At 32.8% G+C, this 72,089-nt stretch overlaps 3 protein-coding genes across 3 annotated transcripts in view; 2 read left to right on the forward strand and 1 right to left on the reverse strand.

Moving 5' to 3' along the window:
* The window catches only part of LOC106064290 (uncharacterized), a 114,580-nt gene extending 114,049 nt beyond the window's left edge, over positions 1–531 (reverse strand). Inside the window, exon 1 of the mRNA XM_056005657.1 lies at positions 305–531. The gene's annotated coding sequence lies outside the window, so the exon portion shown is untranslated. The remainder of the gene's footprint in view (positions 1–304) is intronic.
* A 12,757-nt stretch (positions 532–13,288) lies between these two features.
* On the forward strand, positions 13,289–18,941 carry LOC106080025 (uncharacterized). The gene is made up of 3 exons (XM_013241345.2): positions 13,289–13,428; positions 15,866–16,255; positions 18,285–18,941. Exons 1-3 carry the CDS (start codon positions 13,404–13,406, stop codon positions 18,797–18,799), a joined length of 930 nt encoding a protein of 309 aa, XP_013096799.2. The 5' UTR covers positions 13,289–13,403; the 3' UTR covers positions 18,800–18,941.
* A 4,361-nt stretch (positions 18,942–23,302) lies between these two features.
* On the forward strand, positions 23,303–29,624 carry LOC106079933 (uncharacterized). Its single transcript, XM_013241240.2, has 3 exons — positions 23,303–23,459; positions 24,712–25,101; positions 28,958–29,624. Exons 1-3 carry the CDS (start codon positions 23,429–23,431, stop codon positions 29,470–29,472), a joined length of 936 nt encoding a protein of 311 aa, XP_013096694.2. The 5' UTR covers positions 23,303–23,428; the 3' UTR covers positions 29,473–29,624.
* The last annotated feature ends 42,465 nt before the right edge of the window (positions 29,625–72,089 follow it).

Genomic DNA, 72,089 nt, shown 5'->3' on the forward strand with positions numbered 1-72,089 from the left:
TCTGCATTAAGAAATTTATACGCCTACAAAGGACTGTCTCGAACTACAATCCAAAAAGACTACGCGATATAAGTTAGGACTATTTCTTTATCACATCACCGTGTGATAGGCTACTTGGCCTTTACAGCACACTGACATTTAGCAGCTTATATTGGTCTGACATTTGAAAGATGGCACTCTCGATACATCAAGCATATAGAAGTGACTTTTAAATGTGTCAAGTGTTAATTAGCATAGGTTGAACGCCTATATGTTGACACTTGGTATAGACTATAGAACAAAATTAGTATGACAGTATACAGACCTGTACTGCTTGTATTCCGTGCCTGTCAGCAATGTAGATGAAGCCGTGCACACGCACGCGCGCACACGCTCACACGGCTGTCAAGTGAATGTGTTTAAATGAAGAGTCGTAGGCACGCAATTACGTCACACGTGGGTAGATGTCCGCGGAGCGCTCACACAACAGATTGATTGTCCAAGGCAGGACTGCCTCAGAAATACACACACTCTCTCTCTCTCTCTCGCGCACTCACTTTCTCCGTACTCTTTCCTCCTCCGTTCGAACACAAGGGGAGACGACCGCGACTTGAATTTTGTGCGACAACTAACCGAAGCTAATCGTATGGCAAGGGGAGGGAAAAGGGAGGTGAGAATGCCAAGCGAACTCAACACTCGGGTTATCGCCGCTGGCCTGGACGTCTCAATCAGATCCAGTTATCGCCAGAGGCGTGGACAGCCCCCAAATAAATTGAGTTTTTACCTAAGGCTTGGACTACCCCAATCAAATCGAGTTACAGCCAGAGGCGTATACTCTTTCCATCCTTTGCTTTCCCCTCCGAGTATTAGGATTGCGTAGCATTACAGTGAAGACTGTCCCACTACTTAGTACTATAAACTAGAAAGAGTCTGGGTCAAGCGATAATGTGAACTTAAACAGAACTGATTGGTCTACGGTCTGACTGATAACCAACAATTGTTTTCTATTCTTCTTCCGAGATATTCAAAATATTTTGTAGTTATCTTTTATTTTTAATAAGCTAATAATCTAGTAACCACGTCCGTCTGTCTGTCCGTCTGTCTGATACAAATCACAATGGCTAGTTGAATTGTCCGTTCAAGTATATTACTAGCTCACACAACGGCTATTAGAATTGTCCGTTTATTAATATTACTGACACAACGGCTAGTTGAATATTCCATTCATGTATATTGTAAGCTCACTCAATGGCTAGTTGAACTTTCAATTCATGTATATTACTAGCTCACACAATGGCTAGTTGAATAGTCCGTTAATTTATTTTACTAGCTAACACAAAGCTAGCTGAAATATGCATTAGTGAGGAGCGTGTCTGCATCTCTTCAAAACCAAGTCCCGCAGGAAATATGACCGTAGTTAAAGAACACATGTTTAAAAAGAGACCATGGCAAAACCGATAACTGCCGACTGTAAATCAGTCCGAAATTGGGCCCTTGGGGACCATGACGTCAGCATGCAACGCGGAGACAGAATAATCACAAATCTGAATTAGCAAGCAATTCTTAGACTCAACTGTACTTGAAGACTCAAGTATTTCCACTTAGATTTAAGTATTTTGACAAAACTAGTTCGAACTATAAGTGTTGCCAATATAGACATTTATTAGTCTAAGGTTATATTTCATTCTGAAAGGTAAAAAAGGTTCAATGCTGGGGTAAACCTCTTTCTAAGTTGGCATGTGACACTTTGAGACCAACAGGTCGAGTCAGAGTCGTGTCGCTTTAAAGGTATCAAAGGATTGAGCTCGTTTACAGTCGGAAGTGGACACTCACCATCAAAGACGTCCATCAATTAAGTCAACACTTTGACTTGACACGCTAATTAGAATCATCAGGTAGGCAATCAATACCTTCATTCAGTCTCTTTTTGAATTATTTTTTTTCCACAACGAGGCGATCTTTGTATTTCATTCAATCTGATTTTGATAATAAAGGAAATATTGATTCATCTAAGGGAAAGAATCCGAATTAAACTCTTTTTTTTTAAATAGCAACTTCTTAAGCTGAAGGGATTAAGTTGTCGTTCGTTGAGTGAGGGATGCAATGAGTGTGGGCTGAGGATTACATCTCGTGGTGTCAGAAGTAGGACAAACAACGAGTTTCGCAAGTGACATGGCAGTGAGCTGCGAGAGGGAGGGGGGAGCAGGGGGGGGGGAGCTGAAATGTCTTCATTAAGTTAAGCCTAGTCCAGGGACCTATTTTTTTTGGTGTGTGGGGGCGTGAGAGGCGAGTGTTGTGTGAGAGTGTGTGTGAGTAGCGAGTGTTGTGTGAGAGTGTGTGTGAGTAGGGAATGTTGTGTGAGAGTGTGTGTGAGTAGCGAGTGTTGTGTGAGAGTGTGTGTGAGTAGCGAGTGTAGTGTGAGAGTGTGTGTGAGTAGCGAGTGTTGTGTGAGAGTGTGTGTGAGTAGCGAGTGTTGTGTGAGAGTGTGTGTGAGTAGCGAGTGTTGTGTGAGAGTGTGTGTGAGTAGCGAATGTTGTGTGAGAGTGTGTGTGAGTAGCGAATGTTGTGTGAGAGTGTGTGTGAGTAGCGAGTGTTGTGTGAGAGTGTGTGTGAGTAGCGACTGTTGTGTGAGAGTGTGTGTGAGTAGCGAGTGTTGTGTGAGAGTGTGTGTGAGTAGCGAATGTTGTGTGAGAGTGTGTGTGAGTAGCGAATGTTGTGTGAGAGTGTGTGTGAGTAGCGAATGTTGTGTGAGAGAATGATGAGAGACGGTGAGTGTGGGAGAGGTCGAATGTCTCATTAAATTGTCAAAAACATGAACGGTCTTGAGAAGTCTTGAGAAGTCTTGAGAAGTCTTGTTATTCCAGAGACCACAGAAAGAGGAAATGGGGAGTAGACCTACTGTTATGGAGTGTGTGAGTGTGTGCGTGTTTTGTGTTTCTATGGTAACGGTGGTGAGAGGCTAGCGATTGGTTATGAATGATGCAAGATATGTGGCATTTGCGTCATTGGTCTAAGTAAAGACAGCCTACTCCAGAACGTGAGACTGAAAGGCTGTGTTGTTGTTGTGAGTTAGATTTTGTTAAAATAAATTATGATTATTTAAGTCTAGTACATCTATTTTATCTCGTATCAACTTGATTTTGTCTGTATTACAAATAGAGTTATATTTAGTTTTGTTCACAAGAAAAGTTATTCAAATTATTTGAAGTTTTATTATCTGCCTTATTTTTCGCTCCTTTTCAATTCTTTTGCATTTTGATTCCAATCAACACATCGCTACACTGTTTAAGATAATAACTATGATTTGTAAAGGACTTCCTAGCGGGGCAAGAGGGAAAAAATGCATTTTTTAGTCATTTACTAATTCAAAAGAAGTTAAACAACATTATGAAAATGAAATATCCGTTATAGGGATTCGAGCTCTGTACCTTCGGCTTGGAGAGTTTTGTGGTTCTTCCGCCGTGTCAAATACAAACAATGAAATAAACAGGAGGTAACATTCAAACACCGGCGAAATGCCAAACAATCAAGATAGGTAGTCGACACTAGTGTTAAAATAGGAAAACACTTTTAAACCTCAAGAAGGGACCCGTCCAATGTCCTCTGTTACTAGCCGTATGGATATAACTTCTTATTTTCACTGCCCTAATGAAAAACGTCTTGTTGATAGTGTCCAATAGAGCGTTCTTTTAACAAACTTTACGTCATCGTCGCTAAGTAAAACTTTCCCCCTATTCCCGAAACAAATAACTTAATCCTAATCATGTCATAACAAGAGCCAATGTTTAATGCAAGTACCACATTATCCTTTTTTAGTTGAATGTATTTCGATCTTATTTATAAGTATTTAGCGTTATGATTTGAGCGGACTATATTATAATTCAGTATTTTGTATATATTGCTCTAAATTACTCTAAAATGTTGCACTTTATATGAAGTAAAACATATTTAATGTTTTCAAAGATGATTAGTAAAAGGAAAGAGTACGTTTAATGCTGAAACTATATTTGACTTTCAAAATATACTTTAATGAATTACAAATATGTGACATCCTTTCCAACAGTTATCTACCTTTATAGGACTGACCTTTCGGTTTTTTATTTTCGTAGTACAACGACATGGAGAACTCTCTAGGTCAGGGGTTCTCAACCTATGGGTCGCGACCCCTTTGGGGGTCGATTGACGATTTGCCAGGGGTCGTCTAAGACCATCGAAAATATGGATTGTTATTGTCTTCTCTTCTAGTGCTGTATCAGTGTGTCGGGGGTGGGGGGTCGCCGCAGAGTGGGGGATTGTAAAAAGCATAAATGGTTGAGAACCGCTGCTCTAGGTGTTCGATAAGAAACTTTTGCATTTTATTTGATAATAAATCTTTTTTTTCCACTGTTAATAGTCTAAATGACATAACATTACTAAAAAAATTTTTTTTATTAATCTTCATAAAACTTTAAAATAAGTGAACATTGATACTGACCATTGGGAAGACATAGTCTTAGACGGCACTAAATGGAAAGAGACGGTGACCTAGCAAGCTATGGACAGCGTGAAAACATGGGCCTCAGCTGTGGAAGAAAAGCGTGCCACTCTATCCGGCTCCTCTACCACCAAAGCGAAAGCCACCTTGACCTGCAATATATATGGACGGGAGTGTCTCTCCAAAATAAGGGCTCCGCAGCCATATGAAAAAGTGTTCGAGATGAACTATAGTCGTTTTACGACTGAAGGAGGCCAATATATATAAAAATTTTACAAGAAAAAAAATATTTGTTGTTATTTTAATAAACTTTAGATGCTAAGAAACTGGTACATTTTCATTGTAAACTAATATTACTTTTCATTATTTATTTATATAAATAGAAAAAAAAAATTCTTACTTTATGTCAGCGGTTCTCAACCTTTTAAGCTCGGAGACATTTTACAATCCCCCACTCTGCCGCGACCCCCCCCCTCCACACACACATACAGCAATAGAAGAATAGACAATAACAATCCACATTTTCGATGGTCTTAGGCGACCCCTGGCAAATGGTCAATCGACCCCCAAAGGGGTCGCGACCCACAGGTTGAGAACCCATGTTTTATGTAGTACACTAAACTAGACCTTTACATTTTAAGTAACCAGTATGAGTATTGAACCGAGACCATTTGTTATAGAGGGCTTTAACACTGACCTGCAACGTCGCAACCGGTGGGCAATTTGGACCAATAGCTCGTTGCCTTGACGTTTAAACCTATGATGTGGTAATGAGCTGACGTTTCAGTTCAGTGTTAGTGATTTCTATAACGATTTGTCTCGGTCGAATTTTTTTTAAGGCGTCTAAATAGCCCCTCCACTTACCGCGAAATTATACCGCTTCAGATAAATGTACATTATTATTATTTTATTTGTGGTTTTGAGTTTTTGAATTGTGTTTCTATTCAAATAGGAAGACGTGTGAGCTTTAACATTTGGCAGTGGGAGGGAGGGGCGCTGTTTCCTGCTTCTTTTACCAAGCTGCGCCAAATAATTGAGCTCCCGGTCATAAGGATTCTGCTCTTTGAAGGGCTGATTATGGTTCAAAACAGACCATGTTATGGACAACACAGACTGAAGCCAGAGATTGTGCACTTAAGTGCTAGAAACCATTTTGGCTTTGAAGGCTCATTAAGAAGAATGGCACAAAATGTAAATGGAATCCCTTGGATTTCAGAGAATTTATTTCATAAACATCAGGAAAGAATGACTAGGGCACAGGAAGAGAAAGTATTAGCTTTTAAAGTGGACCAACAGAAATCAATGTGTGTTGTGAAAGCTAAAACCACTGCTCTACAATGATTACGCACTTCCCTAGGACTGGTGACGATAGGGACAGGGGCAAAAATAATGGAAAGCGAAATATAAAAAATACTTTTAAAAGAAAGCAAAGCTTATATTAGGGAAAGAAACGCAAAATAGCTACCATATTTCTCAATACTTTCAGATTTATCTCCAGCTATTATATAAAACAAAATTAATTAATTATCACTAATTAATTTACTAATTGGTTAATGCATGGTTAAAGGAAAACTCCGATGGTTTTTCAAATTTGAGTTATTGACATATTTAAATTCTGCGTAAAAAGTTGTAATAGTAATTAACATTTTACCATTTTTTATTTAAATGCTTAGAAACATTTATATTTAATAAATTAGACAGTAAATTCTTGACATCTCAAAAAAAACGGGGTGCTTTGAGATTTTGTGTTAAGCTAGTTCATACGTCACTTCCATCAACAACACTGAAAGAGAAACTAGATTTGACCAATCGTATCGCTTCATTCTTACTGTAGCTGTTAGGCTTAGTGACGGCCTAGTCCAGAGATATGATACAGTTATATATATATATATATATATATATATATATATATCTAAAAGCTTAGGATAATCAACTCGAGAAAAAGAGTAAAATTTTCATCTAAGCCTCTCCCTGTCCCAAGAAGTAAATAGATCGTGTGTCTGACTGATTCGAATAAACTGGTCAGTGTAAGGCTAGTCGAGACTACGTGTAGTCAGTCATGACAAGACAACCAAGCGATAGTGTTTGTTGTGTGTTGAGTGGTCAGGCGAGAAAATACACACTGCCGTGGTTAGTCAAGCATGTAAATCTACTGTTAATACGCATTTTTTCCTTTGCATACAAGATCCTAGATCTAACTGCATAGACGAAGATATATTTCTTTTACGAGAATGTAAACTTTTCTGTATGGTCTCCTGTTATACAATAAGTCAATAGATTAAAACGTATTTGTGACGTCACATAGAAACCCGTGAAAATAATAATACATTCATTATCTGTAAATCAAAACACACACATTATATCAAAAATTGTCAAAATTATCGGAGTTTTCCTTTAATGCTTTGATCGATTCATGTGTTGTCATCGACAATGAATAATTGTGCAAAGTTTCAACTTGATCCTTTTTGCCGAGTATTTTCATTAATGGCTCCTTCCCACTGAAGTACGGTGGTTGTCAAAAAGCTTCTTCTTCTTCTTCGTTCTTATTGTGCATGTCGGAGGGTTCAGATCAGTAATCCTATATCTTAAATGAACTGCGCCGTGTATAGTTTCTGTTCTATAGGAAGGTTTTGGGACCAAAGTCTTGTTCGGGCCTCTTGATATAGTATGCAGCTTAATTTGTTAAAAAAACAATGTTTCAGAATTCTTGGAGGCTTAAGATTCAATTTTAAAACTTGATAGTAATCAAGTGTGAATCAAAGTTTATTGAACAGAATCGATTCATAAATTTAATGTACTATAACTTGCAGCCACAAGGTGATAACCTCAAATCTAAAAAATGTAATTAATGAGAAAAAACTATTTCCAAGTTTAAAAGAGTTAAGCAGTCAGGAAGCTGTTTCGAAAATTTGTTTAATGTTCTCTATTCTGACTTTTAACTTTCAAGGTTTGAGGATATTCTAAATAGAAGATCAATCCATATGATGATGAGATAGAAGAGAAGGATGTAGCATTACAAGAAGACCTACTAGGAATGAATAGCTTAAAGTACAAATCGAAAAAATTCGCTACGGATGACTGCGCACTGGACTGTCAAACCCTGCCCGCTCCCATCCCCCGTCGTCTTGCGGGAGGTCAGGCCTAGGAAGTAAACTATCGTCAACTCTGAAGGAACATCCGAAACATGTAAAACATTTTACAAGCAAACATTTTACAAACACTAAATAGCAGCGCCGGACTTCACCATTGTGACCAAGAAGTCATGGAAAGAGAACAGGGTAGGGAAGCGGATAATAAGTTTGTATTAGAAAATAAATGCGTCTATGCATTTTATTCATTCTTTACTACGTACAGAATTACTTTACGAGCCTTGCGTGTAGCAAAGTCATACAGCATATCATAATAATTCTGTTTCCTACATAGATCACGCTCAATAACAAGAATTACCAAATGTTTCAATGCATCTTTGAGGATTGTTGACTGCAAGTAATTCTTCATTAGTTTGAGGCGCGAGAATCTTCTTTCACCAGATTACACAATTAGGGCTGATGCATAATGCCTTGCGTAAGATTGGCGCTTTTCATTTTGAATGCCACCCCAAAATGACAATTTTTGTGTATATATTTCCATATATTTTAAGGAATTTTTCGTATATTTAGCGATTTCGGGAGATTTCAAGAAGCTCCTGGTAAATCGACAGGAAGGCGCGGGAAATCTGTTTTAAGTTATAAAATGGTTTAGTTTAATAATTTATACACCTTGAATTATAGCGGGTCCTATGAAAGTGCGGGTCCTGTGAAAGTGCGGGTCCTATGAAAGTGCGGGTCCTATGAAAGTGTGGGTCCTATGAAAGTGCGGGTCCTATGAAAGTGCGGGTCCTATGAAAGTGCGGGGCCCACTGCGGTCGCATAGGTTGCAGTGGCGTAAAGCCGGCCCTGCAAAATAGCGGCGTATGCTACGCCGCCGGTCGACTAGGTTTGTATATTTGACTTGTTTCTTTGTATTTTAAGCAAAGATTCGGCCCAACAGATTGACCGACAGAAAGTACTTTCAAAGCTTTTTTTTTTAAATCCTTAGTTATAGATTTCTTACAATTTTCAATGTCCGTGTGGTGTAGTGTGTGTGTGTATATGTATGTGTATATCTGAGTGTGTGTGTGCGTGCGTGCTTCAAGGCTAATATGTACAGTTAATGTGTTTGCCAAGCAGATTAAAAAAGTGGAGCACTTACATGTCGTGACACGAAATGAATCACGAACTTAGACGCATTTTAAAAGTTTTTACAGTTACTTACGTAAGTGAGCTTTCTTTCACCACCAACTGTAGGTTCACACCTATCTGTTGAAAATGTTAATGAGAATGTCGTGTGGTCTACTGACTACGGCTGACCGTTTGGATTTTCTGAAAGATATTGGATTATTCTGTATAAATAGTTGACAATTTTGTTTCAATATATCCCCCCTGTTACGTTTTCATATTGGATGAGACTCTTTAGACATGTAAACGACAAATCACGGTTTATAAATACTTTAATCTTTATTAACACTGAAAACACTTTCTTGTTCATAGTCCTCCATTTCGGTTCTTCTCCCTTTCAACACGCAATCGCACCATTTCACATTCACACTAAGATGCGCACGTAACACCCCCCCCCTGTTTAACAAGTTCGATGCACATCGAACGTCCAAAATACAAATCACTGAATATATTATCAGACTATTCCAAGTTAAAACAAATCGGTAACATATAAAAACTATAATGTAATAATTACACAAAATCAAACACAATGTCATGTTAATACCAATACAATTCCAACATGAAATAACAATTATATTCATCACAATAATAACTGTTATTATGAGCAATTGAAACCACTTCTGTTAACATATATCTATAAGTAATCATATTTCTATTAATACAACTCCCCACTCATAATTTTATGCCTGTACAAACACCATCATTCCAGTCGCAATCAAATAGTTAACAAACAAGGTCTATCTTGCTCCATGTATATTGTAGCCTCAACAACATGACCCAGTTTATAACTAACAACACTCCTCATAGGCTACCATAGCTTTAATCCAATGCTATTTACGCCTTAGTATCATCAGGCCTATATAATAATTCCAGTCTTGACGTTTCTTTTTATGTATTTCTACCACATCATTTCGATAATTTTCTTACAAATGTAATTTTAATAGAATAATTATAATCCAACCGAACCCCACATAATTAAATACATTGTGCAACATCTACGTATCTACTTTCCAGCATTTATACTCTTTTACATTTCCTATGTAGCCTTTACAAACTTCTATAATGTAGTATCCTTAACCTATATGTATATGTAACAACAATATTTACTTCATTACACATATATTTATTCATTGTAGAATAGAACAATAATTAGTGTCCATCAGTCCTACCTTTTCTAATCATATCTATATAATTCTAACATTATTGACATGCCATCCTTTCCGCTTCCCTCCTTTGCAATGATGTCCCATTGTGATCCTACTACCGAATGATCTAGCTGTACTGTTTTCTAGGCTGCTAATATCCCTCTCTTTTCTCGTATACGCCTCTCCACTATTGTACCTTGATTCCTTAATTCTAATTAACTGTTGACACTGTCTTCTAATATGCCCCCTTCTCCCACAATTAAAGCATAAGATGTATGGACTTGTACGTCTATATGTTGGTTTAAATCGCTTTCCCTGTACCACTGATTGCCTTACTTTACTTTGATTTGGACCCATTCCTATTGCATTGCTTTCTACCTTATTTGTTAATTCTTTCTTCTCGTGCTCTCTGCTACCCATGTCATCTGATGTATGAGATCTTATGTCTTCTTCCACATCCCCGTTTCTACCTCGCGTAAACTTTATCCCATAATATTTCTTCCAATTCTCAATCTCCCTTACTGAACATATTTTCACCCCATGAATATTCCCAATAATTAAATCTATCTCACCCTGATCTACAACACAAGCTTCCACTGTCCCCTTAAAATACGGTGTATCTATACTAACTTTAGCAATCGGTAATTGTACAATATTCCCATTAAACATAACACACTTCCTAGATTCGCCTGTATATTCATGGTCTTCCACTAAATCCTTATTCACTCCAATAATAGTGCTCCCTGTATCCCTGATGGTCTTGGCTGCCTTGTTCCCTACGAATGTCTGAAAAATCTCCAATGTTCCAGTATCAGATGACAATGATAAGCCTTGCTCTATTCTACCTTTCTCCCAGTCCTTTCTTTCCTGTCTGTTTCCTTGATATCTTCCGTTGCGGCTATCATTTTGTCTTTCATATGTACCACTTCTATACTGTCTATCCTGTGTCTCTCTTGTTCTGTGAGAGTTATTCAGTGTCTCACATGTTCTGTTAAAGGCAACTATTTCTTCTATATCACTGCCTCTAGATAATTTCTTCTCGGGATGAGCCACTTTATAAGCCCTTATCAGTCTTACTATGTCTTCTATGGATTTCGGTTTCCTCTCCAACAGAAATATTTGTAATTCCTCCTGACACTCGTACATCACTTTGTCCAGCATGAGAAATGTCTTAAGACTGTCAAAGGTTTTTTCTACCTCAGCAGTTTCTATCCAGTTATCGAAATGGCTGCTCATTTTGTCCAGGAAGGTCTGCGGGTCATCCTCTGGTTCTATCTCACAATTAACAAACTGTTGGCGATAGAAAGCTTCTGTTTTCCCGAAAGTTCGAAGTAGTTGTTCTTTCACAATGCTGTAGTTACCCTGGTTCATACATATTTTTGAGGGCACCTCCGCTGTAAATGATCTCGACAATAAGAATGTCCATTTGTCTTCAGGGTATTCCAATTCTCTCATTTCTATTTCGAACTTCTTCAAAAAAATGTCTATGTCCATTTTGTCTTCGTTGAATATCAAACCTTTATATTTTGCCAGTTTATTCCCTGTAGAGTCACTCTTTCTTTTATCATTCTCTTTTCCTTGGTCTGTTTTTAACCTTTTCTCTGCTGTCTCTTTTTCAAACGCTAATCTTTCTCTTTCAATGGCGACTAATTCGTTTTTCTTCTCCTTTTCAATGGCTATCTTTTCCCTTTCTCTTTTGTCCTCCTTGTCTAATCTTTCCTTTTCTTTTTCTCTTTCTCTTTTGTCCTCCATGTCTAATCTCTCCTTTTCTTTTTCTCTTTCCATCGCTAATCTCTCCTTTTCTTTTTCTCTTTCCATTGCTAATCTCTCCCTCTCCATCAGCCTTTCTTGTACGTACTTTCTTAGTTCTGCCCCTTCCAGCTCCAACAACCTTCCCTCTTCTTTCAACGCTGCTACCTCAGCCTTGTCCGCCATTTTCTATTAATATTAATCAAATTGAATAGTATCCTGTCACTAGATCTAGACTATATAATATGATATCTCTACTGTCTGTTGACAGGAGATCAACTGTGTATAAAGGACTACGTAGGTTTTACCTTTGCGTTGGGCGCCACTTGTTACGTTTTCATATTGGATGAGACTCTTTAGACATGTAAACGACAAATCACGGTTTATAAATACTTTAATCTTTATTAACACTGAAAACACTTTCTTGTTCATAGTCCTCCATTTCGGTTCTTCTCCCTTTCAACACGCAATCGCACCATTTCACATTCACACTAAGATGCGCACGTAACACCCCCCCCTACCCAATACATGTAGTTTAAGACTGGCTTGTATAAAAATCATTGTAGATTTAACTCTTTCTCTCCGTAATTATCTACCACATTCTGGTGGAATCAACGTTGGTATCGTCAGCTAGGAGAAAAAGAGTTAAGGGTAATCCATTGATACATACACACTCACTACCGAACATAACATATAACCTATAGAGTTCCATACACTTAACTTAGGCCGGGCTTAGTAATGACCAAACTAGGCAGTGGACTGGTTGGAGCCTCTCAAACGACTCGAAACCTTTTTTAGAGAAGAAATAGTGAAACTTGTGTGCAATGTTATTGTTGAAGTCACTAGGTTTTAAATAGATTGTCTGCTGTTTTTTTTTCGATGTTTATTTTTTATTTTTCTATTTCATTTGGGAAAGGGGGGGGGGCACCAAATGAACTTCACCTAGGGCCTCCAATTATCTAAGTCCTGATCCGCCTATGCTCTTAACGTTATAGCCCCACCACCCTCTGTCATACATTACCATTTGGATCCCCTTGTAATACAAGTCTGTATTTAGAATTGGAACCATCACGTGACCAGTGACGTATGTAGCAGGGGAAGGGGGAAATACTAACATTTAAGAGAAATGTAAACTTTGAACAAAAACGAATTAATCAGTTTACTCTCTAACAGTGGCGTCACTAGAAAGGCGAAGGGGTGTGGGCCGGACCGGTTAACACCAGCCCCAATGTTTTTCATTGGAAGAAAAGTAGTAAAGTGCCCCTTTCAGACCGTGTGTAAATGTCATTTGTTTCTGTGGTCTACGGTTCACGAGGGTGTCATGTGGCCAGCACAACGACCAACCCCCTTTACTTTTCCCCAACTAATGTCAGGTGCCCATTTGAGCTGGATGGCGCCCAAAGATCCCAAAATTACATACATCAGTCTTCACCAGGATTCGAACCCCGGTCCCCGGTACGGAAGCCAATCGCTTTACCGCTCAGCCACCGCACCTTCCATTCATTGGAAGTGATAGCAATTAACAATAAATTATCTTCTTGTGTGGTGAACAGTTTTTAAAGCTTTAACCTGCACCAAGGCTAGTGGTGCTGTAACAGTTTGACTGTCTTAAGAGTCCAAGTGTCTCAAACAAAAACTTGGAACTAAAAAAAGCTTATCTTATCATGAATATTTTTTTAAAAATCTATTTGGACTTTGACCTATATCTGACTAAAAAAAAATTCGGTTTAAAGCTCTGAAATCTTAAAGCCTGGTCTGGTCAGCGGACACTTTTGACAGTGCTAAAAGTCAAGGCAAAAAATGTTGTTATTTTTAAGCCTTCTTGGTAAGGTTTTTGAAAGTCTATAGAATATGATAAAATTCATGAATTCAATTACATGTATATGTTTATTGTTTTAATAGCATTTTTTATCATCTCAAAGCTTCGGGTTAGTGATTAATTACTTTTTCAATATTACTTGATCGGAGATATTCATCCATGGCGGAAAATAAATCTAGCAACATGATGTATCCGGTTTGCAGATAATAGGAAGCATTGATAAGCTATGCAATTTACAAAAGGACAGGTATACCATAAATTGTGTGGATTTATTAGCACTGTAGAAAGATCTTTCACGTACACAACAGAGTCTGTTGTATTATTTGTTGGCTACAGGGATCTTTCAACATAGCGTCTATGGACATTGGTTAGAATAGAAAATGTGTCGTGAGAACACCCAGCTGGGACCACAATGGCATCAAACATCCTACGTTTGTTTTCTTAAAAGGTCAAAGATCATATAAAGATCATGCAGGATCATACAAAGAAAATGGCTGCAAGGTCGTGTGATATGCGCTCTGGACTGTCACCTCTAGTGGTCTAGGTTTCGAACCCTGTCCGCCATCCTACAAAGAACCAAGGATTTAATAATCTTCAAGTCTAATATCCGAAACATGTCAACCAAAACAAAACAGAATCCTAAAAGGAAATGCCTAAATTAAATCCGCCAAAACAATTGTAAAATGACACAAGTGACAATGCATGTATTTAAATTACAACTGGTAATAGGAAACTGAACCTTTAAACCATTCTTAACACGTAATTCAAGATTACTGACAACTAAAAGATTCTTATGACCTTTTAAGATAGTTTTGCAAAGGTTATAGCTACGAAGCAAAGATGTCCTATTAAATACAATGTGTATTTATTGGAAACTCTGCTGGGCCTTTTTTTTTATATGTATTTATAAAGCTTATATCAACAATGTCTGTATGGTAAAAAGTTTGTACACGTTATTTCTCCCATATCCTATCTCGGATCAATCTGAAATTTTTCACAGTTATTTCTTTTACATGGCTGCCTGGTCATGCGGTTTGCGCGCTGGACTGCCGTTCGGATTTATCGACGGTCGAGGGTTCAAACCCTGCCCGCTCCCATCCCCCGTCGTCCTGCGGGAGGTTTGGACTTTGGACTAGGAAGTAAACTATCTTCAACTCTGAAGGAACATCCGAAACATGTAAAACAAACATAAAACATGCCAACACACGAATTCTTTTAGATTTAGTTGATTGATTTTTTTTTCAAATTAACCAATTATTAATTTATTGATTGTTAATTATTTTGTTTTGTATCTCGAACAAGAAGATGTGAAGATCTTGAACAAGGGAAAGAAATTTTTCTTGACTGATAAAGTGGTATAAGTTGAATTAGTTCCCTTTTTTTTTGGTTGTAGAAAAAAATATGTAAACTATAAATAGCTATAAACACTTCTTTCAGAAGCAGCTTCTTGGCACAGTGGTAACAGTGTTGGCTGAGGAGGCCCTAGCCCTCGAGTTCAGGACGCTCACTTTTTTTTTTCTCTTTCTTTTTTTTCTGTATAAATACTTTTAAAAAGCGACCACCCAGATACCCCCCCCCCCTCTTCTTTCTCGCCTCTACCCATTTCCAACTGGTCCAGTCAGGGGGGTAGGATAATGGAGTATTGAAAAAGCTAGCATGAAATTACGCTAAACAAAAAACAATTTGTAAAAATATTTTAAGCGCAGATTTATTATTGTTAGTCTAGATCTGTTACAAATTTAATTACAAGGACTGATTCAAACTAATTGATACAAGTACACCTAATATAAGCTTATGTCTATTTTTTTTTAAATATTTTTTTTTGTATTTTGCTTGTTTTCTGTGTCGGTTGTTCACCCCTACTGCAGCAAACATTTTTTTTTCAATGTGTACTTAGTGCATAAATTTTAATCCTCTTAATTTGTTAATCAAAAGCTAAATTGTTATTTAAAAGATATGTTTAATATTAATATTGTAAGTGCTAAACAACTGAAGAAGACAGCACACTAGTTTGCCTTGGCACAGTCTGCAAAAGAGCTCACAGCTCAGCAGCAAAATACTGGCTAGGAGAAGAAGAATAAATATCACTCTTATTAGCATGTGAAATAAACTTATCTTATCTTATATAATACAGACGTTACGTCCTACGCGTCATGCATTTAGTCATGCATATTAACCAATGACTTAAATTCTGCCAAGTCACTGGTTTTCCTGGCTAGCTCAGGTAGCCCATTCCATGCTCTAATAGCACTAGGGAAGAAGAAGTATTTGTACAAATTTGTCCTAGCATATGGGACGAGGAATGTGCCTTTGTCTTTGTGTCTTTCAGAGTATTTTATTATGAAACTGATTTCATTGTTTTAGTGATAAGTAAATGCTAAATACATTCTTATATCACCAATGATTCTGTCTAAACCCTAAACTCATCTAATTGTTTCTCTAGTCACAGCTGCATTGGCTGCTAACAACCCATTCGTCCAAGACTACCACTTGTCGAGTGAGGACATCAGGTTTCTGCAGAGTTTACCAAAAGTTAAGGCAGGAACTCGCCTCCCTGGCTTCAAATATGTCTACCTCGAGGCCGGAAGTCATCTTACCACCGTTCTAAACCCCGCCCACAGCCAGCTGGAGATTGCCGGGTCACCCCACACTTCCCAGCATGCTGTGGATATCGCAGCAGACGTGATCCTCAAGATGACAAAGTACATGCCGGCCAGTATGTTTCACGATTTGACCAGAGGAACTGTGGGCATTTTCACTGCTGCTGAAAAATTGACCATTTTCCCAGAAATGGCTTCCTTGGCTAACGGTAACTGTGGAACTTCCTGTGCAGGTAAGTTTTATTCAAAGTTGTCAGACTCGAAAAAAGTCTTAAAATGAAGAAGATAACCAAAAAAAAAAAAACAAAACAACAAAGTAGCTCCGGACCAAACAGACAGATGATCTAAAATTCTTCGCTTGTAGCTTTTTTTTCTTAAGCAGTTTTTACTCCCTCTCTTAGTTTTTGGTAGACATGGTGGCTGAGTGGTAAATCACTTGCCTTCGTACTGAAAGGACATGAGTTCAAATCTCAGTGAAGATTGGGATTTTGAGCTTCGGTACTTTTAGGTTGCATCTGGGTCCACCCATCCCCAAACATACGTTGAGGGCGAGGGGGTAGGGCATTTAGTCGTGTGCTGGCCACATGACACCCTTCTTTAGTCATCGGCCAGAGAAAAATACCTCCCCGTAGATCGAAGGGTCTGAAAGGGTGTATCTAGTAGAGAAATTATTGTCCAGTTCAAACGGTGACTTATAAATACAATTACTTTACTTTTGTTTTGATTTTAAGAAGTAATAGCATTAGCTAGTGTTAAGTCTATGTAGCTGAAACAAAGTTAAGTCTATGTAGCTGAAACAAAGTTAAGTCTATGTAGCTGAAACAAAAGTTAAGTCTATGTAGCTGAAACAAAGTTAAGTCTATGTAGCTGAAACAAAGTTAAGTCTATGTAGCTGAAACAAAGTTAAGTATATGTAGCTGAAACAAAGTTAAGTCTATGTAGCTGAAACAAAGTTAAGTCTATGTAGCTGAAACAAAGTTAAGTCTATGTAGCTGAAACAAAGTTAAGTCTATGTAGCTGAAACAAAGTTAAGTCTATGTAGCTGAAACAAAGTTAAGTCTATGTAGCTGAAACAAAGTTAAGTCTATGTAGCTAAAACAAAGTTAAGTCTATGTAGCTGAAACAAAGTTAAGACTATGTAGCTGAAACAAAGTTAAGTCTATGTAGCTAAAACAAAGTTAAGTCTATGTAGCTGAAACAATGTTAAGTCTATGTAGCTGAAACAAAGTTAAGACTATGTAGCTGAAACAAAGTTAAGTCTATGTAGCTGAAACAAAGTGAAGTCTATGTAGCTAAAACAATGTTAAGTCTATGTAGCTGAAACAAAGTTAAGTCTATGTAGCTGAAACAAAAGTTAAGTCTATGTAGCTGAAACAAAGTTAAGTCTATGTTGCTGAAACAAAAGTTATGTCTATGTAGCTGAAACAAAGTTAAGTCTATGTAGCTGAAACAAAAGTTAAGTCTATGTAGCTGAAACAAAGTTAAGTCTATGTAGCTGAAACAAAGTTAAGTCTATGTAGCTGAAACAAATCTTATGTTGACAAATGCGCTACATCCTGGTCCACAACAAAATGGCGCTTTACAATTTCTCCTGTGACGTTTCCTGTTCCTTGATCACGACAATAGCCGCGCTAAGCAAACTATTCATTAATACAATCTGAATTCTTCAAACTCAGAACAAAGGTGAAACAGTATCAGAAAAAAAAATCGCTTCAAGGGCAATGTTGTCAGCAAATAGTCACATGACCCAGTTTTATGTATGTCGCAGACACCTACTAATACGTTTGCCAACTAGTTAGAAAGATTGCAATTGGTTGCCGACCGACTAATCCTATGCACATCTGATCGAATTATTTGTAATCTACTCTTGCTTTACTTTTTTTGGTGTTTATATTGTGATCTTATCTGATCCAATTACTTGCAACCATATTCTTTGTATCAGAGCTAATCATTAAATGCTACATTACTTTTATTTAACCTACTTCTTTAACCTACTTTTTAAACCCACTTATTTACCCAACTTACTTAACCCACTTATTTACCCTACTTATTTACCCTACTTATTTAGCCTACTTATTTAACCTACTTTTTAAACCTACTTATTTAACCCACTTATTTACCCTACTTATTTAGCCTACTTATTTAACCTACTTTTTAAACCTACTTATTTAACCCACTTAATTACCCTACTTATTTAACCTACTTATTTAACCTACTTATTTAACCTACATTTACTTATTTCTAAGTCTCTTCTATCTCCAGGCTCCTGTTCCCATACGTGTACGTTTGATGGACGTAAATATGAAGACATCGGCGGCCTGACCAATTCCAGAGCCGTGGTCCTTGACGACATTGTCCTCTGTTCAGCCCGTGACCCATACCATCATATCACCAACATTCTGGTCCACGAGTTCGGACACTTGGTCCACTTCTACGCCACCACCCCTGCCATCAAGACCCAGATCCTGAACGCCTACCACGCGGCCAAGCAGCACCAAACCTGGCAGCTCAACACTTACGCCATGGCCAACGAGCACGAATACTGGGCCATGGCCACCGCCACCTTCTTCGGGGTGACCCACGAGGGTGACAGCAACACAGGAGGCATGAACCACTGCGGAGCCGGCATCTGCGCGGGTGTCCAGCAAGCCAGGGAACACCTGAGACAAAAAGACCCAGCCCTGTTCAATGCCCTCTCCCTTGTTTACACAAATAACCAGCCAAATATAAACCCAGGAATCCCCATTTGTCCAAGTGGTTCCGTAGTTGTCGGGTGAGCTTGCTGCGACAAATTAAAGTACATTCAAGGTGTGTCTTCCTTCGTGATATGACGTCTTATTTGAAGGCATGTCGCAATGCAGATTTAGCCGTTTTGGGATTTTAAAACGTGTTTACATAATAATAAATCATCAACAAGTATTTACATTGTTAGTTTTTTTCTTGAATAACTGAAGAATAAAAGATAAAGAGTCCTTTTGGAAATTCCAACCTTCAACAAGTCAATAAGTAAACTAAACCTCCGACTCCACTTCTCAAAAATTTGGCATATCAAAATCGAATACTCGTAAATTATGTATGAATACTATCATTATTTTTGAATTAAAACGTGCAACTAAAGAATGAATTTTTTTAAAAAAAAGTATGAAGGAATAAAAGAATGAATGAACCAAATGAGTGAATGAATCAAATGAATGAATGAATCAAATGAATGAATGAATCAAATGAGTGAATGAATCAAATGAATGAATGAAACAAATGAATGAATGATTCTAATGAGTGAATGAGTCAAATGAGTGAATGAATAAATGAGTGAATGAATCAAATGAGTGAATGAATCAAATGAATGAATGAATCAAATGAGTGAATGAATCAAATGAGTGAATGAATCAAATGAGTGAATGAACAAATGAATGAATGCATCAAAGAATGAATGAATCAAATGAGTGAATGAATCAAATGAGTGAATGAACAAATGAATGAATGCATCAAAGAATGAATGAATCAAATGAGTGAATGAATCAAATGAATGAATGAATCAAATGAATGAATGATTCTTTGAGTGAATGAGTCAAATGAGTGAATGAATGAATCAAAGAATGAATGAGTCAAATGAGTGAATGAATTACATGAGTGAATGAATCAAAGAATGAATGAATCAAATGAGTGAATTAGTCAAATGAGTGAATGAATCAAATGAATGAATGAATCAAATGAATGAATCAAATGAGTGACTGGATGAATGTAGAAAGATTTAATGGATACAAAATGGAGGAAGAATTGATTAGATGAAAAAAAAGTGAATGAATGTAAGAATAAAGAAATACAAGAATAAATGAAAGAAAAAAATAAATGAAATTAAAGTTTATGTTAAAGAGGAAACTAGAATGAGAAAGAATTGTTGAGCTGCTTTGAACTATTGAAATAGAATATTGGGGGAAAACATATAACACCAAAATATAATAATAAACAAAGTTAAGCAATATATTTACTATGTTTCACTTTTACACCATCATGCACCTGTTTTGTTTTACTATGTAGGAAAAAGTGGAGGCGCTGTGGCTGAGTGGTAAAGCGCTTGATTTTCGAGCCGGAGTTCCCGGGTTCGAATCCTGGTGAAGAATTGTATTTTTTAATTTCGGGATCCTTGGGCGCCTCTGAGTCCACTCAGCTCTAATGGGTACCTGACATTAGTTGGGGAAAGTAATGGTGGATGGTCGTTGTGCTGGCCATATGACACCCTCGTTAACCATCAATCTTATAGACCACAAGGTCTGAAAGGGTACTTTATATGTGAGTTGAAAAGAATTGAATCCTTTTTTTTTAAAAAGGAGAATATTTTCGGAGAAAACTAGGGCGGGGAAGAGATGGGAAAGGGGCTTGATAGTATTAGGTTTCACGTCTGCTGGCCTCGCTAAAAATAAACGACTAACTTTGATTGGTTGTTGATTTAAAAAAAAAAACAGTAACATTAAGAAGAAAATCAACTAAAGCGAAAAAGTTGAGAAAGGAGAAGACAATCGTATAAAAATATTTAAAAAAACTGGCAGAAGACAACTTTGTCTGCATAAGACGTGACAAAATCTGCAAGTTGGCAACTGGATTCGCAAGTTCATGGGAGACAATTCACTCATCCTTAATCTGCGGAATCGAAGACTATTATATAATTATTTACTGTATCGGTTGTCGTTCTTATGTTTACATGTGCTTGTAACTCGTCCGTAAGAATGTGTTCACTAAATGTGTGTTGTCTAGTCATTCAACACACTAAAGCTATACTGTGCGGGCATGGTTTTCAACTTTATTGTGTTATTACGTACACAACAAAGATATTGCCTTATGTAGCTTTCGAATGTCTGTTTTTTAAGCACACCACAGTTACATCAGATCTGGACAAAGTGGTTGTCTGCTCACATTTAAGGCTAGAACAGAAACATTTAAAAACTTATTTCACCTTCGGTCAGGGGGTCATTAGTGGAGCCCAATAGGCCTACATCAAGCGCTAGTTGTGTGTGTGTGTGATAGTAAGTGTATGTGTTTTGAGTGAATCCCATTCGTTGCTTAGACTATGAGAGCCAATACTACCGATGAAAAATGTTTCCTCAACGGAGTCATCTCGACCTTCTGACTTCACTATACTTACAGGCTTTGATCTGCACACTGACGAAAAATAACCTTTTTTATGACACTTGTGACAGGTTTCCCCATAAACTGGGCACTGACGTGGTCTGTGTTCTTTGCCACAATATCTACAACTCACATTTCCTTTTGTTCTTTTAAAGCTATTGGTAGTTGAATTCACAACTTGTACCCCACTTTCTTCATTCATGAGCTTAAGCTGCCATTCAGTTGCCTCAGCTGCCCGACATATATTTTCTGCCTTATTAAGGTCTAGATCTGGTTCTCTCAAAAGTCTTGCTCGGGTGTTCTCATTCCTTATGCCACCAACTATCCCATCCTTTATTAGGGAATCTAAGCAAATCAAACTCACATGTCTTTAGCTTGAGTTTGATGTCAGTAACAAAGCTGTCAAATGACTCTCCTTCAGAACGCTGGAAAAAAACGTGTCATTCAATGGTAAAATTTTTTCTTGGTAGACAGTACTTCTCGAACTTATTAAGAATGCAGTGAAGTGTATGGAAGGACTTGCTAATCTCACATTCATTACATTCATTGTCCGTCCATTGGAAAGTGTTATAGACTTGCACTGCTTCTTGGCCGATCACATGCAATAATGTCATAGACTGTACTACAGATAGTGGTATAAAGCCATGGCAACGTAGCAGAAAATTGGAAAAGGTTCAAACAATCCTTTCAGATATATTCGATAGCAAGTGGACTGGAAACAAAAAGCAGAGAAGTACAGTCTATGACATTATTACATGGTGTCAGATGGACCGACTCCACCCGCCACAACCACTGGAATTAAATGTGTAACCGGAACAGACTAACACTACCAATCCGCCGCCAGTAATAACTCGATATGGTAGGCAAGTTCGGCCACCAGTACGTTACCCTGACGCAGATAATTAGATACATGTATATCTTTTTATTATTATGCAATTTGTATATAATTAATGTCTATTTGTAAACCTAGACTCTTGTTTTTTTACTACACATTTGATAATTTATATTGTTACTATTGATAATATTAACAATTGAACATTCTGTGGTGTTAAACATGTATTCAGTTTACTCATTTGTTTATAGTGAGACAGAAATCATTTGTATAGTCAATTGATATCTCAAAGCTTTTAAGGAGGGAGATGTGATAGTAGGTGTATGTGTTTTGAGTGGCTGGTAGTGCAGTGTGTGTGCCTGTGCATGAAATGACCAGTGGACCTTGAGAGTACATGGTTGAGTGAACAGCAGTGTGTCAGGGACTGTGTGTAAAACGAGGTCAGTTGAGAGCACAAGTGGCTGGAGTAAAGAGCATAAATAGAGGCTAATAAAATCATTGTGTTTCTTGAAGCTCATGTTGGTTTAGTGTTTATTATAGTGTGTGTGCATTGTGTCTGTATGTTATGTGTAAATAGTTTTTTTTTGTTGTTGTTTTTTTTTGGTCGTCTATATAATTATTGTTATAATGGTAATTTTGAGGTAAACAACTGTAGCCAAAGTAACATTCCATTTGTTTGGACCAACACAATCTTATCTTATTTTATCTTATAGTTGATGATAGCTGTTGATAAATAAACTCAATCGGATTGAAAAGTTGCTTGACCTCTAGTGACCTGATTATCGAGACAACTCTTGTAGCCGCAAAGCTTCAGACTCAGGGATGACCAGAAGCGGTCAAAGGGGACGATGTTAGGAACTATATATAAACGTTTTAAGGCGCATTCTAATCTGGGATATGAACGGAACTGGAAAGTAGATCTGAATAGGAGAGAGAGAGTCAATGGGAAAGAAGAAACGGTAAACAAGAAAACCAGTTGGGGGGGGGGCGTTTATAGCAGTAAAGTAAATCGGTTGACCCCGGATTGGGGGCGGAGATAATTACAGAGGTAAACATGTACATTATTGAAGGCAAGGGGTGGGGCTTACAGCAGTAAACAAGTAAAATATTGAAGGCAGGGTAGGGGCGATTGCAGAAGTAACAATTAGTGGAGGCGGGAGGGGGGCGATGGCAGAAGTAAACAAATTAATTGGACGCCTTAGTTTTGTGTGTGTGTGTGGGGGGGTTTTCCAACTAACCATTACTCAATAAAAGACAATTTCAAAAACTATTTAGTAAAACTCGTTATCAAATAAATGTTACGAGATTACTTGCTCCAGTCAGAGTGACCTACTTATCTTATCTTCAATAGTCTTTCATGACTACGTTCTAGAGTCCAGCTTGTGGGAAGAATTTTCTGACTCCAGAAGAAAACATTCGAACCAGTTGGTCAAGAGTCAAGTCTGTCAAAATGCTGTTGTTCATATTTCTCAATATTGTAGGTAAAGTTTTAAAAATTAGTGATTATATATGTTTATAATAGATAGATAGATAGATAGATAGATAGATAGATAGATAGATAGATTAACACGTGTGTATTACTATAAAAGAAATTTTAAGTGTTTGTATAAATGCTACATTGTAGCTATGTTTATTAATATAAAGACATAACGGGTTTGTCTGCATGACGTGCGGGAAAAAATGTAGGTCACTATCAGGGGCGGACTGGCTATATGGGCAGTCGGGCAAATGCCCGGTGGGCCGGCACCCAAATGGGCCGGTAGGGCGACCTAAAGGGCCTCATGAATGCCACTATGACACGTATTAAATTGTTAAAGGTTTTATGATATTCTCTTATAAAAGAGGCCCTCTGAGCGTCATGATTTTAAAAAATCGTTTACAGACTCTACATTGTAGGTCCTAAAATACTAATTTAACACATTTTCCGAAATAATTTAATAGCCTACATCCGTAGACAGTGCTACTGTAGGCTTCATCCTTTTAGAGCCTACACACTTAGCGATGAAAAAGCAACATAAGGCCCATATTTCTTATAAAGATATAAAGCTTGCGTAGGCCTACAGTTATCGATACGTTATTAAACTTAACATAATGGTTTTGAGGTCAGGTATGCCTTCAATTGGAATCCCGTCGTATAATATGCAATTTATGGGCCGGTATGTAAAGAAATGCCTGGGCCGATTTTGACTCCCAGTCCGCCCCTGGTCACTACTAAGTCTGCATAGTCATGTGCATCACTGCACTCATCCTTAAATTAATCTTCGCAATGGAAGACATTGCTATTATAAAGGCACAAACATAAAAATTATTTAAAACAAAATAGATTGTAATAGCTTTAATATTAATTAGATTAGTTACATTGCCAATACTAACTTAAGTCTTAACCACAGCTACAATGACTCCACCAATAGTGATATTTCTCTAGTCACAGAAACATAACTAATTTCATTCATTTAATGTCACAATGGACCTCATTCACCAATCGTAAACAAACAACATTTAGTCACGTGATCTTATTGATAAAACAACGAAAAAAAAACTGTCACGTGACAACCATCATGAATTAAACATGAGATCGTAAAATTATATAGAAGAGAGAGAGCACCACGTGGCTAAATGTTGTTTGTTTACGATTGCTGAATGAGGTCCATTACATTAACTAAAAGTTTTTTTTACTAATAAGTCATATATATATTGTCACTAGAAAAACTAAAGTAACTCGTCTTTCTTTAGTCACAGCTGCGTTGGCTGCCAACAGCTCATTTGTCCACGACTACCACTTGTCGAGTGAGGACATCAGGTTTCTGCAGAGTTTACCAAGAGTTAAGGCAGGAACTCGCCTCCCTGGCTTCAAATACCTTTACCTCGAGGCCGGAAGTCATCTAACCGCCGTTTTGAACCCCGCCCACAGCCAGCTGGAGATTGCCGGGTCACCCCACACTTCCCAGCATGCTCTTGACATCGCAGCAGACACAGTGATGAAAATGACAAAATACATGCCGGCCAGTATGTTCCAAACTTTGACCAGAGGCTCGGTGGGCGTCTTCTCCGCCGCAGAGAAGCTGATCATTTACCCAGAGATGGCTTCCTTAGCTAACGGAAACTGCGGCACCTCATGCACAGGTAAGCTGTCGGGAAGCTAATGGCTCAGGTAATGTGTTGTAAACATGACTTTTTGTACACATCTTGGTACAGATGTAGATCAGGCATGTCAAACATAGTGTTTGCGGACCGCATGCGGCCCGCTTGGCCACCTCAACAGTTGTCAAAATAATGTTAAATTATTAAGTGTTTAACAGTCAACACTAATTTTCAGGTAAAATATTTACAGCAAAAAAAAAAAATTAAAACGTAACAATCAACTTCGTTAAAATTATTCTTTATTGTATTCTTTAATGATCAGTTTTCTTAAACAAATAATATTTTCGAAATTTAAAAAAAAATTGAATTAGATTTGGTAATTTCGTTTAATTATTAACTTCGATTCATCTTTCAAGTTATCTTTTAAGTTTAATGTTGATTTGTTAACTTTAAATTATTATTAATTGTTAATAATCACATCATAAATAAGTAATATGTTAGACTTACAGAAAAATTATCAGTCGTTAATATTGTCATTCTATTTTATTTCATTGACTACTAGGCCCCCTATATATTCAGTTTATTCATAACAGTCTGCGGTCACGAGACACCGTACACTAGATTACTGACAATTTATAAGTTCCCAGAATAATGGATTTAAATACTGATGAAGAATCAGTAACTACAATAGCAACTGCTACTAAAAAAAAATCAAGGACGAAAACTGATCGTTTGAAGAAAGATGGGAGTTCAATTATTTTTGCACACTGATATCGAAAAAAAAGAGTCACTGCTTAATAGTCAATTACTGCAATAGTGTGCCCAAAGAGTACAATGTCAAACGACATTACGCTAATCACAAAAGGCGAATGATGCTTACACCTGGAAAATGAGAGATGACAATGACACGCTCCTTGAAAAATAGTTTTATAAGGTAGACAATCCATGTTTTATTTTCTCTGTAAATTATTTGTTATGTCCCCTGTCATTAAAACTCTACGCATTAACTAGACTTTTTTTTCTTTAATGAGAAGGCCCATAGTACCACAAAGCCAGTCGATGTATATATATGCAGATACGTAAACAACTTTGTATTCGCTTGATAAGGGTAGGCAATCCATGTTTTATTTTCTCTGTAAATGATTTGTTCGGTCCCCTGCTATCACCACTCTACGCATTAACTAGACATTTTTTTATATGAAATGGTCCATAGTACCACAAAGCGAGTCGATGCTTACACCTGGAAAATGAGAGATGACAATGACACGCTACTTGAATGGAAAAATAGTATTTGTTAAACTGAGCAACGAGAGTGAATCAGCAGTGAAAAGCAGCTACATTTTGTGAAACTTAATTGGAAGCCATATCAGATCATTTAGGGAAGGTGATTTTATTAAGGAGTGTGTCGTTAAAGTTGCCGAAGTAATTTGTCCAGAAAATGTGAAAGTATTCAAAGAAATAGCGTTAACTAGGAACACTGTGGCAGATAAAATAAATGACATGTCAGTCAGCTTGCGGGAACAATTAAAGAACAAAATAGTTGATTTTGAATTATTCTCATTGGCTCTCAATGAGTCAACTGATGTAACGGGTGTAGCACAGTTGGCTATATTCATAAGAGCCAATGAGAATAATTCAAAATTGGGGTTAAAAATGGTTTTGGTGCTAAGCTGCTTGCAAAAATAATGGAGACTGGTGCTAATTTAAAATTTGCCCATTTTCTGTGCAGCAAGAATTCTAGCTATTTTTGCGAGCACTTATCTCAGTGAGCAGTTCTTTTCCATAATGAAAGCTACAAAAACATCACACCGTTCGAGATTATCTGATCAAAATTTTGTCATCAGTCATGAAGGTGTCAGTGGCCTATCAAACCTCAACCTGACATTAATAAACTTGTTTCCCAGAAAAAAATGTCAAGCATCAGGACAACGAAAATAATGCGTAATCGTAGTAATTGGTAATTTATAACATATGAGGCCTACTACAAATTTAGCTCAGGGACAGATAATCCATTAATTTTTGTATTGTATTGTTACGAATCTCACTATTCAGGCTCTCTGCAAACTGCACCATACACCACCAACTTAAAGAACTTGACAAGTCAGGGCTCCAAAATAACGTAAAGGTTTAATGTCCATAAATAACAGCCAATACTGTACAATTGGCAGCACGTAGAACAGTACAAATAGCTCTGCGATAACAAATATCTCTCCGATAACACCGTTCCGCCGTATCAAGTCTTGCACTGGCCTCTCCGTCTCGTTCCGGGCTTGCACTGGGTTCAACAGTTCAGGACTGACTTCACACACTTGGGTTCGTTGTGTCGGACTCGATCACAGACCAAGATCAAGACGCCGTTCGTCTCAACTGTACTTGATAGTACTCCGCACTGAACCGTCGTAATGCTCCGTACAGAACCACACCGCTGAACTGTGCTGTAGTCGACCGTGTTCTGAACTCTTGTCGTGAACCTCCTTTCTGAACCGTCTTGACTGCGACACCTCCGCTCCTTATATAGGGTCCCTACAGGCCTTCTAGAACCGGACAGAACGCCGCTCGACGTTTCTAGGTAGTCAGATGACTACAACTCTCGTGACGCTCCTGAGCTCTGTTCACGACGACGATCCTACTCGAACCTTCATGTGGATACCCGTCTCGGCTGACCGTCGTAACTCGTCACGGTTGACCGCTCGTCTAGCGCTGGCCTGGTGCGATTTGCGTCGGCTGACTACACACACACCACTAACCCTCTCTGTGCCACCACCAAGTTTATAACAGTATTGTATTTTTTTCTAATTTACATAAAATTAGTAGGCTATGTTTTCCAACTGAAATTTGGCTGCGACCCTTCAGATCATAGTTAGTTTTTTTGTGTGGCCCATACATCTGTGTATGTTTGATATGCCTGAATGTAGATATTGTCTGTTAAATGCCAAAGATTTTGGTTTTAATATTTGTAAATAGCTTTATGCAAATATTGTTTTAAATTTGTTACCCCAATCCAGCCTAATTATTTTGGGAGAAGCTTTTTTTTTCTTTTTTTTTTTTTTCTTTTTTTCTTTTTTTTTTCTTTTTTTTTTTCTTTTTTTTTTCTTTTTTTCTTTTTTTTTTCTTTTTTTTTTTCTTTTTTTGTTTTTCTTTTTTTTTTTCTTTTTTTGTTTTTGTTTTTTTTTTCTTTTTTTGTTTTTCTTTTTTTCTTTTTTTTTTCTTTTTTTTTTCTTTTTTTTTTTTTCTTCTTTTTTTCTTTTTTTTTTCTTTTTTTGTTTTTCTTTTTTTTTTTTTTCTTTTTTTTTTCTTTTTTTTTCCCTTTTTTTTTATTTTTTTTCTTTTTTTTTTTCAACATTTTTTTAGTACTCAAATTATATATTGATTTTTTTTTTGGTCAACATTTCCTAACATTAATGGTTATAATTGATAGTCCAGAGATGTAAATATTTTTTTTTATCTTCTAAACGAAAAAAAAAAAAAGAAAAAGAAAGTTGTCTAATATAAATGTTTGTAAAATTCACGCGTGATTATAGTTTTCTGATCGTCTAATATGTACTTCTACTTTCTTATTTGTTTGTTTCTTGTGTAAAGAGGATTCGTTTTTCATCAACAACGTGATGTCTCGCGAGGGTAGATATCGTCTCGAGATGTAAATCAACGCTTTAACTTAATTTTTAAAAAATAAGATAGTTCTGTTTACTAAAGTTGATACTGTAAGGCAAGACTAAGGGAGCTCAGATTTTTGCGCTTAAAGGTCATAGATGTGCACAAATTTTAAATTAAAAATAGCCTTCTTTTAGAGAGGGATCATCTTTTGAGAATCAAATGCTGAGTTTTCAAATCAAATAAAAAATCTACTTTTTTTTTTACCTGTTCGAGATCCGGGTCTTATTGTTATGTTTCTTTCCAGGCGCTTGTTCTCACACCTGTACGTTTGACGGGCGGAAGTATGAAAACATTGGAGGCCTGACCAACTCCAGGTCAGTCATTCTAGACGACAATGTCCTCTGCTCTCCCCAAGACCCACACAGACACACCTCCAACATTCTGGTCCACGAGTTCGGCCACTTGGTCCACGCCTACGCCACCACTTCAGCCATCAAGACCCAGATCACCAACGCCTACAACGCGGCCAAGCAGCACCAAACCTGGCAACTTAACACCTACGCCATGGCCAACGAGCACGAATACTGGGCCATGGCCACGGCCACCTTCTTCGGGGTGACCCACGAGAGCGACAGCAACACGGGAGGCATGAACCACTGCGGCACTAACTTCTGCGCGGGTGTCCAGCAAGCGAGAGACCACCTGAGGCAAAAAGACCCTGCACTGTTCAACGTCCTGTCTCATGTTTACACCAACAACCAGCCGACATTAAACCCAGGAATCCCCATTTGTCCAAGTGGTTCAGTGGTAGTGGGATGAGTTAGAAATGTGAAGATGGAGTTATGTCTGCAACTAAAATGCAACTTGTACATTTGTTATAGTTCTATTAGTTGTTATGTTTTCTAAATGCACAGAGTAAGACTTATTAAATTATAACTCAAGAATCACCTGAATAAAAATCTGTTTCTTTATTTCATTGAATTTCTTCATATGATAATCCTCAAGCGAGTGAGTCGTTGATTGGTTTATTAACTCTTTCTCTCCGTAATTATTTTTCCACGTTTTGAAGGAATTCGTTATTTTGCTCTTTACTATTTCACTCCCCCTGTTATAATTGGGCTTCAATAGCTTTGTTGTTTGTTATCAGAAATATTATATTTGGTATAGAATTAAAGGGAAATGCATGCTCTTTTTATATTATTCAGAGTCAAGTTTGAAAAATTAAACATTAATTTAATTTAATGAGGTTAAAATCAACGATGGTTTTGTCGATTAGGAGAGAAAGAGTTAAGCACATATGGCATTATACGGGAGCGTGTTGGCTGAGTAGTGAAACGCTTATGGGTAACTGACATTACTTTTACCTTGAGTAAAATCACTAAATTTAGAAAGTCTTCAGGAGAGAAGACTCAAAAGTAAAGTAGCAATTATACATAAAACACAGAACCATAATATTCAAATACAAAACAAAATCTAATAAAATACTCAGAAAGACACAAAGATAAAGGCGCATTCCTCATTCCATATGGTAAGACAAATTTGTATAAATGTTTCTTCTTCCATAGAGTAATTAGAGCAAGGAATGGGGTTGCCTGAGCTAGTGACGTGGCAGTATTTATGTCATTGGTAAATATGCAAGACTAAATGAATGACGCGTAGGACGTAATCATCTTCTTTTTTGAAGTAACGTCTTATCTTCTTATCTTATATAATACAGACGTTAATTCGAATATCTATTACTTGAAAAGCTTAGAAAGAAAGGTCATTACGAGTGTTGATATCAAAATGTCTGGTCACGATAACTTCGACAGCCGATATGTGTCAGAGATGATCTATTAATCTGATTCATTGATCTAAAGAATGAAATTTCTTAGACTATTTTAGAATTATACAAAGACACAAAGAATATACTAGAAGCGTACAATTCAATATTAGTCTTTTAAATAATCAAGCCCCAAGACTGAAAAAGATTTACTGCTACAGAAGTGAACAACAGTATAGAAAAACGAAGCCTTCATTGAATTCACTAAAGCCTATTTTGTGTTGTCTTTTTTCGTTGGTTTGTAGCTGACGAAGGCGTAGTGGCCCAAACTTCCTGTGTTTTTACTTGGGTCCACCAAGGTTTCCTAAGCGTATCTTTATTGTATTTTAAAATAATTTAATCTCAGTTTCTTGTCTTACTGTAAACTAGATCTAGTTCGCATGCACTTCTAGAAGACGTGGTTTTTTGCGGCATTGAACATAAGAATAATGTTTGACATAGAAACGAAACAAATTATTGCAATAATCTCAGATCTAACCTTGACCTGTTAGAGCTGTGCGTAGAATGGTCCAAAAGTGTGTCAACACCAGCATAGAGCAATCATATCTATTTTCTACACATCATCGTAACCTTTACCTTCAGTTGAACTTTCACCTCTTTATTATTTTTTCTTTAGTACAAAGAAGAAGAAAAGAAACAGATTTCTTATGAGCGGATAAAAGAGTTAACGAATAAAAAGGTAGAGTCATATGTACACAAGATTTTAATTTTATTCAAGGTGGAAATACATATGTCCTTACTATAGTATATTTACATAATGACTTTGCTGGCAAATAATTTAACGTCGTAGACAGATGCAGAAAAAAAAATTACTTATTAAAAAAAAAAAAACGTGTACAATAAGGTAAGTAAGAAAAAAAAATCATCTTATTATCTTTTTGGTGTCAGAAAGGAAACACACAATTTATCTCCGCAGCAGGGCCGGCCTTAGGTAATTATAGGCCCTATGCGAAGTGAATAGGGTGGACGAATAGAAAAAAAAAAAAAAAAAATTAAGACATTAAAATATGCAATGAGTTATAAGCTTTCCTATATCTATATCTAAATCAACAAATTAATAAAATCATGTAGCCGCCGATAGAGTACAAATACTGAAAGGACGATTCATGATCACCAGACTTACTTACCTGGCACAGGAGGTACCATGATCAGCAAGGTCTCTCAGGTCGAGGAAGCATTTTAGGCCTCTGTTTCCACTGTTTAATCTATATCTATTGGAAGTATTTTTTCTTTGTTTTTTTTTTTTTTTTTTTTTTTTTTTTTTTCTTTGGAGTTTCGATTCATTTGGATTTACGGTTTTTACATTTTATTGTGTTTTCTTTTGAAGTGCTAGGAGTGTTGTGCCTAAAATTTACTTCTTAAGGAGTGTGTTCTTTGATTATTTTTTTTTTTTTTGTCATTTCCTTTTTTTTCTTTCTACTATGTCTTTAAAGACATTCCTAATAGAAAAAAAAAAGAATCTGGAGGGTGGCTTGGTCCACCAACCAGGTACTCTACTAATAAAACTGTCCGGACAGGGAGCAGTTCGAGCTTCGATGGCGTCCATCGTCGCCGCCTTGAGGCTCGGGCCAGAGGAGGTGGGTTCCCTGTACCGGTTTGAGAACCCTTTCCTATGGTTTCTGGGTGTTTCCTCACCGGTGGTGAGGAACAGGATCATAGGAAAGGTCTTCGGAAACGAAGACACCTTCAGGGTGGAAGTTACCACCCTGGAGGAAGAGAAAATAAAAGTGACGCTTCACTGGGTGTCACCCACCATTTCAAAGAAAAAAATTCAAGAGATTTTCAGTACATTCGCTGCAGAAGGCTCCAAAATAGAATCTTTTAGGCTAGGGGTTAGTGACAAGTGGGCGGCTTGGATTAAACCCCGCAAGGGTACCGAGCTACCCCACAACACACAACTGAAGTATGAGGAAGACCCCAGGACTTACAAGGTCTTAATCACTACACCTGAGAGAAGGCAGCAATGTTGGTTCTGCCAGAAGGAAGACCATTGGTCAAACCAATGTCACAACAGGGCTACCCCTAGGGGTCCCAAAAAAGGACGTTGAGAGGTCCTTGGAAGGTAAAAAGAACACATATGCGTCAGTCTTAAAAAAAGATAGTGAAAAGGGGCAGACCAAGGCTATACCCCCTGAGGTAGATGAAGACGGGTTCGAACCAGTGAAAAGCAAAAAAAAAAAGGTACATCACCTGAAAAACGTATGGACAGTGGGAAGGGTACCCTTTCACCCCCCTAAAAAGGCGAAAGTAGCACAGGGTCTAACACACACACAAAAATGAAAACTACTGGACACGTTAGATTAGAGCCTAGCTCTCGAAACAAAACAAATCATGGAGGTCATCACGGTTTTGTCTCTCAACATTCACGGACTCACAAACAAACAAAAATATGTAGTTCATTTATCTAGAAAGTACAAACCAGACTTTATTTTTTTACAAGAGACAAATTTAGGTACAGACCACAAAGCACACACATACACAACAGATATGGGTTTTAAGGAAGGGTGTTTTAGTTATAGTAGCAGATCCAGGGGGGGTAGCCATTTTTCAGGTGTCAGATAGGTTTAAAATAGTCCACAAGTATAGTGACAATAAAGGGAGAGTAGTCATCATAAAAGTAGAAACAAGAAATGAAACATTTACACTGGCTAACATCTATGCACCAGCGAAAAAAAACAGAAAAACGGGAATTTTTTGAATATTTGTGTGAAAAATTACACGACACATACAGAGGGGATAGTTTAATTTTAGGAGAGGATTTTAATTACATCACGTCCACACTAGACAAGCAGTACACAACAACGGTGAATCTTCCTTCACAGATGTACACTACCATTAATAATTTCTTGAAAGACATTGAGAGTGAATTCAAATTACTTGATTCGTATAGGAGTGTAAATCCCACAGGTCAGGACACTACTTCGGTGAATAAAGCTTATCCCGTAACTTCCAGACTAGACAGAATTTACGTACCAACGGAGTACCATATAAGTAAGGTAGCTCATTTGGAAGAGTCTCTGGAATATTCCGACCACAAGGCAATAATAGTTACGATAAGTAAGGAAAGTAAAAAAAAGAATAGGAAAACTAGTCATTGGAAATTTAATAATTCTCTTCTAGAAATACCTCTTTTTATAGAATTAATCTCAAACACATTTAAGTCTTGCTTACAAGATACAAACAATCCAAATTTTAACCTAACAACAACATGGTCACTGGTAAAAAATTCAATAAAACAACAATGTCAGGTCATATCAACACTGGTACAGACACGTAGAAAAGAAGAACAAGAAAAACTGAAGCACACACTATTACACGCTGAAGACGAAATAGATAGAACTCAAGCCTCATTAAAGTTGGAAGAATTAAATAACTACATCTACAAAGGAGCAGAAGTTAGATGTAAGAACTATTTAAGTCAAGAAGGCCCAAACAAACTTTTCTTGTCGATTGAACAAAATGTTCAGTCTAGTAAATGCGTAACAAGTGTTCTTGATAGACATGGCTCCAAAGTTGAAGACGAAGACAAAATTAAAGATGTTTTCATAAGTCATTTTACAAATATCTACCAGATGGAACCTATAAACAAGGAGGCTCAAGAATGTTTTCTAAAATATTGTAAACAGTTGAAGCAGACCGACGAAGAACTTTTGGGGACTCCATTTACTCTAGACGAACTCCAAACAGCACTAGACTCGACACAAAACAATAAATCTCCCGGACCGGACGGTCTGACATTTGAGTTCTATAAGACTTTTTTTCCTTTAATAAGCCCTCTACTACTGCGACTGTATAGTGACGCGTTTAAAACAGGACAACTTCCAAAAAATTTCAACGAAGCATATATTACACTATTAGTAAAAAAAAAACAACAGATAACAGTTCTCCAAGTGACTACAGGCCCATCTCACTACTCAATACAAACTATAAACTACTGACAAAAATGATTTTTAAACGACTTAAACCCTTCATTCCCCAGCTCGTAGGACAAGACCAATACTGCACCCACCCCGACAGGAGTATTGATGGAATGACACATTTCATTTGAGATTTTATCATGTACAGTCATGAAAAAAACTCTAGCGTTTCCTTGTTATCTGTAGATCAAGAGAAAGCTTTTGATAGAGTCAGCCATAATTATCTCTTTAAAGTATTAGAAAAATGTAAAATCAGCTCTTTTGTAATAAAATTTATTAAATTAATTTACGCCAATGCTAACAGTAGACTAATAATCAAGCATTCTTTAAGCCAATCCTTTCCAATTCAAAGATCTGTTAGACAGGGCTGTCCCTTATCCCCATTTTTATACATCCTTTGTCTAGAACCCTTTCTAGAATCTATTAGGTCAGACCCATCTATCAAAGGAACAAAAATCCCGGGACCCATCCCGGTAGTCAAAGTTAAGGCTTATGCCGATGACACAACATTTTTTCCCTCCTCTGAAAATGATATTAATAACATAGTTAAAAAGTTTACAATTTTTGGCCATGCCAGTGGTTCTAAAATTAATATAAATAAATCCTCAATAATGGGTGTAAGGAAGTGGAGATTTAAGGAAAAATATTCTTTTAAACTTGTAAATAAAATCAAAATATGTGGTATAGAATACAATAGTAACTCTTTTTTCTTCTGTGAAGATCAGTGGAAAAATATTATTATTAAGGCATCCAATATAGTGAACATGTACAAGCACACAGGTTCTACTATTTTTGGTAGAGCCATCCTTATAAACAATTTGGTCATCCCAAAGATAGTCTATTTAGCCAATATTATAGAACCCCCTACAAAATACATATTTCAATTAAATAACATAATTAGAAGTTTCATCTTCAAAAACACACTTAGAAACATCAAACATACTACAATCATTCAAAACAAAGAGGATGGGGGGATCAATTTACAAGACATCAAAACTAAAATATGTGCACTCAGTTTAAAATTCATAGGTCAAGTAGTTAAGAATCCAAATGATTTCCCCCTTACAATATACTATTATGGTTTGAGATTAAGCAATTTAATTCCAATACAAAACAACACTCCACACTATTTTGGCACAAACTTACATCCTTTTTACAGATCCATCTCAAGAACTCTTTCTGGCAATGAACCTTTAATACACAATAATTATAAAGAAATATACACAACATTAAAAAAACAGTTACAAGAAAATTTAGCTATTAGGATTAAATGGGGAAAAGATTTATATATAACAGATTTTAAAGACACTTTTACTAACCTCCATAACAAACACATTGCAACAAAAGCTAAAGAAATATCTTACAGACTTATCTTTGGGATGACTCCATTTTCAAAGAAAAAACCTGGTGTAAAATATTGTAAATTTTGTCAATCTGTTAATGGTGACAATGAAAAGCATTTATATCTAGAATGTTCTTTATTTAGTAATGTTAGAAATACTGTAAGAGATTTATTAGAAGGAAATTGTGAAACCAATGTGAATATTAATTTATCTATTCTCTTAAATAAGTTACCTAAAACTAAAAAATAGGATGATACATAATTTTAACTTAATAACTGTATCAGAATACAGAAACTTAGTATGGAACAAAAGACTTAAAGCTGTGTACCATAATGCCAATTTTAACCCTAATGATTTAGATATAATATATAGAAATATAGTTGATTTTAAAATTGAACACTATAAAGGCTAACCCCAAATGTAATTTTACATCGACCCATTGTATGTACATATGTTATATATTAACCAAGGAATCCTTAATTTCTATCATGAATTGGTAGATTCCATTTGTATCATAAATTATCAATTTACAAAGTCTTTTTAAACAATGAAGAAAATAAGTTTGAATGTATGGGTGTGTGGTTTTGTATAAGTAATAACTATTAAAAATTTGCATGTGTATGTATTTAATACATCATTTATTTGCTTTAAAATTATAATTACTAAAAATTACCTATAAACTATTTATTAATTTCTTTTTTCAACAAGAGAGACAATTAGGACTGGAAGATGCAAGGTGGAAATTTCTTTTGGTTACATCCCTTTGACCTAATTAATAAATTTTCAAGACAACCCAAACAGGACAGGATTTCATGGAAATGGACCAAATGGACTACTAAATTGTTAAAAAATAAAACAGAAACAGAAAAAAACAACAACACTATTACAATAAATAATAATAATAATAAATGTAATCTTAAAATGAGTTATATGCCAAAATGAAATAATTTTTTAAGCTCTTCATACACATACTTACTTTGTTCTCTGTACTTAAATAGAAACCAAATTTGCTTCATTATATGTACATTTTTGTAACTCTAGCAGACCCCCAAAAATATCGTAGGATATAGGATGGAGCTCCTTTGTCTTAGGTTCTTAAGAGAAAAATTGTTGCAAAAATAATATAAATAAAAATGTATGCTAATAACTCATAAGTCTTTAAAAAAAATATATATATATATAGTTTGGCAATACTTATTTAAAGGAACATTTTCAAAAATTTTTTAGAATGTTTTTTTCACCAATTTCTGGACATTTGCTGTCATCATTTTATGGACCGTTGCTGTCACCTTTTTCTGGACCTTTGCTGTCATCATTTTATTGGACCTCTGCTGTCATCATTTTCTGGACCCCTTGCTGTCACCATTTTATGGATCTTCGCTGCAGCCTACTCCACGATCATACTGAAAATCCTGAAATATGACTTTGAAAAAAATGTCTTTTTTTATGATATTTTCCTTGTAATATTATTAATTTAGAATGATGTTTTGTGTGTTTTCTTGAAAAAAAAAATTTAAAAAAAAAAAAAAAAAAAAAAAAAAAGAAGCCCAATAAAGAGGCCGAGAACCCGATAAAGAAGCAACGCCCAAAAAAGAGGCAAAGAAAAGAGGCAAAAGCCCAAGGATTCCTAGGATGTACTAAGCTAGAAAACTGAAGTCAAAAGCTAAAAAGCTGAAGGTTCCTAAAAAAAAAAAAAAACCTTCTTTTAATTTTGTTGTCGTTCTTGATATTATAGACGCCTAGCTTGCATTGTAGGGTTGGTACGGGGCATTTAACGTTTTCAGTAAAAACTACACCAGAGTACATACACGAAGAAATGAAAAACAAATGTATTTGAAATGTTTACTAAAATGTATTTATTTTCCAATATTCTTAACCTATTTTCATCTTTCCTTAAATTTAATGTATGACGCAGAACAGCATATATCAGACAATCTAGATTTCTTTCATTTTTATTTTTTAAATCTACGAGCTTACATGCTTACCCTCTATTGAAGCACATGATACATGTTGTTATTGGAATGTTTTTGAATTGGATTTAGTGCCTCTATGAAGGACAAAGTTTTGATGGTACATATTTCACTTCGTTGTTCTGTAGGAGCTAGTTTAACAAAAGATGTAGGATCACTACATGACATTTTTAGAACAAATATTTTGAGACTGTTATGCTCTGTTTTGATTTCATTGTGGAATATCTAAAAGTTAAATGAAAAAAAAATTCTTTTGCTTGTGAATCTTTTAGTCCATAAGGTTGTAAAAGTGGGTAGCTGATCGCTAAAAGAAGAAGGAATCAAGCCTATGAAAGTTAAGGCTAAGAAAGGAATATTTGTAAAAAAAATATAATGTCTCTCAAGAAAAAGCAAGTGCCTATACGGTTTGGGAAAAGCGGCGTCCTAGACTCTGCCAGGGTATAACACTGTGTGCTTAAACTGCTTAACTGTTGCCGGCTCCTAATTTTCCTAAGAGTTGAGACCCGAATCCTTTCCCATGTTTAGGTATAACTGCAAGAATATAAACACTCCACTACCTATAAACAGCTTCCAATGACATGCGTCTCAAATAGCCTTTGATAACCAGTCCATATTTCAGGTGTGGCTCAGATATATTCTCTGGCGTTCATTGTTTTTTGTCTTAAATTTAAAATTAATGAAAAAAAAATATAGCCCATGACGGAGAATTGAACCTTCAACCATCGACTCTAAACTCCGATGCTGAACGACTGAGCTAACAAGCAGATACAACATTGTGGTAGATAAGGATCTATAATAATTACTTTTAATTAAAGTTTCTGTGAAAAGAACAACCTTTAAATGTTGTACGCATTATTTTGCAAATAATGTTTCAAAATGTTGAACTTTATAAAGATGTTAATACTTTATATTGTTTGAAACTCTCTTAATTAAAAAAAAATGTTTAATGCTTAAATTATAGTTGACCCTTAAACATCTAAATATAGTAAGGCTCATATAAGTTAAAAATAGATGACACCATGTTGCAACAGTTATCGTTATTTGAAGAGTTGACCTTTGAAAAAAGTGTTCTCGTTATATAACTATATAGATAACTCATTTAATAATTAAATAATCAAATTTTTCATTTTTTATTCTCAAAAATATTTTTGCCACTTAAATAGGTAAAAAGGTATTAAAGTAATAAAGGTATTTTTAGTTTTTATTTAAAATAAAATTATCAAAGAAAATTATCAATTATTATCAATATTATAAAATATATACAGATTTTTAACTACTTACCATTTCTATGACAAACCACTTTTAGGATTAACAATAATTAGTATATAAATAGCAAAATTGAAAGCCAATATTTTCCACACATATTCCAAAAAGTACAAAATCAACCTTCTTTTAATTTTGTTGTCGTTCTTGATATTATAGACGCCTAGCTTGCATTGTAGGGTTGGTACGGGGCATCAAACTTTTTCAGTAAAAACTACACCAGAGTACATACACGAAGAAATGAAAAACAAATGTATTTGAAATGTTTACTAAAATGTATTTATTTTCCAATATTCTTAACCTATTTTATTCTTTCCTTAAATTTAATGTATGACGCAGAACAGCATATATCAGACAATCTAGATTTCTTTCATTTTTATTTTTTAAATCTACGAGCTTACATGCTTACCCTCTATTAAAGCACATGATACATGTAGTTATTTGAATGTTTTTGAATTGGATTTAGTGCCTCTATGAAGGACAAAGTTTTGATGGTACATATTTCACTTCGTTGTTCTGTAGGAGCTAGTTTAACAAAAGATGTAGGATCACTACATGACATTTTTAGAACAAATATTTTGAGACTGTTATGCTCTGTTTTGATTTCATTGTGGAATATCTAAAAGTTAAATGAAAAAAAAATTCTTTTGCTTGTGAATCTTTTAGTCCATAAGCTTGTAAAAGTGGGTAGCTGATCGCTAAAAGAAGAAGGAATCAAGCCTATGAAAGTTAAGGCTAATAAAGGAATATTTGTAAAAAAAAATATAATGTCTCTCAAGAAAAAGCAAGTGCCTATACGGTTTGGGAAAAGCGGCGTCCTAGACTCTGCCAGGGTATAACACTGTGTGCTTAAACTGCTTAAGTGTTGCCGGCTCCTAATTTTCCTAAGAGTTGAGACCCGAATCCTTTCCCATGTTAAGGTATAACTGCAAGAATATAAACACTCCACTACCTATAAACAGCTTCCAATGACATGCGACTCAAATAGCCTTTGATAACCAGTCCATCCTTCAGGTGTGGCTCAGATATATTCTCTGGCGTTCATTGTTTTTTTGTCTTAAATTTAAAATTAATAAAAAAAAAATATAGCCCATGACGGAGAATTGAACCTTCAACCATAGACTCCAAACTCCGATGCTGAACGACTGAGCTAACAAGCAGATACAACATTGTGGTAGATAAGGATCTATAATAATTACTTTTAATTAAAGTTTCTGTGAAAAGAACAACCTTTAAATGTTGTACGCATTATTTTGCAAATATTGTTTCAAAATGTTGAACTTTATAAAGATGTTAATACTTTATATTGTTTGAAACTCTCTTAATTAAAAAAAATGTTTAATGCTTAAATTATAGTTGACCATTAAAAATCTAAATATAGTAGTGCTCATATAAGTTAAAAATAGATGACACCATGTTGCAACAGTTATCGTTATTTGAAGAGTTGACCTTTGAAAAAAGTGTTCTCGTTATATAACTATATAGATAACTCATTTAATGTTTAAATAATCAAATTTTGCATTTTTTATTCTCAAAAATTTTTTTGCCACTTAAATAGGTAAAAAGGTATTAAAGTAATAAAGGTATTTTTAGTTTTTATTTAAAATAAAATTATCAAAGAAAATTATCAATTATTATCAATATTATAAAATATATACAGATTTTTAACTACTTACCATTTCTATGACAAACCACTTTTAGGATTAACAATAATTAGTATATAAATAGCAAAATTGAAAGCCAATATTTTCCACACATATTCCAAAAAGTACAAAATCAACCTTCTTTTAATTTTGTTGTCGTTCTTGATATTATAGACGCCTAGCTTGCATTGTAGGGTTGGTACGGGGCATCAAACTTTTTCAGTAAAAACTACACCAGAGTACATACACGAAGAAATGAAAAACAAATGTATTTGAAATGTTTACTAAAATGTATTTATTTTCCAATATTCTTAACCTATTTTATTCTTTCCTTAAATTTAATGTATGACGCAGAACAGCATATATCAGACAATCTAGATTTCTTTCATTTTTATTTTTTAAATCTACGAGCTTACATGCTTACCCTCTATTGAAGCACATGATACATGTTGTTATTTGAATGTTTTTGAATTGGATTTAGTGCCTCTATGAAGGACAAAGTTTTGATGGTACATATTTCACTTCGTTGTTCTGTAGGAGCTAGTTTAACAAAAGATGTAGGATCACTACATGACATTTTAGAACAAATAATTTGAGACTGTTATGCTCTGTTTTGATTTCATTGTGGAATATCTAAAAGTTAAATGAAAAAAAAATTCTTTTGCTTGTGAATCTTTTAGTCCATAAGCTTGTAAAAGTGGGTAGCTGATCGCTAAAAGAAGAAGGAATCAAGCCTATGAAAGTTAAGGCTAATAAAGGAATATTTGTAAAAAAAAATATAATGTCTCTCAAGAAAAAGCAAGTGCCTATACGGTTTGGGAAAAGCGGCGTCCTAGACTCTGCCAGGGTATAACACTGTGTGCTTAAACTGCTTAAGTGTTGCCGGCTCCTAATTTTCCTAAGAGTTGAAACCCGAATCCTTTCCCATGTTTAGGTATAACTGCAAGAATATAAACACTCCACTACCTATAAACAGCTTCCAATGACATGCGTCTCAAATAGCCTTTGATAACCAGTCCATCCTTCAGGTGTGGCTCAGATATATTCTCTGGCGTTCATTGTTTTTTTTTTGTCTTAAATTTAAAATTAATAAAAAAAATATATAGCCCATGACGGAGAATTGAACCTTCAACCATCGACTCTAAACTCCGATGCTGAACGACTGAGCTAACAAGCAGATACAACATTGTGGTAGATAAGGATCTATAATAATTACTTTTAATTAAAGTTTCTGTGAAAAGAACAACCTTTAAATGTTGTACGCATTATTTTGCAAATATTGTTTCAAAATGTTGAACTTTATAAAGATGTTAATACTTTATATTGTTTGAAACTCTCTTAATTAAAAAAAATGTTTAATGCTTAAATTATAGTTGACCATTAAAAATCTAAATATAGTAAGGCTCATATAAGTTAAAAATAGATGACACCATGTTGCAACAGTTATCGTTATTTGAAGAGTTGACCTTTGAAAAAAGTGTTCTCGTTATATAACTATATAGATAACTCATTTAATGTTTAGATAATCAAATTTTGCATTTTTTATTCTCAAAAATTTTTTTGCCACTTAAATAGGTAAAAAGGTATTAAAGTAATAAAGGTATTTTTAGTTTTTATTTAAAATAAAATTATCAAAGAAAATTATCAATTATTATCAATATTATAAAATATATACAGATTTTTAACTACTTACCATTTCTATGACAAACCACTTTTAGGATTAACAATATTTAGTATATAAATAGCAAAATTGAAAGCCAATATTTTCCACACATATTCCAAAAAGTACAAAATCAACCTTCTTTTAATTTTGTTGTCGTTCTTGATATTATAGACGCCTAGCTTGCATTGTAGGGTTGGTACGGGGCATCAAACTTTTTCAGTAAAAACTACACCAGAGTACATACACGAAGAAATGAAAAACAAATGTATTTGAAATGTTTACTAAAATGTATTTATTTTCCAATATTCTTAACCTATTTTATTCTTTCCTTAAATTTAATGTATGACGCAGAACAGCATATATCAGACAATCTAGATTTCTTTCATTTTTATTTTTTAAATCTACGAGCTTACATGCTTACCCTCTATTAAAGCACATGATACATGTAGTTATTTGAATGTTTTTGAATTGGATTTAGTGCCTCTATGAAGGACAAAGTTTTGATGGTACATATTTCACTTCGTTGTTCTGTAGGAGCTAGTTTAACAAAAGATGTAGGATCACTACATGACATTTTTAGAACAAATATTTTGAGACTGTTATGCTCTGTTTTGATTTCATTGTGGAATATCTAAAAGTTAAATGAAAAAAAAATTCTTTTGCTTGTGAATCTTTTAGTCCATAAGCTTGTAAAAGTGGGTAGCTGATCGCTAAAAGAAGAAGGAATCAAGCCTATGAAAGTTAAGGCTAATAAAGGAATATTTGTAAAAAAAAATATAATGTCTCTCAAGAAAAAGCAAGTGCCTATACGGTTTGGGAAAAGCGGCGTCCTAGACTCTGCCAGGGTATAACACTGTGTGCTTAAACTGCTTAAGTGTTGCCGGCTCCTAATTTTCCTAAGAGTTGAGACCCGAATCCTTTCCCATGTTAAGGTATAACTGCAAGAATATAAACACTCCACTACCTATAAACAGCTTCCAATGACATGCGACTCAAATAGCCTTTGATAACCAGTCCATCCTTCAGGTGTGGCTCAGATATATTCTCTGGCGTTCATTGTTTTTTTGTCTTAAATTTAAAATTAATAAAAAAAAAATATAGCCCATGACGGAGAATTGAACCTTCAACCATAGACTCCAAACTCCGATGCTGAACGACTGAGCTAACAAGCAGATACAACATTGTGGTAGATAAGGATCTATAATAATTACTTTTAATTAAAGTTTCTGTGAAAAGAACAACCTTTAAATGTTGTACGCATTATTTTGCAAATATTGTTTCAAAATGTTGAACTTTATAAAGATGTTAATACTTTATATTGTTTGAAACTCTCTTAATTAAAAAAAATGTTTAATGCTTAAATTATAGTTGACCATTAAAAATCTAAATATAGTAGTGCTCATATAAGTTAAAAATAGATGACACCATGTTGCAACAGTTATCGTTATTTGAAGAGTTGACCTTTGAAAAAAGTGTTCTCGTTATATAACTATATAGATAACTCATTTAATGTTTAAATAATCAAATTTTGCATTTTTTATTCTCAAAAATTTTTTTGCCACTTAAATAGGTAAAAAGGTATTAAAGTAATAAAGGTATTTTTAGTTTTTATTTAAAATAAAATTATCAAAGAAAATTATCAATTATTATCAATATTATAAAATATATACAGATTTTTAACTACTTACCATTTCTATGACAAACCACTTTTAGGATTAACAATAATTAGTATATAAATAGCAAAATTGAAAGCCAATATTTTCCACACATATTCCAAAAAGTACAAAATCAACCTTCTTTTAATTTTGTTGTCGTTCTTGATATTATAGACGCCTAGCTTGCATTGTAGGGTTGGTACGGGGCATCAAACTTTTTCAGTAAAAACTACACCAGAGTACATACACGAAGAAATGAAAAACAAATGTATTTGAAATGTTTACTAAAATGTATTTATTTTCCAATATTCTTAACCTATTTTATTTTTTCCTTAAATTTAATGTATGACGCAGAACAGCATATATCAGACAATCTAGATTTCTTTCATTTTTATTTTTTAAATCTACGAGCTTACATGCTTACCCTCTATTGAAGCACATGATACATGTTGTTATTTGAATGTTTTTGAATTGGATTTAGTGCCTCTATGAAGGACAAAGTTTTGATGGTACATATTTCACTTCGTTGTTCTGTAGGAGCTAGTTTAACAAAAGATGTAGGATCACTACATGACATTTTAGAACAAATAATTTGAGACTGTTATGCTCTGTTTTGATTTCATTGTGGAATATCTAAAAGTTAAATGAAAAAAAAATTCTTTTGCTTGTGAATCTTTTAGTCCATAAGCTTGTAAAAGTGGGTAGCTGATCGCTAAAAGAAGAAGGAATCAAGCCTATGAAAGTTAAGGCTAATAAAGGAATATTTGTAAAAAAAAATATAATGTCTCTCAAGAAAAAGCAAGTGCCTATACGGTTTGGGAAAAGCGGCGTCCTAGACTCTGCCAGGGTATAACACTGTGTGCTTAAACTGCTTAAGTGTTGCCGGCTCCTAATTTTCCTAAGAGTTGAAACCCGAATCCTTTCCCATGTTTAGGTATAACTGCAAGAATATAAACACTCCACTACCTATAAACAGCTTCCAATGACATGCGTCTCAAATAGCCTTTGATAACCAGTCCATCCTTCAGGTGTGGCTCAGATATATTCTCTGGCGTTCATTGTTTTTTTTTTGTCTTAAATTTAAAATTAATAAAAAAAATATATAGCCCATGACGGAGAATTGAACCTTCAACCATCGACTCTAAACTCCGATGCTGAACGACTGAGCTAACAAGCAGATACAACATTGTGGTAGATAAGGATCTATAATAATTACTTTTAATTAAAGTTTCTGTGAAAAGAACAACCTTTAAATGTTGTACGCATTATTTTGCAAATATTGTTTCAAAATGTTGAACTTTATAAAGATGTTAATACTTTATATTGTTTGAAACTCTCTTAATTAAAAAAAATGTTTAATGCTTAAATTATAGTTGACCATTAAAAATCTAAATATAGTAAGGCTCATATAAGTTAAAAATAGATGACACCATGTTGCAACAGTTATCGTTATTTGAAGAGTTGACCTTTGAAAAAAGTGTTCTCGTTATATAACTATATAGATAACTCATTTAATGTTTAGATAATCAAATTTTGCATTTTTTATTCTCAAAAATTTTTTTGCCACTTAAATAGGTAAAAAGGTATTAAAGTAATAAAGGTATTTTTAGTTTTTATTTAAAATAAAATTATCAAAGAAAATTATCAATTATTATCAATATTATAAAATATATACAGATTTTTAACTACTTACCATTTCTATGACAAACCACTTTTAGGATTAACAATATTTAGTATATAAATAGCAAAATTGAAAGCCAATATTTTCCACACATATTCCAAAAAGTACAAAATCAACCTTCTTTTAATTTTGTTGTCGTTCTTGATATTATAGACGCCTAGCTTGCATTGTAGGGTTGGTACGGGGCATCAAACTTTTTCAGTAAAAACTACACCAGAGTACATACACGAAGAAATGAAAAACAAATGTATTTGAAATGTTTACTAAAATGTATTTATTTTCCAATATTCTTAACCTATTTTATTCTTTCCTTAAATTTAATGTATGACGCAGAACAGCATATATCAGACAATCTAGATTTCTTTCATTTTTATTTTTTAAATCTACGAGCTTACATGCTTACCCTCTATTGAAGCACATGATACATGTTGTTATTTGAATGTTTTTGAATTGGATTTAGTGCCTCTATGAAGGACAAAGTTTTGATGGCACATATTTCACTTCGTTGTTCTGTAGGAGCTAGTTTAACAAAAGATGTAGGATCACTACATGACATTTTTAGAACAAATATTTTGAGACTGTTATGCTCTGTTTTGATTTCATTGTAGAATATCTAAAAGTTAAATGAAAAAAAAATTCTTTTGCTTGTGAATCTTTTAGTCCATAAGGTTGTAAAAGTGGGTAGCTGATCGCTAAAAGAAGAAGGAATCAAGCCTATGAAAGTTAAGGCTAAGAAAGGAATATTTGTAAAAAAAAAATATGATGTATCTCAAGAAAAAGCAAGTGCCTATATGGTTTGGGAAAAGCGGCGTCCTAGACTCTGCCAGGGTATAACACTGTGTGCTTAAACTGCTTAAGTGTTGCCGGCTCCTAATTTTCCTAAGAGTTGAGACCCAAATCCTTTCCCATGTTTAAGTATAACTGCAAGAATATAAACACTCCACTACCTATAAACAGCTTCCAATGACATGCGTCTCAAATAGCCTTTGATAACCAGTCCATCCTTCAGGTGTGGCTCAGATATATTCTCTGGCGTTCATTGTTTTTTTGTCTTAAATTTAAAATTAATAAAAAAAAATATAGCCCATGACGGAGAATTGAACCTTCAACCATCGACTCCAAACTCAGATGCTGAACGACTGAGCTAACAAGCAGATACAACATTGTGGTAGATAAGGATCTATAATAATTACTTTTAATTAAAGTTCCTGTGAAAAGAACAACCTTTAAATGTTGTACGCATTATTTTGCAAATATTGTTTCAAAATGTTGAACTTTATAAAGATGTTAATACTTTATATTGTTTGAAACTCTCTTAATTAAAAAAAATGTTTAATGCTTAAATTATAGTTGACCATTAAAAATCTAAATATAGTAAGGCTCATATAAGTTAAAAATAGATGACACCATGTTGCAACAGTTATCGTTATTTGAAGAGTTGACCTTTGAAAAAAGTGTTCTCGTTATATAACTATATAGATAACTCATTTAATGTTTAAATAATCAAATTTTGCATTTTTTTATTCTCAAAAATTTTTTAGCTACTTAGATAGGTAAAAAGGTATTAAAGTAATAAAGGTTATTTATATTTTTATTTAAAATAATTTTATCAAAGAAAATTATCGATTATTATCAATATTATAAAATATATACAGATTTTTAACTACTTACCATTTAAACCATTTTTAGGATTAACAATATTTAGTATATAAATAGCAAAATTGAAAGCCAATATTCCACAGTCAATATAAAAAGTACAAAATCAACCTTCTTTTAATTTTGTTGTAGTATTCGATATTATAGACGCCTAGCTTGCATTGTAGGGTTGGTACGGGGCATCAAACTTTTTCAGTAAAAACTACACCAGAGTACATACACGAAGAAATGAAAAAAAAAATGTATTAGAAATGTTTACTAAAATTTATTTTTTTTCCAATATTCTTAACCTATTTAATTCTTTCCTTTAATTTAATGTATCACGCAGAACAGCTTATATCAGACAATTTAGATTTGTTTCATTTTTATTTTTTAAATCTACGAGCTTACATGCTTACCCTCTATTAAAGCACATGATACATGTTGTTTTTTGAATGTTTTTGAATTGGATTTAGTGCCTCTATGAAGGACAAAGATTTGATGGTACATATTTCACTTCGTTGTTCTGTAGGAGCTAGTTTAACAAAAGATGTAGGATCACTACATGACATTTTTAGAACAAATATTTTGAGACTGTTATGCTCTGTTTTGATTTCATTGTGGAATATCTAAAAGTTAAATGAAAAAAAATTCTTTTGCTTGTGAATCTTTTAGTCCATAAGGTTGTAAAAGTGGGTAGCTGATCGCTAAAAGAAGAAGGAATCAAGCCTATGAAAGTTAAGGCTAAGAAAGGAATATTTGTAAAAAAAAATATGATGTATCTCAAGAAAAAGCAAGTGCCTATACGCTTTGGGAAAAGCGGCGTCCTAGACTCTGCAAGGGTATAACACTGTGTGCTTAAACTGCTTAAATGTTTCCGGCTCTTTATTTTCCTAAGAGTTGGGACCCGAATCCTTTCTCATGTTTAGGTATAACTGCAGGAATATAAACACTCCACTACCTATAAACAGCTTCCAATGACATGCGTCTTAAATAGCCTTTGATAACCAGTCCGTCCTTCAGGTGTGGCTCAGATATATTCTCTGGCGTTTATTGTTTTTTGTCTTAAATTTAAAATTAATGAAAAAAAAAATATAGCCCATGACGGAGAATTGAACCTTCAACCATCGACTCTAAACTCCGATGCTGAACGACTGAGCTAACTAGCAGATACAATATTGTGGTAAATAAGGATTTATAATAATTACTTTTAATTAAAGTTTTTGTGAAAAGAACAACCTTTAAATGTTGTACGCATTATTTTGCAAATATTGTTTCAAAATGTTGAACTTTATAAAGATTTTAATACTTTATTTTGTTTGAAACTCTCTTAATTAAAAAAAATGTTTAATGCTTAAATTATAGTTGACCCTTAAAAATCTAATTATAGTAGTGCTCATATAAGTTAAAAATAGATGACACCATGTTGCAACAGTTATCATTATTTGAAGAGTTGACCTTTGAAAAAAGTGTTCTTGTTATATAACTATATAGATAACTCATTTAATGTTTAAATAATCAAATTTTGCATTTTTTATTCTCAAAAATTTTTTAGCTACTAAAATAGGTAAAAAGGTATTAAAGTAATAAAGGTATTTTAAATTTTTATTTAAAATAAAATTATCAAAGAAAAGTATCGATTATTATCAATATTATAAAATGTATACAGATTTTTAACTACTTACCATTTCTATGACAAACAACTTTTAGGATTTACAATATTTAGTATATAAATAGCAAAATTGAAAGACAATATTTTCCACACATATTCCAAAAAGTACAAAATCAACCTTCTTTTAATTTTGTTGTCGTTCCTGATATTAAAGACGCCTAGCTTGCATTGTAGGGTTGGTACGGGGCATCAAACTTTTTCAGTAAAAACTACACCAGAGTACATACGCGAAGAAATGAAAAAAAAATGTATTTGAAATGTTTACTAAAATGTATTTATTTTCCAATATTCTTAACCTATCTTATTCTTTCCTTAAATTTAATGTATGACGCAAAACAGTTTATATCAGACAATTTAGATTTCTTTCATTTTTATTTTTTAAATCTACGAGCTTACATGCTTACCCTCTATTGAAGCACATGATACATGTTGTTTTTTGAATGTTTTTGAATTGGATTTAGTGCCTCTATTAAGGACAAAGATTTGATGGTACATATTTCACTTCGTTGTTCTGTTGGAGCTAGTTTAACAAAAGATGTAGGATCACTACATGACATTTTTAGAACAAATATTTTGAGACTGTTATGCTCTGTTTTAATTTCATTGTGGAATATCTAAAAGTTAAATGAAAAAAAAAATTCTTTTGCTTGTGAATCTTTTAGTCCATAAGGTTGTAAAAGTGGGTAGCTGATCGCTAAAAGAAGAAGGAATCAAGCCTATGAAAGTTAAAGCTAAGAAAGGAATATTTGTAAAAAAAATATGATGTATCTCAAGAAAAAGCAAATGCCTTTAGCGGCGTCCTAGACTCTGCCAGGGTATAACACTGTGTGCTTAAACTGCTTAAGTGTTTCCAGCTCCTAATTTTCCTAAGAGTTGAGACCCGAATCCTTTCCCATGTTTAGGTATAACTGCAAGAATATAAACACTCCACTACCTATAAACAGCTTCTAATGACATGCGTCTTAAATAGCCTTTGATAACCAGTCCATCCTTCAGGTGTGGCTCAGATATATTCTCTGGCGTTCATTGTTTTTTGTCTTAAATTTAAAATTAATGAAAAAAAAATATAGCCCATGACGGAGAGTTGAACCTTCAACCATCGACTCTAAACTCCGATGCTGAACGACTGAGCTAACAAGCAGATACAACATTGTGGTAAATAAGGATTTATAATAATTACTTTTAATTAAAGTTTTTGTAAAAAGAACAACCTATAAATGTTGTACGCATTATTTTGCAAATATTGTTTTAAAATGTTGAACTTTTAAAAGATTTTAATACTTTATATTGTTTAAAACTCTCTTAATTAAAAAAAATGTTTAATGCTTAAATTATAGTTGACCCTTAAAAATCTAAATATAGTAGTGCTCATATAAGTTAAAAATAGATGACACCATGTTGCAACAGTTATCGTTATTTGAAGAGTTGACCTTTGAAAAAAGTGTTCTCGTTATATAACTATATAGATAACTCATTTAATGTTTAGATAATCAAATTTTGCATTTTTTATTCTCAAAAATTTTTTAGCTACTTAAATAGGTAAAAAGGTATTAAAGTAATAAAGGTATTTTAAGTTTTTATTTAAAATAAAATTATCAAAGAAAATTATCGATTATTATCAATATTATAAAATATATACAGATTTTTTACTACTTACCATTTCTATGTTAAACCACTTTCAGGATTAACAATATTTAGTTTATCAATAGCAAAACTAAAAGCCAATATTTTTCACACATATTCCAAAAAGTACAAAATCAACCTTCTTTTAATTTTGTTGTCGTTCATGATATTATAGACGCCTAGCTTGCATTGTAGGGTTGGTATGGGGCATCAAACTTTTTCAGTAAAAACTACACCAGAGTACATACAGGAAGAAATGAAAAAAAAATGTATTAGAAATGTTTACTAAAATGTATTTATTTTCCAATATTCTTAACCTATTTAATTCTTTCCTTTAATTTAATGTATCACGCAGAACAGCTTATATCAGACAATTTAGATTTGTTTCATTTTTATTTTTTTAATCTACGAGCTTACATGCTTACCCTCTATTGAAGCACATGATACATGTTGTTTTTTGAATGTTTTTGAATTGGATTTAGTGCCTCTATGAAAGACAAAGATTTGATGGTACATATTTCACTTCGTTGTTCTGTAGGAGCTAGTTTAACAAAAGATGTAGGATCACTACATGACATTTTTAGAACAAATATTTTGAGACTGTTATGCTCTGTTTTGATTTCATTGTGGAATATCTAAAAGTTAAATGAAAAAAAATTCTTTTGCTTGTGAATCTTTTAGTCCATAAGGTTGTAAAAGTGGGTAGCTGATCGCTAAAAGAAGAAGGAATCAAGCCTATGAAAGTTAAGGCTAAGAAAGGAATATTTGTAAAAAAAAATATGATGTATCTCAAGAAAAAGCAAGTGCCTATACGCTTTGGGAAAAGCGGCGTCCTAGACTCTGCAAGGGTATAACACTGTGTGCTTAAACTGCTTAAATGTTTCCGGCTCTTTATTTTCCTAAGAGTTGGGACCCGAATCCTTTCTCATGTTTAGGTATAACTGCAGGAATATAAACACTCCACTACCTATAAACAGCTTCCAATGACATGCGTCTTAAATAGCCTTTGATAACCAGTCCGTCCTTCAGGTGTGGCTCAGATATATTCTCTGGCGTTTATTGTTTTTTGTCTTAAATTTAAAATTAATGAAAAAAAAAATATAGCCCATGACGGAGAATTGAACCTTCAACCATCGACTCTAAACTCCGATGCTGAACGACTGAGCTAACTAGCAGATACAATATTGTGGTAAATAAGGATTTATAATAATTACTTTTAATTAAAGTTTTTGTGAAAAGAACAACCTTTAAATGTTGTACGCATTATTTTGCAAATATTGTTTCAAAATGTTGAACTTTATAAAGATTTTAATACTTTATTTTGTTTGAAACTCTCTTAATTAAAAAAAATGTTTAATGCTTAAATTATAGTTGACCCTTAAAAATCTAATTATAGTAGTGCTCATATAAGTTAAAAATAGATGACACCATGTTGCAACAGTTATCATTATTTGAAGAGTTGACCTTTGAAAAAAGTGTTCTCGTTATATAACTATATAGATAACTCATTTAATGTTTAAATAATCAAATTTTGCATTTTTTATTCTCAAAAATTTTTTAGCTACTAAAATAGGTAAAAAGGTATTAAAGTAATAAAGGTATTTTAAATTTTTATTTAAAATAAAATTATCAAAGAAAAGTATCGATTATTATCAATATTATAAAATGTATACAGATTTTTAACTACTTACCATTTCTATGACAAACAACTTTTAGGATTTACAATATTTAGTATATAAATAGCAAAATTGAAAGACAATATTTTCCACACATATTCCAAAAAGTACAAAATCAACCTTCTTTTAATTTTGTTGTCGTTCCTGATATTAAAGACGCCTAGCTTGCATTGTAGGGTTGGTACGGGGCATCAAACTTTTTCAGTAAAAACTACACCAGAGTACATACGCGAAGAAATGAAAAAAAAATGTATTTGAAATGTTTACTAAAATGTATTTATTTTCCAATATTCTTAACCTATCTTATTCTTTCCTTAAATTTAATGTATGACGCAAAACAGTTTATATCAGACAATTTAGATTTCTTTCATTTTTATTTTTTAAATCTACGAGCTTACATGCTTACCCTCTATTGAAGCACATGATACATGTTGTTTTTTGAATGTTTTTGAATTGGATTTAGTGCCTCTATTAAGGACAAAGATTTGATGGTACATATTTCACTTCGTTGTTCTGTTGGAGCTAGTTTAACAAAAGATGTAGGATCACTACATGACATTTTTAGAACAAATATTTTGAGACTGTTATGCTCTGTTTTAATTTCATTGTGGAATATCTAAAAGTTAAATGAAAAAAAAAATTCTTTTGCTTGTGAATCTTTTAGTCCATAAGGTTGTAAAAGTGGGTAGCTGATCGCTAAAAGAAGAAGGAATCAAGCCTATGAAAGTTAAAGCTAAGAAAGGAATATTTGTAAAAAAAATATGATGTATCTCAAGAAAAAGCAAATGCCTTTAGCGGCGTCCTAGACTCTGCCAGGGTATAACACTGTGTGCTTAAACTGCTTAAGTGTTTCCAGCTCCTAATTTTCCTAAGAGTTGAGACCCAAATCCTTTCCCATGTTTAGGTATAACTGCAAGAATATAAACACTCCACTACCTATAAACAGCTTCTAATGACATGCGTCTTAAATAGCCTTTGATAACCAGTCCATCCTTCAGGTGTGGCTCAGATATATTCTCTGGCGTTCATTGTTTTTTGTCTTAAATTTAAAATTAATGAAAAAAAAATATAGCCCATGACGGAGAGTTGAACCTTCAACCATCGACTCTAAACTCCGATGCTGAACGACTGAGCTAACAAGCAGATACAACATTGTGGTAAATAAGGATTTATAATAATTACTTTTAATTAAAGTTTTTGTAAAAAGAACAACCTATAAATGTTGTACGCATTATTTTGCAAATATTGTTTTAAAATGTTGAACTTTTAAAAGATTTTAATACTTTATATTGTTTAAAACTCTCTTAATTAAAAAAAATGTTTAATGCTTAAATTATAGTTGACCCTTAAAAATCTAAATATAGTAGTGCTCATATAAGTTAAAAATAGATGACACCATGTTGCAACAGTTATCGTTATTTGAAGAGTTGACCTTTGAAAAAAGTGTTCTCGTTATATAACTATATAGATAACTCATTTAATGTTTAGATAATCAAATTTTGCATTTTTTATTCTCAAAAATTTTTTAGCTACTTAAATAGGTAAAAAGGTATTAAAGTAATAAAGGTATTTTAAGTTTTTATTTAAAATAAAATTATCAAAGAAAATTATCGATTATTATCAATATTATAAAATATATACAGATTTTTTACTACTTACCATTTCTATGTTAAACCACTTTCAGGATTAACAATATTTAGTTTATCAATAGCAAAACTAAAAGCCAATATTTTTCACACATATTCCAAAAAGTACAAAATCAACCTTCTTTTAATTTTGTTGTCGTTCATGATATTATAGACGCCTAGCTTGCATTGTAGGGTTGGTATGGGGCATCAAACTTTTTCAGTAAAAACTACACCAGAGTACATACAGGAAGAAATGAAAAAAAAATGTATTAGAAATGTTTACTAAAATGTATTTATTTTCCAATATTCTTAACCTATTTAATTCTTTCCTTTAATTTAATGTATCACGCAGAACAGCTTATATCAGACAATTTAGATTTGTTTCATTTTTATTTTTTTAATCTACGAGCTTACATGCTTACCCTCTATTGAAGCACATGATACATGTTGTTTTTTGAATGTTTTTGAATTGGATTTAGTGCCTCTATGAAAGACAAAGATTTGATGGTACATATTTCACTTCGTTGTTCTGTAGGAGCTAGTTTAACAAAAGATGTAGGATCACTACATGACATTTTTAGAACAAATATTTTGAGACTGTTATGCTCTGTTTTGATTTCATTGTGGAATATCTAAAAGTTAAATGAAAAAAAATTCTTTTGCTTGTGAATCTTTTAGTCCATAAGGTTGTAAAAGTGGGTAGCTGATCGCTAAAAGAAGAAGGAATCAAGCCTATGAAAGTTAAGGCTAAGAAAGGAATATTTGTAAAAAAAAATATGATGTATCTCAAGAAAAAGCAAGTGCCTATACGCTTTGGGAAAAGCGGCGTCCTAGACTCTGCCAGGGTATAACACTGTGTGCTTAAACTGCTTAAATGTTTCCGGCTCTTTATTTTCCTAAGAGTTGGGACCCGAATCCTTTCTCATGTTTAGGTATAACTGCAAGAATATAAACACTCCACTACCTATAAACAGCTTCCAATGACATGCGTCTTAAATAGCCTTTGATAACCAGTCCGTCCTTCAGGTGTGGCTCAGATATATTCTCTGGCGTTTATTTTTTTTTTGTCTTAAATTTAAAATTAATGAAAAAAAAAATATAGCCCATGACGGAGAATTGAACCTTCAACCATCTACTCTAAATTCCGATGCTGAACGACTGAGCTAACAAGCAGATACAACATTGTGGTAAATAAGGATTTATAATAATTACTTTTAATTAAAGTTATTGTGAAAAGAACAACCTTTAAATGTTGTACGCATTTTTTTGCAAATATTTTTTCAAAATGTTGAACTTTATAAAGATTTTAATACTTTATATTGTTTGAAACTCTCTTAATTAAAAAAAATGTTTAATGCTTTATTTATAGTTGACCCTTAAAAATCTAAATATAGTAGTGCTCATATAAGTTAAAAATAGATGACACCATGTTGCAACAGTTATCGTTATTTGAAGAGTTGACCTTTGAAAAAAGTTTTCTCGTTATATAACTATATAGATAACTCATTTATTGTTTAAATAATCAAATTCTGCATTTTTTATTCTCAAAAATTTTTTAGCTACTTAGATAGGTAAAAAGGTATTAAAGTAATAAAGGTATTTTAAATTTTTATTTAAAATAAATTTATCAAAGAAAATTATCGATTATTATCAATATTATAAAATATATACAGATTTTTAACTACTTACCATTTCTATAATAAACCATTTTTAGGATTAACAATATTTTGTATATAAATAGCAAAATTGAAAGTCAATATTTTCCACACCTATTCCAAAAAGTACAAAAATCAACCTTCTTTTAATTTTGTTGTCGTTCTTGATATTATAGACGCCTAGCTTGCATTGTAGGGTTGGTATGGGGCATCAAACTTTTTCAGTAAAAACTACACCAGAGTACATACACGAAGAAATGAAAAAAAATGTATTTGAAATGTTTACTAAAATTTATTTATTTTCCAATATTCTTAACCTATTTTATTCTTTCCTTAAATTTAATGTATGACGTAGAACAGCTTATATCAGACAATATAGATTTCTTTCAATTTTTTTTTTAAATCTACGAGCTTACATGCTTACCCTCTATTGAAGCACATGATACATGTTGTTATTTAAATGTTTTTGAATTGGATTTAGTGCCTCTATGAAGGACAAAGTTTTGATGGTACATATTTCACTTCGTTGTTCTGTATGAGCTAGTTTAACAAAAGATGTAGGATCACTACATGACATTTTTAGAACAAATATTTTGAGACTGTTATGCTCTGTTTTGATTTCATTGTGGAATATGTAAAAGTTAAATGAAAAAAAAATTCTTTTGCTTGTGAATCTTTTAGTCCATAAGGTTGTAAAAGTGGGTAGCTGATCGCTAAAAGAACAAGGAATCAAGCCTATGAAAGTTAAGGCTAAGAAAGGAATATACGTAAAAAAAAATATGATGTATCTCAAGAAAAAGCAAGTGCCTATAGCGGCGTCCTAGACTCTGCCAGGGTATAACATTGTGTGCTTAAACTGCTTAAGTGTTTCCGGCTCCTTATTTTCCTAAGAGTTGAGACCCGAATCCTTTCCCATGTTTAGGTATAACTGCAAGAATATAAACACTCTACTACCTATAAACAGCTTCCAATGACATGCGTCTCAAATAGCCTTTGATAACCAGTCCATCCTTCAGGTGTGGCTCAGATATATTCTCTGGCGTTCATTGTTTTTTGTCTTAAATTTAAAATTAATGAAAAAAAAAATATAGCCCATGACGGAGAATTGAACCTTCAACCATCGACTCTAAACTCCGATTCTGAACGACTGAACTAACAAGCAGATACAACATTGTGGTAAATAAAGATTTATAATAATTACTTTTAATTAAAGTTTTTGTGAAAAGAACAACCTTTAAATGTTGTACGCATTATTTTGCAAATATTGTTTTAAAATGATGAACTTTATAAAGATTTTAATACTTTATATTGTTTGAAACTCTCTTAATTAAAAAAAATGTTTAATGCTTAAATTATAGTTGACCCTTAAAAATCTAAATATAGTAGTGCTCATATAAGTTAAAAATAGATGACACCATGTTGCAACAGTTATCGTTATTTGAAGAGTTGACCTTTGAAAAAAGTGTTCTCGTTATATAACTATATAAATAACTCATTTAATGTTTAAATAATCAAATTTTGCATTTTTTATTCTCAAAAATTTTTTAGCTACTTAAAAAGGTAAAAAGGTATTAAAGTAATAAAGGTATTTTAAATTTTTATTTAAAATAAAATTATCAAAGAAAAGTATCGATTATTATCAATATTATAAAATGTATACAGATTTTTAACTACTTACCATTTCTATGACAAACAACTTTAAGAATTAACAATATTTAGTATATAAATAGCAAAATTGAAAGACAATATTTTCCACACATATTCTAAAAAGTACAAAATCAACCTTCTTTTAATTTTGTTGTCGTTCCTGATATTAAAGACGCCTAGCTTGCATTGTAGGGTTGGTACGGGGCATCAAACTTTTTCAGTAAAAACTACACCAGAGTACATACACGAAGAAATGAAAAACAAATGTATTTGAAATGTTTACTAAAATGTATTTATTTTCCAATATTCTTAACCTATTTTATTCTTTCCTTAAATTTAATGTATGACGCAGAACAGCATATATCAGACAATCTAGATTTCTTTCATTTTTATTTTTTAAATCTACGAGCTTACATGCTTACCCTCTATTGAAGCACATGATACATGTTGTTATTTGAATGTTTTTGAATTGGATTTAGTGCCTCTATGAAGGACAAAGTTTTGATGGCACATATTTCACTTCGTTGTTCTGTAGGAGCTAGTTTAACAAAAGATGTAGGATCACTACATGACATTTTTAGAACAAATATTTTGAGACTGTTATGCTCTGTTTTGATTTCATTGTAGAATATCTAAAAGTTAAATGAAAAAAAAATTCTTTTGCTTGTGAATCTTTTAGTCCATAAGGTTGTAAAAGTGGGTAGCTGATCGCTAAAAGAAGAAGGAATCAAGCCTATGAAAGTTAAGGCTAAGAAAGGAATATTTGTAAAAAAAAAATATGATGTATCTCAAGAAAAAGCAAGTGCCTATACGGTTTCGGAAAAGCGGCGTCCTAGACTCTGCCAGGGTATAACACTGTGTGCTTAAACTGCTTAAGTGTTGCCGGCTCCTAATTTTCCTAAGAGTTGAGACCCGAATCCTTTCCCATGTTTAAGTATAACTGCAAGAATATAAACACTCCACTACCTATAAACAGCTTCCAATGACATGCGTCTCAAATAGCCTTTGATAACCAGTCCATCCTTCAGGTGTGGCTCAGATATATTCTCTGGCGTTCATTGTTTTTTTGTCTTAAATTTAAAATTAATAAAAAAAAATATAGCCCATGACGGAGAATTGAACCTTCAACCATCGACTCCAAACTCAGATGCTGAACGACTGAGCTAACAAGCAGATACAACATTGTGGTAGATAAGGATCTATAATAATTACTTTTAATTAAAGTTCCTGTGAAAAGAACAACCTTTAAATGTTGTACGCATTATTTTGCAAATATTGTTTCAAAATGTTGAACTTTATAAAGATGTTAATACTTTATATTGTTTGAAACTCTCTTAATTAAAAAAAATGTTTAATGCTTAAATTATAGTTGACCCTTAAAAATCTAATTATAGTAGTGCTCATATAAGTTAAAAATAGATGACACCATGTTGCAACAGTTATCATTATTTGAAGAGTTGACCTTTGAAAAAAGTGTTCTCGTTATATAACTATATAGATAACTCATTTAATGTTTAAATAATCAAATTTTGCATTTTTTATTCTCAAAAATTTTTTAGCTACTAAAATAGGTAAAAAGGTATTAAAGTAATAAAGGTATTTTAAATTTTTATTTAAAATAAAATTATCAAAGAAAAGTATCGATTATTATCAATATTATAAAATGTATACAGATTTTTAACTACTTACCATTTCTATGACAAACAACTTTTAGGATTTACAATATTTAGTATATAAATAGCAAAATTGAAAGACAATATTTTCCACACATATTCTAAAAAGTACAAAATCAACCTTCTTTTAATTTTGTTGTCGTTCCTGATATTAAAGACGCCTAGCTTGCATTGTAGGGTTGGTACGGGGCATCAAACTTTTTCAGTAAAAACTACACCAGAGTACATACGCGAAGAAATGAAAAAAAAATGTATTTGAAATGTTTACTAAAATGTATTTATTTTCCAATATTCTTAACCTATCTTATTCTTTCCTTAAATTTAATGTATGACGCAAAACAGTTTATATCAGACAATTTAGATTTCTTTCATTTTTATTTTTTAAATCTACGAGCTTACATGCTTACCCTCTATTGAAGCACATGATACATGTTGTTTTTTGAATGTTTTTGAATTGGATTTAGTGCCTCTATTAAGGACAAAGATTTGATGGTACATATTTCACTTCGTTGTTCTGTTGGAGCTAGTTTAACAAAAGATGTAGGATCACTACATGACATTTTTAGAACAAATATTTTGAGACTGTTATGCTCTGTTTTAATTTCATTGTGGAATATCTAAAAGTTAAATGAAAAAAAAAATTCTTTTGCTTGTGAATCTTTTAGTCCATAAGGTTGTAAAAGTGGGTAGCTGATCGCTAAAAGAAGAAGGAATCAAGCCTATGAAAGTTAAAGCTAAGAAAGGAATATTTGTAAAAAAAATATGATGTATCTCAAGAAAAAGCAAATGCCTTTAGCGGCGTCCTAGACTCTGCCAGGGTATAACACTGTGTGCTTAAACTGCTTAAGTGTTTCCAGCTCCTAATTTTCCTAAGAGTTGAGACCCGAATCCTTTCCCATGTTTAGGTATAACTGCAAGAATATAAACACTCCACTACCTATAAACAGCTTCTAATGACATGCGTCTTAAATAGCCTTTGATAACCAGTCCATCCTTCAGGTGTGGCTCAGATATATTCTCTGGCGTTCATTGTTTTTTGTCTTAAATTTAAAATTAATGAAAAAAAAATATAGCCCATGACGGAGAGTTGAACCTTCAACCATCGACTCTAAACTCCGATGCTGAACGACTGAGCTAACAAGCAGATACAACATTGTGGTAAATAAGGATTTATAATAATTACTTTTAATTAAAGTTTTTGTAAAAAGAACAACCTATAAATGTTGTACGCATTATTTTGCAAATATTGTTTTAAAATGTTGAACTTTTAAAAGATTTTAATACTTTATATTGTTTAAAACTCTCTTAATTAAAAAAAATGTTTAATGCTTAAATTATAGTTGACCCTTAAAAATCTAAATATAGTAGTGCTCATATAAGTTAAAAATAGATGACACCATGTTGCAACAGTTATCGTTATTTGAAGAGTTGACCTTTGAAAAAAGTGTTCTCGTTATATAACTATATAGATAACTCATTTAATGTTTAGATAATCAAATTTTGCATTTTTTATTCTCAAAAATTTTTTAGCTACTTAAATAGGTAAAAAGGTATTAAAGTAATAAAGGTATTTTAAGTTTTTATTTAAAATAAAATTATCAAAGAAAATTATCGATTATTATCAATATTATAAAATATATACAGATTTTTTACTACTTACCATTTCTATGTTAAACCACTTTCAGGATTAACAATATTTAGTTTATCAATAGCAAAACTAAAAGCCAATATTTTTCACACATATTCCAAAAAGTACAAAATCAACCTTCTTTTAATTTTGTTGTCGTTCATGATATTATAGACGCCTAGCTTGCATTGTAGGGTTGGTATGGGGCATCAAACTTTTTCAGTAAAAACTACACCAGAGTACATACGCGAAGAAATGAAAAAAAAATGTATTTGAAATGTTTACTAAAATGTATTTATTTTCCAATATTCTTAACCTATCTTATTCTTTCCTTAAATTTAATGTATGACGCAAAACAGTTTATATCAGACAATTTAGATTTCTTTCATTTTTATTTTTTAAATCTACGAGCTTACATGCTTACCCTCTATTGAAGCACATGATACATGTTGTTTTTTGAATGTTTTTGAATTGGATTTAGTGCCTCTATTAAGGACAAAGATTTGATGGTACATATTTCACTTCGTTGTTCTGTTGGAGCTAGTTTAACAAAAGATGTAGGATCACTACATGACATTTTTAGAACAAATATTTTGAGACTGTTATGCTCTGTTTTAATTTCATTGTGGAATATCTAAAAGTTAAATGAAAAAAAAAATTCTTTTGCTTGTGAATCTTTTAGTCCATAAGGTTGTAAAAGTGGGTAGCTGATCGCTAAAAGAAGAAGGAATCAAGCCTATGAAAGTTAAAGCTAAGAAAGGAATATTTGTAAAAAAAATATGATGTATCTCAAGAAAAAGCAAATGCCTTTAGCGGCGTCCTAGACTCTGCCAGGGTATAACACTGTGTGCTTAAACTGCTTAAGTGTTTCCAGCTCCTAATTTTCCTAAGAGTTGAGACCCGAATCCTTTCCCATGTTTAGGTATAACTGCAAGAATATAAACACTCCACTACCTATAAACAGCTTCTAATGACATGCGTCTTAAATAGCCTTTGATAACCAGTCCATCCTTCAGGTGTGGCTCAGATATATTCTCTGGCGTTCATTGTTTTTTGTCTTAAATTTAAAATTAATGAAAAAAAAATATAGCCCATGACGGAGAGTTGAACCTTCAACCATCGACTCTAAACTCCGATGCTGAACGACTGAGCTAACAAGCAGATACAACATTGTGGTAAATAAGGATTTATAATAATTACTTTTAATTAAAGTTTTTGTAAAAAGAACAACCTATAAATGTTGTACGCATTATTTTGCAAATATTGTTTTAAAATGTTGAACTTTTAAAAGATTTTAATACTTTATATTGTTTAAAACTCTCTTAATTAAAAAAAATGTTTAATGCTTAAATTATAGTTGACCCTTAAAAATCTAAATATAGTAGTGCTCATATAAGTTAAAAATAGATGACACCATGTTGCAACAGTTATCGTTATTTGAAGAGTTGACCTTTGAAAAAAGTGTTCTCGTTATATAACTATATAGATAACTCATTTAATGTTTAGATAATCAAATTTTGCATTTTTTATTCTCAAAAATTTTTTAGCTACTTAAATAGGTAAAAAGGTATTAAAGTAATAAAGGTATTTTAAGTTTTTATTTAAAATAAAATTATCAAAGAAAATTATCGATTATTATCAATATTATAAAATATATACAGATTTTTTACTACTTACCATTTCTATGTTAAACCACTTTCAGGATTAACAATATTTAGTTTATCAATAGCAAAACTAAAAGCCAATATTTTTCACACATATTCCAAAAAGTACAAAATCAACCTTCTTTTAATTTTGTTGTCGTTCATGATATTATAGACGCCTAGCTTGCATTGTAGGGTTGGTATGGGGCATCAAACTTTTTCAGTAAAAACTACACCAGAGTACATACAGGAAGAAATGAAAAAAAAATGTATTAGAAATGTTTACTAAAATGTATTTATTTTCCAATATTCTTAACCTATTTAATTCTTTCCTTTAATTTAATGTATCACGCAGAACAGCTTATATCAGACAATTTAGATTTGTTTCATTTTTATTTTTTTAATCTACGAGCTTACATGCTTACCCTCTATTGAAGCACATGATACATGTTGTTTTTTGAATGTTTTTGAATTGGATTTAGTGCCTCTATGAAAGACAAAGATTTGATGGTACATATTTCACTTCGTTGTTCTGTAGGAGCTAGTTTAACAAAAGATGTAGGATCACTACATGACATTTTTAGAACAAATATTTTGAGACTGTTATGCTCTGTTTTGATTTCATTGTGGAATATCTAAAAGTTAAATGAAAAAAAATTCTTTTGCTTGTGAATCTTTTAGTCCATAAGGTTGTAAAAGTGGGTAGCTGATCGCTAAAAGAAGAAGGAATCAAGCCTATGAAAGTTAAGGCTAAGAAAGGAATATTTGTAAAAAAAAATATGATGTATCTCAACAAAAAGCAAGTGCCTATACGCTTTGGGAAAAGCGGCGTCCTAGACTCTGCCAGGGTATAACACTGTGTGCTTAAACTGCTTAAATGTTTCCGGCTCCTTATTTTCCTAAGAGTTGGGACCCGAATCCTTTCTCATGTTTAGGTATAACTGCAAGAATATAAACACTCCACTACCTATAAACAGCTTCCAATGACATGCGTCTTAAATAGCCTTTGATAACCAGTCCGTCCTTCAGGTGTGGCTCAGATATATTCTCTGGCGTTTATTTTTTTTTTGTCTTAAATTTAAAATTAATGAAAAAAAAAATATAGCCCATGACGGAGAATTGAACCTTCAACCATCTACTCTAAATTCCGATGCTGAACGACTGAGCTAACAAGCAGATACAACATTGTGGTAAATAAAGATTTATAATAATTACTTTTAATTAAAGTTTTTGTGAAAAGAACAACCTTTAAATGTTGTACGCATTATTTTGCAAATATTGTTTTAAAATGATGAACTTTATAAAGATTTTAATACTTTATATTGTTTGAAACTCTCTTAATTAAAAAAAATGTTTAATGCTTAAATTATAGTTGACCCTTAAAAATCTAAATATAGTAGTGCTCATATAAGTTAAAAATAGATGACACCATGTTGCAACAGTTATCGTTATTTGAAGAGTTGACCTTTGAAAAAAGTGTTCTCGTTATATAACTATATAAATAACTCATTTAATGTTTAAATAATCAAATTTTGCATTTTTTATTCTCAAAAATTTTTTAGCTACTTAAAAAGGTAAAAAGGTATTAAAGTAATAAAGGTATTTTAAATTTTTATTTAAAATAAAATTATCAAAGAAAAGTATCGATTATTATCAATATTATAAAATGTATACAGATTTTTAACTACTTACCATTTCTATGACAAACAACTTTAAGAATTAACAATATTTAGTATATAAATAGCAAAATTGAAAGCCAATATTTTCCACACATATTCCAAAAAGTACAAAATCAACCTTCTTTTAATTTTGTTGTCGTTCTTGATATTATAGACGCCTAGCTTGCATTGTAGGGTTGGTACGGGGCATCAAACTTTTTCAGTAAAAACTACACCAGAGTACATACACGAAGAAATGAAAAACAAATGTATTTGAAATGTTTACTAAAATGTATTTATTTTCCAATATTCTTAACCTATTTTATTCTTTCCTTAAATTTAATGTATGACGCAGAACAGCATATATCAGACAATCTAGATTTCTTTCATTTTTATTTTTTAAATCTACGAGCTTACATGCTTACCCTCTATTGAAGCACATGATACATGTTGTTATTTGAATGTTTTTGAATTGGATTTAGTGCCTCTATGAAGGACAAAGTTTTGATGACACATATTTCACTTCGTTGTTCTGTAGGAGCTAGTTTAACAAAAGATGTAGGATCACTACATGACATTTTTAGAACAAATATTTTGAGACTGTTATGCTCTGTTTTGATTTCATTGTAGAATATCTAAAAGTTAAATGAAAAAAAAATTCTTTTGCTTGTGAATCTTTTAGTCCATAAGGTTGTAAAAGTGGGTAGCTGATCGCTAAAAGAAGAAGGAATCAAGCCTATGAAAGTTAAGGCTAAGAAAGGAATATTTGTAAAAAAAAAATATGATGTATCTCAAGAAAAAGCAAGTGCCTATACGGTTTGGGAAAAGCGGCGTCCTAGACTCTGCCAGGGTATAACACTGTGTGCTTAAACTGCTTAAGTGTTGCCGGCTCCTAATTTTCCTAAGAGTTGAGACCCGAATCCTTTCCCATGTTTAAGTATAACTGCAAGAATATAAACACTCCACTACCTATAAACAGCTTCCAATGACATGCGTCTCAAATAGCCTTTGATAACCAGTCCATCCTTCAGGTGTGGCTCAGATATATTCTCTGGCGTTCATTGTTTTTTTGTCTTAAATTTAAAATTAATAAAAAAAAATATAGCCCATGACGGAGAATTGAACCTTCAACCATCGACTCCAAACTCAGATGCTGAACGACTGAGCTAACAAGCAGATACAACATTGTGGTAGATAAGGATCTATAATAATTACTTTTAATTAAAGTTCCTGTGAAAAGAACAACCTTTAAATGTTGTACGCATTATTTTGCAAATATTGTTTCAAAATGTTGAACTTTATAAAGATGTTAATACTTTATATTGTTTGAAACTCTCTTAATTAAAAAAAATGTTTAATGCTTAAATTATAGTTGACCATTAAAAATCTAAATATAGTAAGGCTCATATAAGTTAAAAATAGATGACACCATGTTGCAACAGTTATCGTTATTTGAAGAGTTGACCTTTGAAAAAAGTGTTCTCGTTATATAACTATATAGATAACTCATTTAATGTTTAAATAATCAAATTTTGCATTTTTTTATTCTCAAAAATTTTTTAGCTACTTAGATAGGTAAAAAGGTATTAAAGTAATAAAGGTTATTTATATTTTTATTTAAAATAATTTTATCAAAGAAAATTATCGATTATTATCAATATTATAAAATATATACAGATTTTTAACTACTTACCATTTAAACCATTTTTAGGATTAACAATATTTAGTATATAAATAGCAAAATTGAAAGCCAATATTCCACAGTCAATATAAAAAGTACAAAATCAACCTTCTTTTAATTTTGTTGTAGTATTCGATATTATAGACGCCTAGCTTGCATTGTAGGGTTGGTACGGGGCATCAAACTTTTTCAGTAAAAACTACACCAGAGTACATACACGAAGAAATGAAAAAAAAAATGTATTAGAAATGTTTACTAAAATTTATTTTTTTTCCAATATTCTTAACCTATTTAATTCTTTCCTTTAATTTAATGTATCACGCAGAACAGCTTATATCAGACAATTTAGATTTGTTTCATTTTTATTTTTTAAATCTACGAGCTTACATGCTTACCCTCTATTAAAGCACATGATACATGTTGTTTTTTGAATGTTTTTGAATTGGATTTAGTGCCTCTATGAAGGACAAAGATTTGATGGTACATATTTCACTTCGTTGTTCTGTAGGAGCTAGTTTAACAAAAGATGTAGGATCACTACATGACATTTTTAGAACAAATATTTTGAGACTGTTATGCTCTGTTTTGATTTCATTGTGGAATATCTAAAAGTTAAATGAAAAAAAATTCTTTTGCTTGTGAATCTTTTAGTCCATAAGGTTGTAAAAGTGGGTAGCTGATCGCTAAAAGAAGAAGGAATCAAGCCTATGAAAGTTAAGGCTAAGAAAGGAATATTTGTAAAAAAAAATATGATGTATCTCAAGAAAAAGCAAGTGCCTATACGCTTTGGGAAAAGCGGCGTCCTAGACTCTGCAAGGGTATGCTCTAACTATATAAATAACTCATTTAATGTTTAAATAATCAAATTTTGCATTTTTTATTCTCAAAAATTTTTTAGCTACTTAAAAAGGTAAAAAGGTATTAAAGTAATAAAGGTATTTTAAATTTTTATTTAAAATAAAATTATCAAAGAAAAGTATCGATTATTATCAATATTATAAAATGTATACAGATTTTTAACTACTTACCATTTCTATGACAAACAACTTTAAGAATTAACAATATTTAGTATATAAATAGCAAAATTGTAAGTTAATATCTTCCACACATATTCCATAAAGTACAAAATCAACCTTCTTTTAATTTTGTTGTCGTTCATGATATTATAGACGCCTAGCTTGCATTGTAGGGTTGGTATGGGGCATCAAACTTTTTCAGTAAAAACTACACCAGAGTACATACAGGAAGAAATGAAAAAAAAATGTATTAGAAATGTTTACTAAAATGTATTTATTTTCCAATATTCTTAACCTATTTAATTCTTTCCTTTAATTTAATGTATCACGCAGAACAGCTTATATCAGACAATTTAGATTTGTTTCATTTTTATTTTTTTAATCTACGAGCTTACATGCTTACCCTCTATTGAAGCACATGATACATGTTGTTTTTTGAATGTTTTTGAATTGGATTTAGTGCCTCTATGAAAGACAAAGATTTGATGGTACATATTTCACTTCGTTGTTCTGTAGGAGCTAGTTTAACAAAAGATGTAGGATCACTACATGACATTTTTAGAACAAATATTTTGAGACTGTTATGCTCTGTTTTGATTTCATTGTGGAATATCTAAAAGTTAAATGAAAAAAAATTCTTTTGCTTGTGAATCTTTTAGTCCATAAGGTTGTAAAAGTGGGTAGCTGATCGCTAAAAGAAGAAGGAATCAAGCCTATGAAAGTTAAGGCTAAGAAAGGAATATTTGTAAAAAAAAATATGATGTATCTCAAGAAAAAGCAAGTGCCTATACGCTTTGGGAAAAGCGGCGTCCTAGACTCTGCCAGGGTATAACACTGTGTGCTTAAACTGCTTAAATGTTTCCGGCTCTTTATTTTCCTAAGAGTTGGGACCCGAATCCTTTCTCATGTTTAGGTATAACTGCAAGAATATAAACACTCCACTACCTATAAACAGCTTCCAATGACATGCGTCTTAAATAGCCTTTGATAACCAGTCCGTCCTTCAGGTGTGGCTCAGATATATTCTCTGGCGTTTATTTTTTTTTTGTCTTAAATTTAAAATTAATGAAAAAAAAAATATAGCCCATGACGGAGAATTGAACCTTCAACCATCTACTCTAAATTCCGATGCTGAACGACTGAGCTAACAAGCAGATACAACATTGTGGTAAATAAGGATTTATAATAATTACTTTTAATTAAAGTTATTGTGAAAAGAACAACCTTTAAATGTTGTACGCATTTTTTTGCAAATATTTTTTCAAAATGTTGAACTTTATAAAGATTTTAATACTTTATATTGTTTGAAACTCTCTTAATTAAAAAAAATGTTTAATGCTTTATTTATAGTTGACCCTTAAAAATCTAAATATAGTAGTGCTCATATAAGTTAAAAATAGATGACACCATGTTGCAACAGTTATCGTTATTTGAAGAGTTGACCTTTGAAAAAAGTTTTCTCGTTATATAACTATATAGATAACTCATTTATTGTTTAAATAATCAAATTCTGCATTTTTTATTCTCAAAAATTTTTTAGCTACTTAAATAGGTAAAAAGGTATTAAAGTAATAAAGGTATTTTAAATTTTTATTTAAAATAAATTTATCAAAGAAAATTATCGATTATTATCAATATTATAAAATATATACAGATTTTTAACTACTTACCATTTCTATAATAAACCATTTTTAGGATTAACAATATTTTGTATATAAATAGCAAAATTGAAAGTCAATATTTTCCACACCTATTCCAAAAAGTACAAAAATCAACCTTCTTTTAATTTTGTTGTCGTTCTTGATATTATAGACGCCTAGCTTGCATTGTAGGGTTGGTATGGGGCATCAAACTTTTTCAGTAAAAACTACACCAGAGTACATACACGAAGAAATGAAAAAAAATGTATTTGAAATGTTTACTAAAATTTATTTATTTTCCAATATTCTTAACCTATTTTATTCTTTCCTTAAATTTAATGTATGACGTAGAACAGCTTATATCAGACAATATAGATTTCTTTCAATTTTTTTTTTAAATCTACGAGCTTACATGCTTACCCTCTATTGAAGCACATGATACATGTTGTTATTTAAATGTTTTTGAATTGGATTTAGTGCCTCTATGAAGGACAAAGTTTTGATGGTACATATTTCACTTCGTTGTTCTGTATGAGCTAGTTTAACAAAAGATGTAGGATCACTACATGACATTTTTAGAACAAATATTTTGAGACTGTTATGCTCTGTTTTGATTTCATTGTGGAATATGTAAAAGTTAAATGAAAAAAAAATTCTTTTGCTTGTGAATCTTTTAGTCCATAAGGTTGTAAAAGTGGGTAGCTGATCGCTAAAAGAACAAGGAATCAAGCCTATGAAAGTTAAGGCTAAGAAAGGAATATACGTAAAAAAAAATATGATGTATCTCAAGAAAAAGCAAGTGCCTATAGCGGCGTCCTAGACTCTGCCAGGGTATAACATTGTGTGCTTAAACTGCTTAAGTGTTTCCGGCTCCTTATTTTCCTAAGAGTTGAGACCCGAATCCTTTCCCATGTTTAGGTATAACTGCAAGAATATAAACACTCTACTACCTATAAACAGCTTCCAATGACATGCGTCTCAAATAGCCTTTGATAACCAGTCCATCCTTCAGGTGTGGCTCAGATATATTCTCTGGCGTTCATTGTTTTTTGTCTTAAATTTAAAATTAATGAAAAAAAAAATATAGCCCATGACGGAGAATTGAACCTTCAACCATCGACTCTAAACTCCGATGCTGAACGACTGAACTAACAAGCAGATACAACATTGTGGTAAATAAAGATTTATAATAATTACTTTTAATTAAAGTTTTTGTGAAAAGAACAACCTTTAAATGTTGTACGCATTATTTTGCAAATATTGTTTTAAAATGATGAACTTTATAAAGATTTTAATACTTTATATTGTTTGAAACTCTCTTAATTAAAAAAAATGTTTAATGCTTAAATTATAGTTGACCCTTAAAAATCTAAATATAGTAGTGCTCATATAAGTTAAAAATAGATGACACCATGTTGCAACAGTTATCGTTATTTGAAGAGTTGACCTTTGAAAAAAGTGTTCTCGTTATATAACTATATAAATAACTCATTTAATGTTTAAATAATCAAATTTTGCATTTTTTATTCTCAAAAATTTTTTAGCTACTTAAAAAGGTAAAAAGGTATTAAAGTAATAAAGGTATTTTAAATTTTTATTTAAAAAAAAATTATCAAAGAAAAGTATCGATTATTATCAATATTATAAAATGTATACAGATTTTTAACTACTTACCATTTCTATGACAAACAACTTTAAGAATTAACAATATTTAGTATATAAATAGCAAAATTGTAAGTTAATATCTTCCACACATATTCCATAAAGTACAAAATCAACCTTCTTTTAATTTTGTTGTCGTTCCTGATATTAAAGACGCCTAGCTTGCATTGTAGGGTTGGTACGGGGCATCAAACTTTTTCAGTAAAAACTACACCAGAGTACATACGCGAAGAAATGAAAAAAAAATGTATTTGAAATGTTTACTAAAATGTATTTATTTTCCAATATTCTTAACCTATCTTATTCTTTCCTTAAATTTAATGTATGACGCAGAACAGTTTATATCAGACAATTTAGATTTCTTTCATTTTTATTTTTTAAATCTACGAGCTTACATGCTTACCCTCTATTGAAGCACATGATACATGTTGTTATTTGAATGTTTTTGAATTGGATTTAGTGCCTCTATTAAGGACAAAGATTTGATGGTACATATTTCACTTCGTTGTTCTGTTGGAGCTAGTTTAACAAAAGATGTAGGATCACTACATGACATTTTTAGAACAAATATTTTGATACTGTTATGCTCTGTTTTGATTTCATTGTGGAATATCTAAAAGTTAAATGAAAAAAAAATTCTTTTGCTTGTGAATCTTTTAGTCCATAAGGTTGTAAAAGTGGGTAGCTGATCGCTAAAAGAAGAAGGAATCAAGCCTATGAAAGTTAAGGCTAAGAAAGGAATATTTGTAAAAAAAATATGATGTATCTCAAGAAAAAGCAAGTGCCTATAGCGGCGTCCTAGACTCTGCCAGGGTATAACACTGTGTGCTTAAACTGCTTAAGTGTTTCCGGCTCCTTATTTTCCTAAGAGTTGAGACCCGAATCCTTTCCCATGTTTAGGTATAACTGCAAGAATATAAACACTCCACTACCTATAAACAGCTTCCAATGACATGCGTCTCAAATAGCCTTTGATAACCAGTCCATCCTTCAGGTGTGGCTCAGATTTATTCTCTGGCGTTCATTGTTTTTTGTTTTAAATTTAAAATTAATGAAAAAAAAATATAGCCCATGACGGAGAATTGAACCTTCAACCATCGACTCTAAACTCCGATGCTGAACGACTGAACTAACAAGCAGATACAACATTGTGGTAAATAAAGATTTATAATAATTACTTTTAATTAAAGTTTCTGTGAAAAGAACAACCTTTAAATAATGTACGCATTATTTTGCAAATATTGTTTTAAAATGTTGAACTTTTAAAAGATTTTAATACTTTATATTGTTTGAAACTCTCTTAATTAAAAAAAATGTTTAATGCTTAAATTATAGTTGACCCTTAAAAATCTAAATATAGTAGTGCTCATATAAGTTAAAAATAGATGACACCATGTTGCAACAGTTATCGTTATTTGAAGAGTTGACCTTTTAAAAAAATGGGCTCGTTATATAACTATATAGATAACTCATTTAATGTTTAAATAATCAAATTTTGCATTTTTTATTCTCAAAAATTTTTTAGCTACTTAAATAGGTAAAAAGGTATTAAAGTAATAAAGGTATTTTAAGTTTTTATTTAAAATAAAATTATCAAAGAAAATTATCGATTATTATCAATATTATAAAATATATGCAGATTTTTAACTACTTACCATTTCTATGTTAAACCACTTTTAGGATTAACAATATTTAGTATATAAATAGCAAAATTGAAAGCCAATATTTTCCTCACATATTCCAAAAAGTACAAAATCAACCTTCTTTTAATTTTGTTGTCATTCTTGATATTATAGACGCCTAGCTTGCATTGTAGGGTTGGTACGGGGCATTAAACTTTTTCAGTAAAAACTACACCAGAGTACATACACATAGAAATGAAAAAAAATGTATTTGAAATGTTTACTAAAATTTATTTATTTTCCAATGTTCTTAACCTATTTTATTCTTTTCTTAAATTTAATGTATGACGCAGAACAGCTTATATCAGACAATTTAGATTTCTTTCAATTTTATTTTTTAAATCTACGAGCTTACATGCTTACCCTCTATTGAAGCATATGATACATGTTGTTATTTAAATGTTTTTGAATTGGATTTAGTGCCTCTATGAAGGACAAAGTTTTGATGGTACATATTTCACTTCGTTGTTCTGTATGAGCTAGTTTAACAAAAGATGTAGGATCACTACATGACATTTTTAGAACAAATATTTTAAGACTGTTATGCTCTGTTTTGATTTCATTGTGGAATATGTAAAAGTTAAATGAAAAAAAAATTCTTTTGCTTGTTAATCTTTTAGTCCATAAGAATGTAAAAGTGGGTAGCTGATCGCTAAAAGAA

This window comes from Biomphalaria glabrata, chromosome 12 (genome assembly GCF_947242115.1).
Source record: "Biomphalaria glabrata chromosome 12, xgBioGlab47.1, whole genome shotgun sequence".
In the NCBI taxonomy this organism is placed as follows: domain Eukaryota; kingdom Metazoa; phylum Mollusca; class Gastropoda; family Planorbidae; genus Biomphalaria; species Biomphalaria glabrata.

Excerpts from the sequence above, each read along its gene's own strand:
- LOC106080025 (XM_013241345.2), top strand. The coding sequence starts at position 13,404 with ATGTTGTTATTTTTAAGCCTTCTTG. Across the intron at positions 13,429-15,865 it reads GTTATTTTTAAGCCTTCTTG|TCACAGCTGCATTGGCTGCT; the intron begins GTAAGGTTTTTG and ends TTGTTTCTCTAG. Across the intron at positions 16,256-18,284 it reads CTGTGGAACTTCCTGTGCAG|GCTCCTGTTCCCATACGTGT; the intron begins GTAAGTTTTATT and ends TTCTATCTCCAG.
- LOC106079933 (XM_013241240.2), top strand. The coding sequence starts at position 23,429 with ATGCTGTTGTTCATATTTCTCAATATTGTAG. Across the intron at positions 23,460-24,711 it reads CATATTTCTCAATATTGTAG|TCACAGCTGCGTTGGCTGCC; the intron begins GTAAAGTTTTAA and ends GTCTTTCTTTAG. Across the intron at positions 25,102-28,957 it reads CTGCGGCACCTCATGCACAG|GCGCTTGTTCTCACACCTGT; the intron begins GTAAGCTGTCGG and ends GTTTCTTTCCAG.